We start from the raw sequence: 72,089 nt of genomic DNA on the forward strand, positions 1-72,089 counted from the left end.
CGCCTCGCTCGTTTCCTCGAACTAAAGTGAAGTTAGTGCAGTTAATGAGAGGTAACATATCCTATCCACCGCAGCAGAAAAAGTGCAGTAACTGCTGATTCTGTAGACCCTGCTTGAACCGTAGTTCTCTGAATTTTTCTTCTCTTTCGTTTCACCTAGACATAACATCATACACATACACGGAGAGAATCATTACATGCGAGTCCATACACGTATAAATCCGCATGTAGTAGTAGTAAGCAAAGCGCTTGTTCTGTGCTGCTTGAATCCGGATGCCTTCTAAGCCGCGGCTGTTTGTAGGCGTTATCTTTGTTCCGTTTCGCTCACGACTTCCCGCCCACGGTAGCGAAGCCTTTTCGAGTTGCCCCAGTGTCAGAGGGTTCCCTTGTTTGTGTTCGCCGGGCAGAATCTAGTGTACAGACTACGAAACGCGGGTTGGAATTTGGCTACAGCATTCGTCTATGGAGCGCGTAGGTGGCCAACTTTAGCAGAATTAACAATAGATATGTTTGTCTTGATGCTAGTGCTAGTGACGGCTGAAATTATGAGGTCGTATGCCTAACCCACCCTGGCAGGACGCAACCAGCGGGTGCGGGAACTCGGTTCATATGTATATCAAGAGTTCATTGCTGCACAGTTGCGCTTGTCGTGCCAGGTATGTCGGCTGCTCCCCATTAAAACAGTTGCGGGTGTTACCCCGACTTCTCATATCGGGTCAGCCTATAGTGTTTGTCGAGAGGTTATACAGGGTTTTACGCTGTGTCACCAGGCCGTTCGCGCAGTGAAGCTGAAATCTACAACGTTGCAACAGGATTCTGTCGCAACTGAATCTCCAAAGTGTTTAAGCGTCCGTCGTCATTTTCAGACGATGGTGGTCGTGTTTGGTTTGTTGCGGCAGCTGTTCTGGTCGAAAGCGGTAGTAGCTGGCTAGGAAAGGACAGGAAGGGCCAAAGGTCTGGGCGGAAACCAACACATCAGAGTTGTTATTTTGTTTGGGATTTCGCTGGTCGATTAGTGGCGAGGGCGGTCGTTTGGCCATCTGGTCCGCTGTGGAAGCCATCAGATGGCTTCCACAAAAGGCGCTGCGTTACAGGTGACCGTATAATTTTATGGCATGGCAAATCTCGTTTGACCTGTGAGTGGTTCGAAGGGCGTGAAAAGGCCGCAAAGGTTAAATAAAATGTTGTATTCAGCAATAATTATCGGGAATTGCGATTGCGCTTAATTGGTAGCGAAAGTATTTTTAGTAATAGGATTTTTGCGCTTTTTTATTTGAGCGTTGTCGCTTATGCTACCGTACGCAAGCATTTTTCGAGGCGCAGATGCTGGATTACTATGTTAATTTCTTGGTGCGATTTGTCATTTCAATATAAATCGATCGATCGTTTCGTGTTTGACAAATACATTTGTCCTTCGTGACTGATATTCTAACATGGTCGTCGTTGCCCTTCGTGGTCTGAGAAAAAGCAGAATGCCGAGCTGTCGGCCGTCCACAGTCCCAATACGGTCCTCACTCCCCGACCCAAAATAATAGCCATACGTAACTGGAACGTTACACGTGAAATAAACAATATCGTATGCTTGTTAAGGCAACAGATGTTATGAACAGTGTTTGGCCTTCCTTTTTCATTCAGTAACGACAACACGGGCCAAATAACGGACCAACAAGCTTACTCTATTGCAATCGCCAGGCGCATGCCAGCAGTTAGTTATAGTTTACCCGCTCAAATAGGTACAGTATAATAGCTTGCTTTCATAATTAATGCTCACTCTAAGGAGATTTTACGACTATTTCGGGTGCTTAAGCGTCGTTCTCCTATCTTAGTCAATGTCGGTGATGCGGGCAAGTTTGCTTCCTTTACACAACAACCTACATCATTTCACCGCTCCCCAGCCGGCAATAACGGCTCAGTCAAATGTATGTTGAGCACTGAACTACCCCTCGACTCCTTGAAGTGACCTTCCCTTGACGTCGCTAAGCCGAGCTGGATTATTGCTTTCGTTCCGCGAATACCTCTTCGCTGTCCGCGCTTATTTGTTTCGCTCATCGTTGCTCCATGAATACGGTATTGACTGATGCGATTCAATTAGTTAGAGTCCTCTCTTCCTTCGGGCCCTTTTCCCTGTCCGCAATTCTTCTTTGTCAGTTTTGCCCGCCAATTTTGCCAGCAACCCCCGGTGCCGTGGGATTACGGATCAGTGAACACCTAGTTGTGTATTCCGTCTATTGGCATTGCTCGAAGTCCGTTGGCCATTCGTGAGTTGTCCGTGACCGCGTTTGCCAGTAGAGTCGAGTCGCGAAACCGTCTCGGGTGTCGCCGTCGTTGCCCACTTCCTGGCCGGCTTCTGCTGTTGCTACTGCTGCTGATTTGTGTCGGCTATCGAATGCTATGGGATACTGCCGCCAACTGCTACTGTCCAAATTTAGAACACCAGCAGTGACACACCGACAAGCGCTGCTTACTGGCCTTTTAGGTAGCACGGGCAGACGCGTCTGTTTCCTGACATAAGGTTTCGTTTCGTTGAAAAACATTTGCCCACCTATTTGACTTGGCTTCGTGCGAACCGGAAGGATGAAGAAAATAAGCCATAAAAGAAACAAAGAATAAAAAGAAATAGAAAAGAGCTTCGACTGCGACTGTAATGGACAGAGGACTGGTACGGACATTTTTCGATTGACTAAAGCAGCCGCAGTTGTTTACCACATTATCTGCCGCCGTTATACGCAGCAGCAGCAGTGGGATCAGCAATGTATTTAGTTAGAAAATGCGATGATCATGTGTAAATAGATGAGATAGGGTGGTGGTCACTGAGGAAGCGTCGACCGTTCTCCTTTGCCTGACGTTTTCAGCGTCATTCACACAATAAAAGCGGAGACAGTGATGAACACCCCCTACAGGGGATAACCGTAATGGGGGCGAAGGCGGCAATTGTGAGTTGTGGGATTTCAGATTGGCCGTAATGCGGCTCTGAACATGAAATTGTCTCTTTTAGCGCAGCACCAGCAGCAGCAGCAGTAACGGAAATGGTGAAAAGAGCAACAGGGGTTGCGCCAGAAGCAAAAAGGGGTGATCTCTTTTTGGGCTTTGTTTGTCTGTTGCATTGTAGCAACATTGTGTTTGTATCGTGCTGCATAGAAACATCTTGGCGACGGATGAAAGACGTACCTGATGCAGTTTTTTAGCTAAGTATTCGCTTCAGAACCCTGATAGATAGTAAGTCGGGATATGGGATGCTGACGCTGATGGTAACGTTTTTGAAGGCAAAGTATTCTGAAGCACTGCGCTTGATCGCTGTAGTAACGAAGACTTTTACCCCCTTTAATGCACCGAGAATTTTTGCCCCGTTCTTCATATTCCATGTTTACTGCTTTCCATCGGATGAGCTCGTAATTGCTATCACTGTGAGAGAATCTGTATGCCTATTTCAAATTTATTGCTATGACGTGATTGTTGGATTGGATTCTTACCTGATATGGCCGCACTTTTGCTCTTCACTCGTTCTCTATTACGTATTATTGCAGTTGTACCGGTTAGGGGAGGTCTAGGATGATACCATGCACATAAAGACACTCAGTTCATTTTATTACTAGATTATATTAGTTTGAATATTAAGTTGACAATAAGAACACTCATAAGAACGGTATTTATAATTAACTACTGTTTGAAGTAAGCGAAATCAGAGTGGAAACTTACAGAATTTATATTAAAAATGCACAATTTACAGATCATCGTTGTCATGAGAATGATACTATCTGTAGGACGGTCACAAGCGCGACGATGTCGTTAGCTTTGCTCTGTTACGCAACGAAAAAACGTAAAATACCTGACAACGCTATAATTATGCATAAAAACTACTCCACAGATATATCAGCACAATGAAGTTTGGACATCTTATTTGAAGTTGGACAGGAAGTGGTGCAACTTCGCGTTTGGGAATCATTAAGTATACATCCGATATCTGATGATCATCTGTATATAACAGTTATGACGCTGGAAACCAAGATGACGTCGATGATTTCGCATGTCCTTATGGAAGCATCGGGTCTCTTTAATAAAATTTCATTTGCAAGCAGCATAGGACGTGACATTAGGAACTTCTGCATAAGTAAAAAGTATACCACACAAGGTTGGCGAGAAACCGTATGCCCATAAAGTTCACGCAGAGTACAATAACATCTTAGGTACATTATATCTGCGGACAAACAAATCCAGCAGAAATGTAGGCCACCGAGAGCATGCGCTTATTTGGCAATGTACGTGAGTGACGTTTTTTTTTTTTTACTTGGCATACGAACATTCCACAAAGGCACCAGGAATTGGTAAAGACAGCTTAATGAGCTCCTAAAAAACGATCGAGTTCGACCCTTCGCGGACCTCTAAGCCTCAATAGCGCTTAAACGAAATGAAAGAAATTTCCAAGCCAAAACTACTACTCAATCATTAGGAGTCAAAATTGCCTATTGTAGTAGCTCTAGCTTGCAATCAGTGTAGAATTGGAGCCGTCATTCCTTATCTATTTGTAGATCGCCCAGAAAATCTTCCATGTAAATCAATCCCCTTTTTTCTGCATAAATAATATTCACAAATAGAGAATTAGCCTTAGGCTAATATTTTTACACGAATAAAGTTTCACAAATTCACACAGATACACGCATTTAAACGATCGCAGGCCTCTTTTGGCCATTTTTAGCAGCTAAAATGTGTTCGTATACACTGTTTCTTAACTTCAAAGATGAAAAACAACCTTGTCAAATTACGACGACGATATAAAGTTTACAAAAATGATGAATTTTAGACAGGCAAATACCTTTTCTAAGCTCATTTGACGTCATCGAAAAACTCGAATACCCTAAGACTTTGTCGTGGACACCATAGCAGACAGAACTTGTGTTGGAAATGGTAAATAACTCCCCGGTCTGCCTGAACTATATTAAAAGGAAGACATTCTACGAACTGTCATTCGTGATGTTGAAGTAAATGGTTCGAAGCAGATTATTGCAAAACAGTACCCACCGTATCCTCTTTATAATGGAAGATCAACTCGTGGCATTGCACGAAAGAAATACGTTTTACCTCCAAATAGCCGTAGCGGAGTACTGAGAGATTCATCATAAACAAAAAATACTAAAAATTATTACTAAACCGTCATCCAGGGATAAATACGTATTTTGTTTTGCCTCAATGCCGATACTTTACTTTTTTACTAAAAAATTGTTAGAACTGTATAGCAGATGCAGAGGATTCCTCGAAGCTTCCCATTTTAGCAAGGTCAAAATGAAATTTTTATGGTTCGTTGGCTATGGTACGCTCTCTCAAGCTAGCCCGAGATAATTCCTTCACACATTGCAACTATTTAACTTACAAAGTCGAAAGTTTGAGAATACACATGCGTTGTTGATAATGGCAAGCGTCTGTTTCGATAATTTGTACACTTTAGACGGCAATCTGAATGCTACCCACTTACCCGCAATTGAATAAACATAAAATAAATAAGAATAAAAATAAATAAGTTATATTGATGCGCTTTAAACAGTGCTTTTATAACGGAGTATTTTATTGAGCATTCAAGATGCGATGACACTAGCACTATAAAGATACCGAAAAGACAAACACTTTGCACAACTTTCATAGAGGTTAATCGCACGAAGAAAGAAGACCAAGTAGAAATCAAAGAAGATAAATAGCTGGGCATATTAGTGACGAAGCTAACGATGTATATGTGATAGGATGCCAAAATCCAATAACTGTGGGACAGATTGTTCATTCATTCGGAGAAATAATGCATAGATGACGCGTCAGAGAGGGCGCTTATTTTATATTTATTTATTTATTATGCGAACCAATAGAAAAGAGAGTGAAACATATCGATTGATTTATTGTAAATGTGGAAACCTAAATGATCAGACGGCTTCTTTTTCTATTTCTGTAGCAGAACAATGTCTCGTATTGGATCGCCGACTGTTGGCTCATGGCACCCATGGTACTTAGAGCTGCCTATTGACATGGTCACATTCTAATTAAACAACGAGAAATATATGCGTTCTCCAGCATACGGGGTTGCTAAGGAACCTAGACTGTGTGTGGATCTCACCGAATCTGCTAACAACAAAGATTACCATAATAATACCGTTACTCTGTGTATCTTAATCCGCATTTTAATTAATAGAATACCATGAAACTTTAAATTGCTAAGGAATATTCTTTTGGAATTCTTCAGGAATTTTAAACGTACCGGGATACACGAGTTAATCAAGTTGCAAACTAATAGAAACAGAGCAATGTATGTTATTTTATGTCCATATGCACTTTTTTGCCTTATAATTTGTTGATTAATACACTCAAAGTTCATAAAACTTCATTCTGAAAGACCCGCTCGGCCGTTCCGAAAGAGCCATCAAGGGGACCCAGTTTAAACAGCATTGAAAACCTAGAGGCAAGACTCATCGAGGAAAGTTCGCTCGTAGGCAAAACTGAATTATATTTGTCTCGAAATTATATTTTTTAAAGCAACCAAGACAGAAGATTTTACAAAATTTCAATTCAGCTGTCATGTTCAGAAATTGAAAAGTGTAATTTCGGATAGTAATAATTTCATGTTTCATCAACACGTTTAATGATTTCCGTGTGCTTGTAAACGAGCTAGAATTGAATAACAATATCAAAAGGTTTGGCACCGTCTTTCTTCAGCTTAATATATCGGCAACGAGCGAAAAATATCTGCCTCTGATCTCGCGTTGAACATAGTATCTGAAGGACGGGTGCTCCAGAGTGCCCTAGTTGGCCGCACTAAAAGATCCTGCGATCTCCATCATTTTGAGTTTAGCACCAACCGCATGGGTCTACAATAGATTTACTGGGAAGCATGACTTGTCGCAATTAGGTAGGTCGTCAATCGCCAACCAGTTTCCGTGGCTATTCGCTGTGCGCCCCCTTCGCCTACTCGTATTCTGTCATTTGTACCTTTGCAACTATTATGACCTCAGACGGCCGTTCTCATACTATTTCCTCCTACTTCAATAAAAGAAAAAGAGCGCAAAGGTATACGGTGTATTGTAATGGCTTCACAGACTAGCGCATATTGGTGCGGCCTCTGTCGCCGTCGTCATCGTCGAGGTAGATGGGAACGATTTTAGATGAAGCATCTGCTGTTCTTCTTTCTGCTTTTCATCGCCTGCTGATGATCTTTCCACATGCTTATGGATTGCATTTCTCTTCTCATCCACTGTGCTATATGTGAGCAGTCGAGGGCGACTTCTTATCTTTCGCCGTTTTCTCTGTGGCGGTCGCGCTGGGGTTACTGGCGGCGGTACTAGTAGACGAACGCTACGGGCCGACCATCCCGAGAAGCTACCAGATTTGAAGCAACGGTCATAAGAGGGGGAGTCATCAGCATCGTCTGGGATAGTTTACGTACACCCCGCGGTAAACTATTCTACATCAGCAGCTGTAGCTGCGCCTGCCCCCACTGTTGCTGGTGCCAGTACAATGATGGCTAGTAATACTTTACTCATCGGTACAGCCCTGCCATGAATGGCCCGGGGGTGTTAAGAATAGAGAAACCAATGGGCAGCATTCTGTGGCTATTGTCCAAAACCGACAGTAGCAGCAGCAGCAGCCATCAGAGGTGCCTAACTTCGAAGGTCTACGGTTATCTCCATGCTTGTCCCTTCAGCGCCGCTTTGCCATGAGCGTTCTTTCCTTCGCTTCGTCTGTATATGGAACTTATAGTTATAATGGCGCTACAGCGATTGGCTGCTGCTTCGCGCGGAGGGAAAGTTCCTGCATGTGGCCATCAGCGCTGTTCTCCTTTTAGTCTGTTTAGTCCTATTCCATCCGGCACTTTCCTAACGAGCCTTGGTCACTCTTAGTTGGACCAGTAAGGCACGGAGAAGATCTCACCCACCAATATGTACTGTATTTTGTTTCCGTCGGTTCATGCACGCCTTCGTTACCCTATCGGTGGCCCTGTAGACCGATCTGCGTACCGGTCCACGGGGCATTGCTCGTGTATTCATTGCTAATCTGACGGTCAGTGACGAAAGCGTGAGAAAGGCGACTGCATACTTGTGTAGAAGTGTTTAGGCCTCGCTATCACACACAGATGAGGTATAACTGTGTGACAGTGAATAGCAATGTAAACTTCTACGAAACAAAGACGAAACTAAACATGGCTAACTAATTGTGCTACGTTATTGTTTGCAGTTGCCTGTAACACGGGGCTGAGGTGTCACAGTCACGTAAATATTCAACTCTTATTATATACATACGGGTAAAAACAATTCACTTTTAAGGCTACCTTCGCTAGAGTGCTACTACACGATAGACGATCTCTGGATCAGTGTCTGTCCGGGATACTCCTGGCAACATCACGTATTCAATGGCGTATGTGGCAGACACGGCGATGGTGTTTCGGTGCATTCGAATCGCGAAAAGGCGCAGCAATAGGCCAAATCATAGCGGTGTGGTGGTAGATACATGTTAATATATAAAGCTACTTTTTTGTACAGTTTTCCTAAATAGATCGTAGATGCGTTCACCCCGAAACTAACGTCGTACGCTCAGGCTCATTACACTATAAAAAATGACCCTTAGATGAATTATTTAAACACAAGTGGACATTTTTTTCGCCAGTCTCTGAGAAAAGACCTTTATAGTCCGAGCATCTATTGTGAGAATGCTGCGATTGCTCACATGAGGACGTGATACATGGCAGACGCGTATGCACTTTGCATTATTAAACCAAACCGCCCCTGTTTAAAATAAGAATCGCTGGAGAATACTCAAAACTATCTAAAAGATATAATGTACCTTTAGATGCAATGACGCCTCGCTTAGACAAACTGCACGCATGTAAAGTCAAGTACTATATGGTAGTATCAGATGATGGCATGTGCTATCTGCTTACTTCTCCTATGAACAGGGTACACATATATATATATATATGTATGATAATGAAACATGACTTTACCTATTTACGTGTATTAATCTGCTGGCCATTCATGTTCTCATGCATTGATAAAGAAAAAATTGCCACTGCTGTTGCCGCTTCAGTAATTGTATTAGGAAACAGTGACATTGTGCTTCGCTGGAAGACGCAACTAGAGATGTTATTAGTTTAGGCACATATTTATGCACTGATCTGTGTATTTTGCGCGAGGTCCTCTCTTTCTGTTGGCCTGCAATTCCGGTACACAGAGAAACTTTTTAATATAATAGGGATGGCACACAGCTTATCAGATATTGCTGCCGTTCGCGCAGCAATAGACAATGGAAAGTCTGTGAAATGTCCTTCTAAATGAGGATGAGTTTTGTGAGCTCCATCTGTTGTCGTAGCTGCTGATCTTTTTGTTACGGTTGCTGTCGTTCTAAGTGGCTATACTGGTACCGTAGTAGCCCCGTATGCGTTTTAGTCGCTGCTGCTGTCGCTAACGCGATGGTATCCTTTTAATAGCGGCGGGAAGGCAGGCCGTTTGCAGCTTGCAAGGATCGACTGGTATTAGTTACGGCTGTCGCGGTAACCGCATCTATGCAATGGCTTAAATGCCTGTCTTATGAAGTGCCTTCGTATCCCTACCGGCATGCGCGTCGGCGACTATAACTTAACGAGTTAATATAGTCTTAACGAGCAATCCTTCGCGTTATGTCAACGCGAAGCATTGCTCGTTGGGCAAGGGGGCAGCGTAATCGGGGGGTGATGAAAGGATTGGCGCCTGCTTCAATGTGGTTGTTGTTGCTACTATTGTTGTTACCGCTCCAGTAAGAGGTAGCAAGGGGCGACGAGAATAGAACCTTGTTGTTTGCTTCCACCAGGTGTTGATCTGCGTGGGTATTAGAGTAACTGAGATGGTCCTTATTGGCTTTGTTCTAGTTGTTGTTGCGTCGTCCAGACGGCGTTCTCCCGTCTTCAAGGGCTGGCGTTGATACTGCGCCGGCCATTGGTCTAGGAAAGGCCGTCTTTTTTTTTGGCGCCGTCGCAGAAATCCGCTTGCGTCCAATAAGATTGACTTATTTTTTTGCCTCTAGAGGTGTGAAGGGCTCTCGTACCGATGCAATGCAGGTGCCCATCAGCCAATGAGGATGCAGGTGTCGACGAGTTTGGGGAGTTCGGCAGACTCGAACACAACAGGAGCTACTTGTTTGACACTGACGATAATGATGGTAGTAAAGTTAGCCTTGAGCCTTCCCCTGCCAGAAGTAATATAGGTTCCAAACTAGCTAAGATAAATGACAGAAGAGTGCAAAGACTATTTGCTTCAGTCACACAATTGTAAGTGAAAAATATTCTCGATAAGTACGCTTACTTTTGTGTGACAGGTGACTCACTTCGTCTATGTAGTTAGCGTATGTAGTTAGCGAATTACGACAGCGAAAAGATGTACTACTTGACACTGTAGAAATTTACGTGATTCGAAAGTTTTCATAGAAAGGCTATAACCTAACACAGACAAAAATAGTTGACAAAAAACGTTTACTGTTGAAGCTAGCGTACAACAGATTTAATAACCACGAATGCAAGTAAAAGACATTTTACTTAAAAGCTAGTATAGCCCTAGTTAATTTATACAGACCTGTATAAAATAAGAAGATGAGTACATAACTGCTCTTCCATACCCTGCTAACTCAATTTAGTAAAAATGCAGTCCTATGTACATTATGTCCTTATATAAAAAGGTATACACCTTACTTTATCAAAGGACCCAATATTTATTCTACCATTAATAGAGCATGCAATATTCGCTTAGACGGACTAGATAATGCATCTTTATAGAAAACCCAGAAGAAGTTCACATTAAATTAGATAAATATCTTTAATACTCTGCCTTGAAGTACGCTAAATAGAGCATCTAATATATATACATATATATATATATATATATATATATGGATGCTTCTTCCGGGTCTGAATCGATCGACGGCGGAAGCCGGACTTTTAAGTTGAGCGCGGTTAAATAAAGGAACATATTCTGTAGAAATGCATATTGTAGAACTCCAGGGTATGGAAAACTGGCATCTCAACCTACTATTTATATGGCTCGCTATACTTTGTAAGCAGCGGGTTGTCATTTATCACACTCAAACATAAATTGATTCTGTTTCATGTTATTCATGCACAGTGTCTCATGTCAAGTAACATAAACTTCTAAAAATCATAAAAAATAAACCAATTGGATTAATGCTTCCGGTTACGGTCCTTCCAACTTGGAAAAAAGCCAAAAGTACATAAGAATATTCTTTGTAATAGTTATAAGTATTGTGCCCTAGTCAGGGAGAGGACGGACACTGCTCAATAGCCACGCGCTGTCTGGCTTTAGGCGAAATTCTATATTACCGAACGTTGAGCTTCTCAGTTCAACATGAGTTACTCTTGTTAAATAAAAAAAAAAGGCAGATTCGACAACATCTATCTAAATATATATTAGAAACTCCGGCCTTTCATTAATTAACGTGAGTGTACGTAAACCGACGCGTCTGTGCTATCCTAAAATAACGTAACTTCTATTTAGAACACGCATAACCCACAGTTTCCTTAGCGGCTCCTAAATTTCCTCCTCTTATGCTTCGGTCGTTTTCTTGCAAGAGGTGGTTGGCGAACGTACTTGTAAAACAATCTCCAGGCTTTTTGAACGGACTAATACTTGTCTAAGTCTGGGTTCGTAGACCAGGTTGACAATGTTTTCTATGAGCAAGCACCAGAATGAACAGAGATATCTGTTCCGTTGCTTGTCTCTCGTGAGGAAAGTTTCGAAAAACGAGCTGGTCCTATCGAAACCAAGGCACCGCCGTCATCGTCTAGCTCGCTGTCCTTTTTGTCGTCTGCGCCGCCTGATGCCACCCGTTGCGATCCATGATCACCCATGGTTCCCTGTTCCTCAGAGATTTTTCCGAAGGCAGGCATGCGAGAGCAAAAAAAGAGAAAAAAAGCAGTGCCTAAAAGAAGCTTCGCGCCCAGAAGGTTCAGCTGTTTGGGGGCCAAGCGCTAAAAGAGCTGGAAGCGCGAGGCGAATTTAGTTCGAGAAGCAAGTTTCCGCGAACACTGCTCCTTTCACGGCCCTGCTGCTTCTCCTGCCATCGCCGCTGCTGACGTGACCTGTTCCGATGATCCCCTCCTTTGCGCGATGGATTGGGCTCGTAGATGGAGCGTCTTATTCATGGCTTGTGCATACTCTGCGTCAGTGGTGTTGGGTAACGGCAAGCGGGAGCAAGCTACGGTTAGGGGACACCAAGCCTCTCTTTTTCAATAGCAGCAGATACGATGAAAGAGAAGGAAAGAGGAAGCCAAGCAGACAGAGGATCGAGTCGCTTTGGTGGAAGTGGATCGTTCGTGAAGTTTTTGCGAACCTTCAAGACCCAAGAATGTGAAGGAGCATGATTTGCCAAGTCGTGTAAAAAGGAAATATACTGCCATTGTCGATCGACGAAGATGGCCTGCGGCTTATAGCTTCGGGAGGACGGGTTTGGAGGGGTTTTGTGGTTGCACAAGGTGAAGCAGCGAGTCTGTGAACGCAACAAAACGGCAGACTGAAGGGTATAAGGGGTCCGCAAGTGCTGCCGCCTATGCCCGGCTGTTAACACGACGAGCGTCGCCGCTGACCTCGCCGCTGCTGTTCCTGTAGTAGCATACAGAAGAATCGCGGCTACATGCAAGCAAGGAAGTGATGCGTTTCAGAAGGCTATGTGTGTGAATAACCGCTCACTCCAGGGACAAATTGCGGAGGAAGGATTGCCTCGTAGAAGAAAAGGGGAACGGAAGTTCTAAAAAATGGAATAGGGGTATCGGCAAAGAGACTAGAAGGGTATGCCTGGGCACACTCATATGGGTCCTTCATCCACCTGCTTGTATCCTTCTACTGTTTAAGATTAATAAAAATAAAAACGAGGAGCTTGTCCTATGCTGTAGGATTCATTGTGCTATTCCAGCTTCATGAAACGTGTCGCACCATGGCGGATATAAGCTGAAGAATCAAGACTGTATGAAGGATCGTTTAAAGAAATAAATGAATTATCAGTATCGTGTAGTAATCATGCTCAGTTTAACTGACGAAACGTGTGGTCTATGCCTTTTTCCAATGGAAACGACTATTAAAGGAAGTTTTTTCAATCATTATTATACACGTTCCGTTGTTTTCAGGCATTTAAATCTGCTGCGCCTAAATCATAAAGACTTAATAATTAAACATAGTATATATATTTTCCCCTAGTCAGACTTCGTTACCTCTGTCCTCTGCTTCTTTTGCTTCAAAGACTAGCACTCGATTCCGTTCGCTGCTTCGGAGTCATCAGCATCCGAAAGCGTATGTTGGGGATATATGCATGCATGCCTATACGAACAGTGGCAGCCGTGCATACATGAGCTGATAATTATATTAATTATGGGTGGGTGATATGATGAAAATTACTCAAGTTACTTTGGATAACAGCGCAGCGTAGGCAACGCCGACAAAGGCGTCAACGTTCCAATGGTAACAGCTACAGGAGACATAGCTCAGTACACTCTGCTGCGGTCGTCTTCCAACGGTGACTAAGGATGTATGTTACCACCGTTTCTGCAACCTCTCTCCCCTAAAATATCTTTTCCACTCTCTATGCTGTCTCTATCCAATCTATACGGGACGTCGTATATGTATATAGGAAAAAGCGAAAGGCCTCTAACAGGCAATGGAGTCAAATTTCCAGAGGAAGGAACAGCCGTAGAACGCAGGTCCCCAGGTGCCTCCATTGCTAAGGTGAGTGTTTTCTTTTGCGCAGATTACTACGCTAGTGTTCTATTATCTTTGCCGTAAACTCGCAGTTCATACGCTTGGCATATCATAGGTTGGTCGCCAGCTGCTAAGAAAGATGTAAAGTCTGGAATAACGCTAGTAGAAAACTTGGGCCTTCGATGGGTGCAGACTTGCTTAGCTCGGCCGGGTAACATTCGATGTTTTTTTGTCAACTCTAGTCGGCGGGCTAGCTTTGGCCTTCAGCATCAGTCAGGAGACCTAAGGAATCTTCCGAGGTATCAGTCTCGTAGATGGTTCAAAAACCATTCCTATTGCTATAATAGTACCTATGACCCAAGGACATTTGAGGCCAGTCCCTGCGCGAGACTTCCACAGAAATTTCCGTGACGTCCTCCGCTTTTGGCACGGAAAAGGGATGGTGTGCTTTCGATAAGTACACGTTTTTTCGGTAACATTAACTTACCGCTGGTTAGGGCCGCTTTCTGCGTTCTATTGTCCGATCGAGTTAGAATATGGTAATGATTATAGTTGCTAATAATGTCCGACATCTTCTGTCTATCAAACGCCTACTTCGCAAAGGGCTGTGAAGACCGATGTAAACGAAGAAGCACTGTTATTCGCCTTTTCCTTCCTTACCATCTTACGCAGTTCAAGCATCTTAAAAAGATGTTATGAAGATTTCCCGTTTCGCCTGGAGCGTGCTTTTTCGATAAGCACGAGACGCGTTCCGTTGAAGACCGTCTGGCTCAAGCTAATGCCGCCAAAATATTCAATCCGCACTGCCCCTGAGGGCCTTCACGCTACTTCGCAAATCTGTTCATAAGCAAGTAATACAAGTACTAGGAACAATGGTAATGGTCGTTGTAGAGGTACCGAGAATAGGCTCGAATAAGGTGAAATGATTGGGTTCAGAAAAGTCAGGCCGCCCTAGTTGCCAACCGACGTATGCTCGCGTTGTGTAACTCGCACGAACCGGAAACATTCTGCCAGAGAAGGTGCAAGAAAATGATAAACTTGTGCGCCATGGCCGCGCGGACTTCGGTAGTGAGGCTGACGAAAGGTATGTCGGCAGCAAGTCGAACTGGTCAGGTAGAGGCGGCGCTGGCGTCGGTACCGGCTTGAACGCGTACTGCCTTGCGATGAACGCGATGCAATGAGTGATGAATATGGCTGCGACCGCGGCGCCTTCTTCTGTATCACGGAGCGAGTCGAAACAGCTGCAGCTGCACTGGCGGTCGGTCGTACTCGGTGACAGAAGCACTTCGTTAAGATTCAAGTCATGTGAAGCCCTCTCCTGCGCAGAACTAGTGGTCGTGTTCGTGCCGCTGCTGTTGCTGCTTTGGCGTGTGCGGCCGCTGCCATGGCTGCTGCTGTTCCTTGCTGAGAGTAAAAACATGCAACGAGTAGAATTGGAGAACTTTTTGGTCCATGTCTTCTTCCTTGGTCTTTTGCCTGCCGACTGCTGCAGCAGCTAGGAAAGAAGAAGCAAACCAGCGAGCAAGTTTCGCAGTATGCAAAGTGCCAAATCAATTACACCGGCTGGATAACTAGCTGACTGAGTACGCGGGCAAAGACTTTAGAAGTGGGCGAAGTGCGACTCAGCAGTGAGTGTTGATGCCGTCACACGGCATACAGAGAAGTCGGGCGTCACCGCCCGTCAAACGACGCTTGAAAAATCGTAGGTGGGTAACAGAGGTTCCTGGTTGCTAAACCATTTCAAGCAGGGACGATACGCATCGATCTGATCGTTATCCAAGCAACTGCGGCGACTACATGGGCTTACCTTCCTCAACGCGACATGTAAGAACAGACGAGGAAGAAAAGGAGGTAAAAATGAAAGTTTATTAAGAAGGATAGCTACCCATTTTGGCCTGGAGCGCATCGCCGTCGAAGTATGTTGTCAGTGTTGCCACAAGCGGCTGTCTGATAAAAGATTTACGCAGTCGAATACTACGAAATCGACCGCCTAAACATATTACAGAATCTACTACAAACAATTCAGTTTACGATAGGAAGATGTCCCTATAACCTGCACTAATGTAAATGGTATTGTTTCAGTACCATTTAAGTTAAAGCAAACCGAGTTTGTTACGAAATCATTGTTCTATAACTAATGTTCTATTCTATAACTAAAGATCTAATGTATCGCTAAGCATTTAGCTTAGACCCTTTGCATAGTAATAGTAATGTACTAATGTGCTGTAACATTTATCAAAACTTCCCAAAAGGATTGGATTTTGAATCCTTCGTCACTCGACAATACAGGAACGACCAAACATACATCTGCGAGTATTGTACAAAGAGTCTTTAGGAAAGTAAGGACTACTCGAATATGGAAGCCTACTTGTTTTTTCGCGTGCTCATGACGCAGGTTGTAACTAAAGATACTGCAGTACATATCACGGACTCGATCTTAGAAAATCGGTTACTTTCCGAAACCCCCAAGGGAACTACCAAGCACTTTCTGATCAGGTGCTCGTCAGGAGGATTCGATCAGGAGGTACACCCATACAATGTGTGTAGTAGTCTGTACGAACACTCACGCCATTCAATATCTTTCATAGTGATTACAGTTATCCCATTATTAGCGATGAAAGGCGCATTTTAACATGTGTTCAAGCTTAGCTGCGCAAAATTTCTGAATTAAAAAAAAATTAATTTACATATATATACACACACACATTACTCAGATAGTTATTTTCTTACTCAAAGACAATCCAGCTGCAAAAATTGATAGGCCACTCTACATTTTTCCATATATTTAGACTAAATAGCAACGTATATAGATTCCTACAAATTACGAGCTAATTTTACGTCGCTTGCTTTTCTACTGCTTTTGCCAGTGCACAGATTACTAACACCAATAATAGTCCCATATCATTTTTCTCTGTCATTCCTCCCATGATCATCAATGCCAAATTTTTTTCTTTTTATTTTTTGCTTTCTTATTTTTACTTCTTCATTTTTTGCTTCTTCAATTTTGTTCTCACCCGTTGCATTGCTCAACGTTGCCCAGTGTGCCGATGGTTCTAGGTTCACACTCGGGTCTGCTGCCTTGACTGACAGCTTTCGTTTTGCTCGTACATACAACCTACTTAGTTTAGATATGTCTATATATCGTACACGTTAGCTGCTGTGGCTGCTTCTATCGTTGGTGTCGCAGAGCTTACCTAAATATCTAATCAATTATGTCGTTGTTTATTAGCCCCACTGTTGTTGCTGGTAGTACTGCTACTAATGTCGTTGCTATAGCGGTTTTTGTCATGCAAAGGACTCGGCCTTTGCCTGTCTTTGGTCGCCGTCGGCCTTCACTGCAGCCGGTTAGCCCACCTGACCAAGCAACCGATGGCCATAGTACGGTAATCGTTTACGCATCCACATGTTCCGACACCAGAGAATCACGTACAAGCTCACATGCATGCAGACGTGCAGCACGTTGAACATCGCGCAGCTGAACGGAGCGCGCAAACAGAGAAGGAAGAGGCTTCTACCTATATTTATAAATGCCATACGCAAAAAAGAACAACCCCGAAGGCGAGCGTACTCATTTGCAACGATATTCACTGATCATACCGTTGCCAAACGATGCGGAAATTGTAGTGGCAGCTGCAGAAAGGCAGGCCACAGTGTCATGCGTCAAAGAATCGACCGATTACTGACAGACTCAAAGACTGAATAATTCCTGCTCTTTCCGTCCGCCCCTATTTGCTTCTTTTTATTCCGATCGAACAGGCTGGCGGAAGACACGCAAGCAAATGGGCGACCTAAACACTGACCCAGAACACAGAAAGAAACGAAGGAAAGTCAGCTCTGAGCAACTAATTTTATGCTGAGACATTATCACGCATCGGACAGCAGTAAGCGCATATTTCTATTACTATCCCGCAGTTTTATACTTTATACGTTTCTTGGTGGGAACCATCCATCAAACCCCTTCTCGTTTGTGACACTTTTGACACCTCTTGGGGTCTCGTCAAACCCAACTCCGCACCCTCTATACGAAAAACCCGCCCGGTAATTTTGCCTACATGATTTCCAAAATAGATCTAGTCAACGTTCTTCCTTTATTGGATGTTTACGGGACGTTTATTTGCGTGAAATAAACGAGTCCGAATTTTACGTGCGGTTCTGTTGCTACCACGTCTAACCAAACCAAATAAGTTCTGCAGAAAAACATCTCAGGTGCTATGGTCGCCACGGGGTTCCACCGACGTTGGCCGTGCTGCGTTTCTCTCATCGAATTGACACTCCGTTGCTGGGCCGTTGATTTTTGACATTTATTTCATACGCTATCGTTCCATTTCAGCCATCTTCGTACGATTTCTTTGCATTTTCTCCGAAATGCTTGCGCTTTTATGTGGTGCTTGCATCGGTAAATGGGCGAGCCACACTAAACAGTACTATCCCTATTTCGCGCTTCGACGACACTTGTTCTTATAGGAAATGTGCATAGATTCGTAGACACATGCACCTGTATGCTTAAAAATAGAAATTTTAAAAGTAGATTATGGGTCCTTTCGTTTTCGGCGGTATTCCGTTAAGTGGTGCCAAGTTGTATGCAAGTTCGTACAATGCCTGGTACACCTTTGCAATAATTAAGCTAATATTCTATTCATTATTACCGAAAGTATGCTATTTATACAATGTAGTAATCTCTGCTACCGTAACTAAGTGAGATGTACAAGGCGTGTCCATATGTACCTTTTTATCATCGTCTCCCATATCGAAAACAGCTTCTATGCACAACCGCAGAAGATGAAAGAGATTTTACTTCATCATTTGTGCACCGTCCATACAATGGTAACAATGAATTCCATAGTTTGCGGTGTAACAGAGCCAGTACTGTATATATGTATATGATAATATATATATGCCAATGGCAACACAGGTGCAGAACTGCGACATATGAACTTTCTCTATTAACATGAACGTGCATTAAAGATAATAACAAAAACGCACGCCTTTTTGCCTAAAACAAGCGGCCATTGCATGTAGTAAAATTGGTATTGTCATGCTTAACTTTGCTAATTCAATCGCACGATGCAACATGGATAATGAGTAGAAAGCTTGCCGGGTTTTTGGTTGAGTTTAAATTCGACCGTCGTTCTTTAGATCGTCGCGTGGACCTTTGTTTAGACGATGATTAACTGACGCTGCGATAGTAGATGAAGTCCTTGAAAGTCTTATTGTTTTATTTTCTATGATTCTCTTTTTTTTTTCAATTCAACCATTTTACCACTATAGGTCAGCAAAATGGACGTAAAAAATGCTGCCAGAGGATGGTGCTCTACAACAAACCCGCCAGCCAGCGTTTTTCCAAGTTATATCCTGTACCTCTATCAACTGCACAATATTCCTGCAGAGGACTCCGTCCATCCGAGTGACCACCAAGAACCGTCAGCGGTGGAGAGCTTTGCGCTTTTTACTCATTCTTTCACAAATTCTTTGGTGTTTTAGCGTCTTCCTCTCCGGGTTTCCTTTTCGTTCACGCTTGTCCCACGACAACGGGGGTGGCGCGCTCGTTTGCTTTAGCAGAAGGCTGTACCCTAGTTTTAAATTGTAAGGGTTGCGGAGTACAAGTTCGGTCGAAGGGTAGCGTATGTGAGTGGAAACAAAGCTGGGAGATGACTGGCGCTACCGACGCCAGCAAACACTAGCAGGGGCAGACCTCTGGGTAGCTGAGGTTTCACTCGGAGTTTTCGCTGCCATCATCCGACTGTGATACCAGTAGTTGCAGTGAAGGTGACAAGCAACACAGCGTTCATGTTGCTTTCGTAGTAGTACAGGCCAGGGTCTGGGTCTATCCCGGCGCTAGGCTTGTCGCTTGCTTGCTCTTTCTCCGTAAGTTGGTCCCTGCGGCATAGCCCGTACAGTCTTTCACTTTCAGTCCAAGCCATGCAACGAGTGGTAGTAAATAACAACGACAACCACAGCGGCTTACCCATCCATCATGATCATGCCGACCAGATGAATGAATGGACCGACAGAGGACACCAGCAGGAGGCAGTCCAAGCAAAGGCGAGCAGGAGACGCGTTTCGTCCATCACTGAGACCCACCCCCAACAAAAGTCGGCTACCGCCTTAAGTGCCAGTGTCGTAACAGCTATGAGAGCGCCCGAGGGAGCAAAACCCCCATCAAATTCTGGGAGGAAATTCGAAAAGCGTGGCGAGGGTTCTCGGAAGAGAAAAAGAAAGCCTTCAAGTGACAGGAACGGTTTGAAATGTCTGATGAGCCAGAAGTGGTCATAGCTGGTCTGTTCTGAGAATGCCAGCAGTTCCAGCTTCAGCGGCGCTTTGGTGTATATGCTTGTTAGCTTACCACAGACGACTATCCATAGCATATGCAAGGACTAATCCGCCGTTGGTGGCTGGTCTTGAAATCGCCAGTAGGACGACGAGGCGCCAAGATGACAGCGGTAGCATTGTGTGATTTTTGGGGTAGCAGACGGTCTAAATGTAACTGCTCGGGATCCTGCTCGACGCTTCTGCCGACTCTGTTTGCCGATTCTTCGCCACTACAATAGGCAGCATCGCTGTGAGATAACTGCTTTCGACTCATACATAACATTTCTTCTACACAATACCCCCTCTCGACTGGTTTCCACCATCTAATTCCTTTTCGTTCCTGTTTTCTGTGTCGCGTTAACGCATCTGCCGTACAAAAGTCTTGACATTTCATTGCTCTGTCTGTTTGGGCGTTTTTCGTCGATCACTCTGTTTAGGCATGTGCATCTATGTAATTTGCTAGAGTTAGTTGTAGCGCAGGGTAGGCCAGTAAAAGCAAACTATAAACAACTGTGTGCTGTGTAACAACTTCACATCTTATGTTTCTATACAAATGGCTAAAAATCCTAACTTTGAACTACAAACAAAATTAATGTTTCGACCTTTATGCCCGATTATGTTATCGTTAGGCATTGTTTGAAATGGTTAGTCCCATACAACACTAAACGAATGTACGCCTCGTTTCAAACCTCGTCTACGTTACTAAACCTTTACTAATTTGTCACTGCACCATCACAATAACCACGAGCTACACATAGGCAGCCCGCTATAGCAGCTGAAGCCACAGCGATAAGCAAGCCGCCGTCGCCGTCGCCGTCACCGCCACCGCCGTGAAAAAAAACCAACAACGAGGACCCATACTGACGTCGCATTAAACTGGCGATATCGGAAGGCTCAAATCTAACTCGATCCGTGCTATTCTGGCTTTTCTTCGCGTCCGTGATCTGTATATGCCTGTGTCTGAACTCGTGGATACCTGCACTCCTTTTGATTTTACTAGAAGTTGTGAGAATGTTGCACTCCTTAGAAAACAGTGTATGACCAACTTTAGCAACAGCGTTTACTGATTGGCGAACGCTGTCAGCGAAGTGAGTTTTGTGAAGGAACCGCTTCAACACATCAACTAGTAGCATGACGTCCGTTTGGGATAATTCGAGAAATTCAACGAGTACTACAATTCTGAAGTTCAACATGCGTGTACGTAAGTAGGTTGACGACATCTGCGCGCCGGATGTCGAAAACAAGATGTGCGTGCGTCATTCTTCACGTATTTATGATCAATTTCAAGCTATTGTGTTTTCTTGTCACTAAATCGGAGTGACTCTTGCTGTCTGTGTGCCAAGACAGAGCATGCTATTTTTCTTAGCCCTTCTTTGACCTTCTTTTTTTGTGATTGTACACGTTTGTCCTTCAGCACGATGGTAAGTGGCTAGCTATTCATTAACATCTAAAGGCTAAGCCTCTGTCTGACGAAGCCGCAGAGGTTCGCTGATTTAAGCCCGGCGAACGATACATACTATACCGTAGGTGTGACAAACTTATGGAACATATTTACTAACAACTGGCCAGTGAATTTCTAGCAGAAGGTGCAGCCGGTACGAAAAATAAGTGTTACAGTGTACCACCTATAAGCGAGTATCTGTTTACCAGACAACAGCAAATGGTATTCGTTTTACAAGCTGGTATAGGAAGACGCTACAATAGAGTATTCTTTGATGAACCCGAATGATTATACTATGGCGACGAACTCTGTTGGTGGCTCAGTGATTGCTGCCACTCAGTCCACTATGCTACAGTTCCAATGCTTATATAGCTACATACTGTTGACTGTCATTACCAACTCCCTTCATACGAAAATGTCGTAATGTGAGTCTGCCGCGATCCCCAGGGAAGCTCAACGAGTTCCGCTTTGTTCGTTCGCTCCCCCCCAATATGATAGGTTTTTCGGGGGTATTGCTTTTAACCTCTTCTTATCCCTCGTTGTTCCCCAGACAGGTTGGTGCTCGCTCACTCACCCAGCTATTCTTCCTCCACAGGCAGTTGCAAACTCATTTCATGAAGCATAGGCGCACTTTGTTCAGTATTTTTATAGCGTTGTAGCGTGTTTGTTTGCTTAGCACCTTCGATTACTATTGTGCATTGGTCGCAGACAGCAGGTGTGATCAGTAACACTTTCCTAGGACAGTCACACATAGGCACTCGTTCCTGTGCGCAGCCATTTGGCCTGCTTCATGGGGGACATGTCTAAGCAGAACAGCGCATTGTGGCGTAAACTTTCTTTTTCTGTCACGTCCATTTTCGGTCTCTTTCCACTGAATGTGAACGGCCAGCGGCTCTGCACCTGACTGGTTAATCTACAGGGAAACGAAGGTATGCCTCTCGAGACCAACGAAGACGACGAGACGGCGCGCACCGAACGGGGGCAAAAGACGACGAATGCAACAACAAGCAGGTGATGAAGCGCCAAATTGCTACTAATGTTACTTGCGTCCCAGAGCCCGTCTCACGTCATTGCATCCCATCGCTTCACAGAACCGTATTTCTCGGGTACCTCCGCCCATTTCTCGTAGACTCGGCTCCTCATCGTACTATTGTTCTTCCAGCTTTTACCCGCGTTTGTCATTCGCGCTCATTCCTTTAACGTTAAGGCTCTTTCTCCTAGTCTAGACCTCGATCTGTTGCTTCGCAACGAACTCAACCCTTACTTCGATGATCTCACATTGTGCCCTCTTTACGATGCCACATTCTGGTTTCTATAAGCCAAAAACATTCTGTCAAGTGGTTTTTGGATTATAGAAACTTGTCCACGGTCTATTCGAGGACATTGTTTGACTGTTGTTATTGTTATACTGGCTCAACAAAGGAGTTTTCAGCCAAAGAACAGCTGCTTTGTAGGAATTGTGGTGGAAGACGATTGTTGTTGACCAATAAGGATTGGCGTGCGGCACTGTTCCTGGCGGTAATTACCTAACTGCTATGCTAATTACGCAGTCGCGTATTACTGATCATCCTGATGTACCAAAAGCGGCAGGAGGTTTTCAATTTAAGTCAACACAATAACAGGATAATACTGCATTTAGAGTTTGCATTACCAGTTAATATACTCAACTTCAAGTCTAATCCTTCTGCAGCGATCTATCTGACAGTGGCGACACCTCTCCTTACTTTTACTAAACGACGATTTGATATTCTCGATTATATTTTGATGACTCTGGGTTGCTCGAGATCTGGTCGCGACGTCCAGTGCTTGGCGGATGCAAAGATGCGCAAGAATATCATGTGAATCGAACAAAAGGCACGACGTGTGTACGAACCCGAAAAAAAATTCGCGAGTCCTGCTTATTTTTGCCCTGCGACTGTCTAATGCACTATCATGCGAGTAGGTTTTTGTATATCTCGTCATGGAAAGGTTCATTCTAGCTTGTTGTCGACGAAAAGACGCAGGTACGGACAAGGGCAGGGAAAGAAACTTACGTCGGCTTTTGGCCATCTTTTGAGTAGCAACGGCAGACAACGCGGGCGTGACAGTCTGTTGAGGTCTGAAGCTAGGGACAGACAGGACGGAACCCGCGCGAACAAGTTTGGGAGAAAGCGTATATGAAAACGAAGCTTAGGGATTAGTGGCATTAAAGGATATAGGGGAAGCGGGAATACTTACAGGGGCCTAACTCTCCCTTACCGTCCTTCTCTTTTGCCTGCCTTTTCCCACTGCATTGCTTTCCGCGAATGATGCTACAAGACAACTAAGCAACCGATTCATCTCTTATGTGAGGATGGCGCAATACTACCTTGAACTTACCATGCTAGTAGAAATTGTGGGACCCGCCAAAAAAACGGACACAGTGGAAGGCTGACCTGCTGTTTGTTAGAAAAAGTAGCTGTTGTTAGGTCAAGCCACGAGGGTCTTCAGATCCGAATCACTGAGACTAAGCGAAGCCGGTTCGATACGTAGAGATGAGTGAGGAACAAGGGCACCCAGGGCGTGAGTGCACAAAGATGTGGGTATCTGGTGAATGCATGTCTTGCTTATATTACCGACCCATCCAAGAGAAGTGCATAGTACAAGGAAGGCCGTCCATGTTGCAGTTTTCACCTTGAATTTGGTTTGGCGCCTCCAAGGAGCTGCTGTGAGTGAGGGACGAAAAGGACTTAGTCCACTAATTGGTGCGGGAGAAGCCAGATGAGCATGTGAGAGTGAGTCAAGTCATAGAGGCGGTAATAGGAACTACCGCTGATAGGCATCATTGCGCCATCGAGATTACTACCACGAAATAAAGCATCTGCGGCGCTTGTTTGTTGGTAGCTTGAGGAAGTATATTAGCTGCAGCGCTGCACCAATGCTATTATCATTCCGTTTAGGACGGTCCGCAAGATGCACAAAGCCAGAATTAAGGTAGTGAGTCTGGCAGGCCCATTTTTTCTTCTTCGTATGTTATCCACATTTTCGCACTTATTCTTATTCTGTTAGATTAGTGAGCCTAGAAAAGGGCGACACGTAAGCGCGTGTATCAGCGGCCATAGAAGACGCACACATAGTACTGCTATCGCACATGCTTTACGTCAATAAGTTCGGTGAATAGCACCAGCACATTGCAACCGGCTCGATGAAGCTCATCCGTCAAGACTAACTATTCTTTAGGCTTGAGGTGATGCCTTTTGTTTTCTCGATTTGTTTTGGCCGTATGGCTCACCCTCATTCGTCGACGATTATATGATACGCATTAATAGTAATTGCTCAGTGGGTTCTTAAATAAGCTTGACCATTACAGGCTATTCAGAGAAGACAAAACTAAATCACGCCAATTATTTCTAGTACCGAGGGATGGTCAGCATGAAGTCTCAGCTTAGTTGATGTTACTCCACATAGTGTTCAATAACTGGGTGTTTCCAGACCATCTATTATCAACGGTCTCCACATTCTTGGACATCTGTCTTTCCACTTCTCTCTTCGCATTGCCACCCCGCACGAAGCACGTTTGTCGACCAGTCATTCCAACCATTGAATTGTCCAATCCGTTCCCTGTTGGTTCATCCGTCTATTCAACCGGCTGTCGGTTAGAGTTTACCACGACCTCCCCTATGACACCCCACGAAAGGGAGCAAACAGTGCTAGAGAAGGGAAGAGCGAAGAGCCGAGAGGAGAGAGAACTAAGTCCGTCAGGATGTCCTGATTATTGCATTAGTCCTTAATTGCTTCCTGCAATGATCACCGACGTCAGCACCAGCCTAGTCCGACGGGTCGGATGCTGCTGCTGCCGCCGCCGCAACTGCTGCAGACTGGATTGTTTCCCCGATTCGTCTACTCTTGGACGACCACACCGATCCCTTTTCTTGATATGGCCAACGCTACTACTACCATCACATCCCAGAACGTTGTCTCCTGCCCACAAGGACAACCAGGATGGGCAGAAGAGATGGAGTGGGAGGTAAAGGACGTTCGCTCGCGGTCCCCCGTGGGCCTAGCTAAGAGAGAAGCTGCACCTCCATGGTAGCTGCTGTTCCAGACCTCTCATCTACCTCAGAGGCTGCTCTAGCTGGGGATCTCTTCACAATGTGCGCTTGGTATTGGCCAGTGGGGGAAGTGGTACCGGTAGAACGAATGGCGAGTACAAGTCACTCATTGTCGCTGGCGGTTCACTGTAGTGACAACGGTAGGAGCTCGCGTGGCGTTGTTCGCTATAGCAAAGGCTCTAGTGACAGCAGATCGTAGTGGACATGCCACAAAGGTAGCACGCCTGAGGCTGGTTGGTCGCGAACCGTTCCTCCAGCGGTAATGACCTGCAATTAGACACCAGGAACGTTCGTTTGGCTGCAGCGCAGCTCAAGGCTGCTTTCACTCACTCCCAACCCACTGCGTAGCTGCTAGCTCATCTCAACCAACCTTGATCGAGAAAACCGCATGCTAGTACGTTCTGCTAGGGAATGAAACAACAGAGTACGACGGCCGAGGACAAAGGTGATGGGACGAGGAATTTGGGACAAGAAACCTGGGAAGAGTCACAAAGCGCAGGGAACAGGCTTGTAGTCAATGCAAACTGTCTCTCTCTATACGAACAGCGGGGAACCCCTTCGTAGTAGGCGTCTAAGCGTACTTCGTACCGGCGCAGTAGGTAGGACAGAATATAGGAAATACCCTCTGCAGTGGTGTGGTTAACGACGAGCAGGGACGTTTGAACCGACGCGGACCGATGTCCGTTTGAATATCGACAGTTTTGATGACCGCTATGAAAATGAGGGCAACGTCGTCATGTATGCTTGTTTGAAGCAAGCAACTGATAGCGAGGTTTTGATCAGTGATTTTTTGTTTTTTTGATAGAGTACCGGAAGAGGGTGTACGATAAAAATCCTAAAGGTAAATGTACGTAGACGTCTACACGTATGTACACGGTCAGCTTTTTCATCGCATATGTGACGCCAGAGGCGGAACAACGATAACACGCTGCTTTAGATCGATATCGTAATATCGTGATTATCCCGGGCATAATACAGCTAAAAACCGGAATAATTCCCCGTTGGAGTTCAGCCTCTGCCTGGGTTTTCCAGGCTTAACATAGGGTAGAGAAGCTTATTTGTAATACAGCATCGTCGGCTTCATAAGCTGAAAACTACAAAAGCACAAAGCCAATAATATATATCCACGTGATGAAAACATGAACTCAAGAACGAATTTCCGAACGAAGAAGTTAGACATAGCTGGACTCCCCTTGTTAGTTCGTTAACAAGCTCGGTCTACTCGTGCACCTGGGGAGGCAGTTTTCCATGGTTCAATTCATCTACTGTGTGCAATGCTATGGGTAAAGTCGGTGTTTAGAGAGAAACCGCGCTGGGGGGAATGAGCTCCTACCCCTGCATAAAGCTCCGAGCTAAGTCTAGATAAGACTCAAATTTTCGATGCAACCAAACAGCAAAGGCTTTTGAAAGACACTGTTTTCGTTTCTAGCTGCTATAGGCCAACTTGACAGCCTGGCAGCAGAACCCCTGCACAAGCATGAAGAAGCAGGCCAGATAGAAGAGAAAAGCGGCAGCAGTGGTCAGAAAATAGTTATTCTTTTCGTTTGTTTCCAGGAATAACTAGAAGTATGTAAGAAGAAGCCGGAGAGGTTGGCCCGGAAAAGGTCGCACCAGAGGACGTTGGGGTGTTCGCTTCTTAAGGACAGAAGGTGAACAGAATCGAAGCAGGCCGGCATACAGGAGAGGCAGCTGTAGCCAAAGCCAGTCTCCTGTGCCACCCATTCGATTTCCTGCTCGGCCCGCCGACCGACTGGATGAGTGAACGACAACCGCGAACAAAGGACGCATTATCCCTAATCGTCCTACTGGAATATCTAATTGTCCTTATTGGATCTGCCCGTCACCATTATGAGTGGTAGAAGCGGCAGTAGCCGGAGAAACGGTCCCTTTTGTCTGTAGCCCCATAAATGTCGCTGTTGTCGTCATCGGCACTGCTCTCCAGGAGTGAAAACGATGGTAACCAGAAATATCCCTAGACGCTCCTGCAAACCCTTTTTTCTTCAGGCAGCGTCCCTGCCGTTCAAGATGAGCCAACGTTCTTCGTCTGGTTCTTATTTCATCTTCGCCTGTCAATGGTGTCCGCATAGGCCGAAGTACACACGGACAGAGGTAGGACCGCTTGTTTCGTTCGCCCGCTGCTGCTGGCTTATTCTTCACGTTCTTATCGCTGGGATTAGTCCCACGCACAAGTACAACGGAGCAAGCCATAGCTACCGCCGCTACATCTCGGTCGGTCGGCTACTTGCTAGTATTCGCTGCGTTGTCGTCTTCGTTGTCCCTCACGACATCCTCAATACACGACCTATTTGTAGCTGACTTCCTGTGTACTCATATGGGTGCGTGGATAGTTTAGGATGTCGTCTCTTTAGTCCGAGTAGGTCTAGGTACCTCAAAGCGTCTTTCTGCTTTTGACGGAGCAAATCAGCTAGAAGTGGCTGTTTTGGCCATTTGGGGATTGCCGAGGGCGACGGTAGTTCTTCCCAAAAGCTTTCTCTTCTGAGACAAAGATTCTGCGAGGCAGGGTTGCAGTGCTTTCGTAGATGCTTGCTAGGTGCATGCCGGCTACCTACTAGTCTTGGGTGCAGGCCCTCTACCAACAGCATCTACGGAAAATTCACTTTGTACATTTCAACCGTGCGTCCGCTGACGACTATAGATATATGAGGTGGTACGGAAAGAAAGATTTGCATAACGTTTTGAGAACAGAACCTTTACGTACGCAATATATATACATTTCCAAACAAATAGGATAAGAAGTAAGCGTAACGTTCTTCAAAGACTGCTCGATGAGTTATATGGTATATGGATGAGTTATATGGTAAGCAATCCGTCAAAGTGTGAGAACCTTCTATATTCTGCGCACTCGTCCGCATCGAACAGACTGGGCCCACCGTTGTGAAAATGAACTGCTATGCATTGAAATTGGGGAAGCGGGTAGATATCACCGTTTTAACTCTTCGGAATTCTTCAGTTGCCGGATGACAATCCAAACTCTTGAACGGTACTATAGCGCGGCAGGCCTGCAATTTGAATCGACGTAAAATAAGCCATCTGCTCCTTTGTCGGCGTTATCAAGTGCCTTTGCATCTTGTCCTTCTAACAACTACAAAACTTGGAGCGACGAACTGTTCACCGACATTGCGTATCGTTGCCGACCTTTGTGCCTCCGATATGCACGCGCGCATAGCTGCGCGTAGAAACCATTACCCAAGCCAGATGAATCTTAAACAACGATAGCAAAAATTAAAAGACAGCGCGTTGAAGTCCATGGTGTCATCTACGTTATCCCCCATACTGCGTAATTTTACTGCTCATATCGAGTGATACCCATATTTAAACTAACGTTTTTGTAATTAGTGTTTCGATTATGCAGTACTGCAAAACCACGCCGACACGTACGAAAACAAATGTGTTACGCGACAGACGTCCAAAGCTGCTTCCTTTACTAAGAACAATTAACTAATGCTTATCTCGAGTACGGACAAGTCGTCACTGAGGTTAGTTTCTATTCGTGACGCGTTGAGGCATTTCGCGGTTGCCAAACGTGACTAACAATTTCGTGATAAACATTGGCTAACTACGGTATTATTTTTTACAGGTAATTACACAATAGGATGCTTCTAGCCGTAGTCAAGAACGGAAGTAAGCAAAATTTTGAGTTCATGCGAAGACTCACATAGAAATATATGTCCGACGAAACCACCGCGTCACAACTTCGTTCGTCAATAACAGCATCAGCTACACCAACGACGCTAGAAGATTTCACAGCAGACGATATCGATCATCTACGCCTGTTTACATTACACGCACCCATTGTCTATGACGAATTTGATGGAAAAGGTCAGGATGCTTGCAATGATCACGGTCCGATTTTTCACCCAGGACCCCTTTTTCCGCGACAGAGAATAGAGCGCCTAGCGTTAGTCGGGCCTTACATGTGATTTCATCAGTTGCGATATTGTGACATTCCTTCATCAAACCACAATAAGAATCCATTTTGTGCATGGCTCTAATTAGGCTTAGGAACAGCATATTTGTGCCAAAGCGACGGAACACAAGAGAAGCTTCATAGTAATTATGTAATGCCATAAAGCCAGCCAAAAACATTGAGGTTCGGTGTGTTCTGTGCTTGAGCAGCTTCCGTGAAGACGATTCTAGTTACCTCAGCCTTGTCGCAGGATTAACTAAATTGAATTATTAGGATTCGTTGCAATACAACATAAACATCCGTCTCGAAAAGTGGAGAAATATAAATATCGACCAAATATTTTGATAACCCGATGTCGAGTCTCATATATAAAAGTTCTAAGTAAATGTGACTGACAAACAGACGCCTAAAAATATCGTAGTGAATGTAATACAAACAAAGTGTTTCGCTGCACTAGCAATTTGAGCTGATTTTGGTGGGGTGCTGATGTAAAGCGGGGGCAAACCGTATTTTCGCGATTTAGTAAACTGAGATTTACGATGACTTTTACCGCGTGACCTTCGATATGCCCGATAAATGTGGTCCGTGACTCTCCATTTTGTAGATTTAAGGCTGAAGTTACGTGGCGAGTGAGCCTACGCCCTCACATAAACATACGAAGATCGCACAAATAACGCCGAATTACGGAGGGACACCGGAAAGCATTGAAACACATCGATCATAGTTGGATCTAGCAAGATAGAATCGCAAACATCAGCGGATGTCTGGTCTGAGCTTGCGCATCTGTGGCATTACCGGTGATCACCGGGGGGTAAAAAGGTGAATGCGTGGGTAGGGCATCAATGCTTTTTGTTCGTGCTTTTTCTTAAACAAACGATGTCGGGAAGATGAGAACTTGTGACACTTAACAGTACTCCGCTTGGCGACCTATTGTTCCATCTGCCAATTCGGTGGACGAACATATGTGTAAAGTGTAAAGTTAAATATTTTAGCATTGAGCTTTGCTAAGATCACAAATCTCGTTAGCAAGGGTTGATTTCAGGAATCCACTGAATATAAGAAAGATAGCTAAGCTAAGTCATCGACTTGAATTCGCTAATACTAGTTAGTCTTTGTCAAATCAAGTACTCGATTGTAGGCAACGGCTCCTTCGCGTAGCACATCTGTCAGCCTCATCATTTTGTTAGAAGATGTCCTTCTAATATGGGATATTTGAAAATAGTTTCAATGGCAGACAATTGTCTAAGATTCATAAAAGGACGATACAGGTCCGTTTACCTTTTGACCGTAGAACCTTGATTGCTGTGCAGTACGATTTGCAATTTTCACATTTGCCGGTCCCACCAACATCTGGTACCAAAAACAATCGCTAACATTACCGATGTTCTTGTTTTGTTCCGTTCCTCGCAAAATGTGTCATAGGCCACACCATTGAGGGATATTAGGTTTGCCATCCTTTTAATCTGTCTGTAAACCAAATCAAATTGACATCCGTATGTCGCCATAAACAAAGAAGTTCGCCGAATGTTTTGTATGTGTGTTGTCATGAATGAAGCTTTTCTCCGCTTGCTCGTTTTGCCGTCTAAAGAGTGGTTTAATAACACTTAGTAAATGGTCGTATTCGCAGATAGACTTTCTATTCAGTATGTCTAAAGTCTGCTTCTGTTATTTTCCTATTACGAGAAATTTGCAATAGGTGTGTTTCTCGATAATGTGCGACGCAACAACGAATACTGATCTAGGGTCCTAATTCTAAATATTTCTAATAACAGTTGCACATGTACTGGTAAAGCCGTTTTAACGCGGGTATAGCCATCGCTACTCCAACTACCGTAAGATTTCGTACGCTAGGGCAAACCGCAATGATGGTAATGACTTTTACCGGCCTGAAGCAACCGGAGACTGGACAACAGGTAAACAGCGACCTTTTTTTCTCCATGCGCACGTTTTGGCCAAAAACCTACACTATTGGTTTTTTTTTTAGCGTTTCTGCTGCTACTGCGGCTTCCGCCGTTGTTGTATCAATAGTAGTTTTAACGTAGCTTAAGGCGTTAGTCATTGGCCGGCTTCGTGCTGCTCGCGAATGCTGAGAGCCATGGCTCGGAACTCATTGCTTGCGTCGGAACTAACTAAGCTATGTCCGTATTTTCACACGCGCAGCCGGCGCTGCTTAATTTCAGCAGAATAAATTTATGCACCCCAGCGGACTACAGCGCCACGTTTTTCTACGGTGGCTCTAACTATCCCTCGCGTCGGCCAGTCGGTCAGTAGCTAACGTGCTAAGCTAGGCAACAACGCCGAAAGGGGCGGCTGCCACGGCATCTAAACTTGGCATTACGCGCGAAGGCTCAATGAGTGGAAAGGACTTAGAGCCAAACAGGAAGGCAAAAGCTCAAGAACAGATGAACACCAAGTGATACTATGAAGCCGCTGTCGCTAATAAGGCATGCAACGGAATATATATCCTACAGGGGCTGACTGGAACGGTAAAAAGCTTTCAAGAGTAGAAACAGCTGACATAAAAGCTACTGGCTTAGGTTTACTATCTTCAAACTCAATGGTTTCCAGAAAAATTGTTATCTTTCTGGAAACCATTGAGTTTGAAGTGTGAAGAAAGCAAACCTTGTTTTCCAAGTTGCTATCGATAGGAAAGATGGATGAAATACTACTAGAATGCACACAGAAAAAAAATGAAGGATAAACTGCGCTTAAAATGTTCGAGCGTGAATTGTAGAACGTGTACATACTCGCATGAATATATATTAATTGAAAAGAATATTGTTAACTACTTGTCTATTGACAGAGTTTGCCTGGCATTCCATACGTAGGGAACATTTATACTACTCATGTGTATGTAAACCTTAGGAAAATACATAACAAATATATATCGTGTTTACTAGATATCACTATGTGTATATTCAACACTTGCTCGTTCCATCGGGATACACCGGGAACAGCTTTTTGGCACCTATTATTTTTGGCGACAGTGTTTAATGGCCTGCGTGTTGCAGCAGCCTAGTGAAAAAAGGCAACAACGCACGTGACCTTAGTATTCCACTAATAAGCCCGCAGCGTTTTGATTCTTAGGCTGAACGATGGTGACATGAAAACAAAGCAGAGGACAACAGACGAGTAGAGAGAAGAACCAAAGTTCCTACTCCCCAGTTTCTACCAGCCAAGCGATGAAAAATCGGGCCGCGTCCAAAATGACGTTCATGCCTTCGAGTGTTTTGCGCTTAGATACGGCCGGACGTCGTTATATGAGACGACACGCGATGGCCTCGCGACAACAGCCAACAAGAGAAAGAATATTGTCTGATCAAATGAGACCGCGCAAGGTGCCAGCTCGCCTAGGATCAGGCTACAAGCATCCTAGTGCTCGCAGGATCAACGAACGACGAACGCAGCTACTGCTGTGGGTACACATGCACAAACACACTATGCTCTGGCACATGCTACACACACACGCGTCCACATGACAGAAGTCTTCTCGACGTCCCTTGGGCATCACGATCAGTTCCCATCTCGCCGCCTCATCCTTACCGTTGCCATCACCAGCTAACCAACGGACCAAACAAGCTGCTGTTATGCTTTGCACATTCTGTCCTTTAGGATCAGCCAATGGCCGGCGGACCGTAGACTATGCAACACGCAGCAGCAACGAGACGACGAATGGGGAGCCAGGGGACTAGGACAAAGAGTAGAGACAAAACAGAGGATAAAAGCGAAAACCCAGTACAGGCCACCAAAGCACTCGCTTTCACAGGAGTGTCCCCTCATCGTCTTATATGCAAGAAGCAAAAGTAGAAGTTTCCTTCTACTTTTGCTTCTCGCATATATGTGACTGACCGCTTAGCAGCTATATGTATACGCCTAGTAAACAGACAAGCGAGATGAGTTTGTGTTTTTAAGTGAGACGAGGTGAACTCTGTGTAATTTTTAACAAAGTTTCACTATTTTTAGGCTGTGCGTACAATTGTTTGTATAAATTAGTCTCTAGCTTTGTTACAGTTATTCAAGACGAACAACAGTTGGGCTGGTTTTGTTTAGTCTGTAACTTTTTTTGTGATTTGTGAATGATGCACAGATTTTTCAGTGAAATTTAGCTTTTGCTGGGCGTAGATAACTCAATGTCTAGTTGGCCGTTTAGCTAATAAAGTTAATTAGCGACGCTACTATAGCACGTGAGAATAATAGGCGTCTGAGAATTTATTGGTTAACTGGGTTTTCTGTTACATTTTCTTTTACAATGGCCCAACATAACTTACACCTAAATTCTTCGAATAATCGCGTGCATTTTTCAAATGACCCATGTTGGGGGTTCAGAATTGTATATTTTACCCATGTTTAGATTTATTTTATCGAAGCTGACTAACTTTATTGGTTTCCAAATGTTTCTCACTCGCTGTTAAAATAAAAGCCCGCCATTGGGGTTTATGTAGATATAGTTTTTGATGCTATTAGACGATAGATCTTGACGCACCGAATTAACACGCTTTTATTTATATGTATAATAGTAATTTTCTATACGTATATATATATATATAGGAACGAGAATGTATGCTCTTTGGCATTAATCGCTAAATTTCAATACATTTCAGTGCTTCTTGGCTAATATGCAATATTAGGCAGATATTAAAATACTTAAACGTGGCTGTGGCAAAACAGCTATAATTTTTCTACAGCAACTATAGTTTTTTTTACATATGGGGAAAAACGAGAGTTTTTATCCGTGTTGAGGAACAGCTTTCTCCGGGACGTCCTAGGAACAAGGTCATTAAAATTAAACGCATGTCATTGCAAGGTCGAATTCGCGCGCATCGAACGAAATGAATACGATAAATCTACGTCGTTAAGACGTTGTCCGACGGCCGATTCTACTCATTTACGTTCTGAAATCGGTCAATTGAGCCAACTGAAAAAGCCCTTCCTCATTTAATCCAATATCTATAGAATTAAATGAGGAGAGGCTCTTAATATGTATAAATTCTAAATACATAAATTTGCTTTCTAGCTATTAAATGGAACGGTCTTGAATCGAAGCTTTGCTTAGGACGCGCAAGGATTATAGTTCCTGGTTTTTTTATCGCTCGTATGGTAAAAATATGCTTTAAATGCATTTCCTCGACTGAAAATTTTGCTTAGGACGTCCCAGCAACGGAACTAATAGGGCAACCGGTTCAAGTAACCGTAGCCACGATTAAAAATCGGTCGATTCAATCAATGTACGTTACTGCGACGACGGGTGACCGTGTTCGCAAGCGTCTCAAAAAGTAAGCCGACTCAGCCATTTGAGAAGCCCTTTCTGTAACAAAAGTAACAAACTATCGCCAACAAGCAAGACAAAATCTAGAGTTAATCTAAGATGAATTTGCAAAAGCACTTCCTTTGAACATGAATAACATAGGCTACAGGTATGTTTTGTTTTTACTTCGTGTGATCCTGCCTCATCGGTAGCCACAGCCAGCAGTGACGGTGTATATAAGCATTAGATTATCATAGAACAGGGCTACGTGCCCTACATAGTCTAAAGTGCCTTGCGCGTCCGACGTCGCTTTTCCGCTTGAATTCGTTGCAGTGCAAAGAAACAAAAGCAGAAAGTGAGGGAGAGAGAATCAAGCAGCAGCAACACCTCGAGTCAAAAGAAGTTCAACTTTTGATTGTTGGAGACTGCGGCACTTTCTTATTCCTCATTCTTGACGTTCTCTCAGGGGAGACGGATGCAAGGATTTCTCGCAGCAGCGGTCACACCGGCAGCTATGTCGAGGACGGCAGCACCGCCTACGGCGGCAATAACGTTGGACAGAAGTGCGTCAGACTCCCGTCACTCGCCGGAGCCTGCCTAGTTTGCTTATTGGTTGGTACTTGACTGGCACAGTCTGCTAGCAGCGAACCCTGGGTCTCTCCATTCAGTGATGGGTCCTCCACGCTGCTTTCTCTACAGAAGCAGGCCAATCGGCCGACCTACAAAAGGACCGAGCACGAACATCCACACCTCACCAAAACAGAACATAGCCAAGTTGCTTAGCGGGAAGAGCAGGCATATTAGGGCCTGCGGCTTCGAGGCACCTTGCTTTTTGAGTTCTGCGGTTCCATCTCTGCCTTTCTTAGTCACTAGGCCGAACTCATCGAACGGGACCATCAAAAAAGAGATCTGTCAATTGGAAGATATAAAAATACAATCGACTTTTCGTTCGCTTCTTTTTTTCCGCAACTCTAGATGCCTCTACCTCTCTCACGAACCTTCCACATACATACATCAAAGACGAACCGCTTCCTTCCCTTCAAACCGTCGCGGTTGTGGTGGCGACGAGCACTGATGAAGTCCCCCCGCCCCCTTCCCCAAAAAACTCGCTGAACTCTTTTCTTATGTCCGACTCGAACCTCAGATTGCTCCAAAAGTACCGCATTGTTGGCGGTTTGGGCCCACAGGACCTTGGCGGTTCTTGTTGTCATCGAAGTAAGATTGTACTGGATCGCACCGCTGACTGCGCCAGTTCATAGCGGCTCTCTTTAAACTGGCCGCTCCTCGAACCTCTTCCAAATTGAAGTCTATTTCACAATTCTGAGCGGTTGATGGTGTTCAATGCTTCCCTGTCGCGGCATCTTCGTCTAGGGAACGCACGTTTTGGAAGTGTTGCTTATTCTTTGCTTGCTTCGCATCGCGAGCGGTGTTTTGCTTACTGAGCTAAAGATGATCAGTAATGTGAATTGCGGACTTGTTTGAATATGTTACAGTATATTATCGTGGTAACCACTCTGTTTCAGTGAGTCGTGTTCCACCCACTTAGGCATTGATTAACCCGTCTAAACGGTGACAACTTCAGTAGCTACTCTATTAACTCGAACTGGAGCGTTGCACTGATATGGTGTTAGCATGATTCGTAAATGTTATTTTCGTATAACATAACAGTGTTAAACCTTGCGGAAATTGCAGAACTTACGGCTCTCTTCTGGTCCAACACTTGTTCCACAATTGTACCGTTGTGTACAAGTGACGAATACAGGCGGCTAAATCTCATGGCACTGTCGTCGTATATGACAGAAAAGAGTGTACCTGAACTGCGACACGGAGAATATATAATGTTTTAGCGTAAACAGAGCCCAAGAACAGGGAGGAAATGCCATACATGGTCTCGGAGCGCGCCATCGCTTCCTCAGCAAGTTCCGGCAGGTTCTGTTTCTCTGGACGTACACGGCAGAGAAAAGGTAAGCCAACTCGCCGTGATCGCTACCGTCACGGTCGGTCACGGTCGACAGGGCGGGCGCTAAGGGAGAATAGAAGACCCTTTATCCAAGGTTGCCGATGTATTCTATCCAGCGAACCGACTTGGTAGACACACGTGCTTTGCTTGATCCTGCCGCTTTCGCCATTTCCACGTGGCTGCGGCCAGGTGCTTCCTACAACCCTGGCATGGGTAGCACAGCAAGAGAAACGGGCAACGGCGAGATGAGTAGAGGGTGTAATTTGGAAGCGAGGAACCGGGAACGCAAAGGCCGCTGCAACCATTGTCAGTGCTTCGGCTTCTACGACTAGAACAGCCTTCTGCCCTTCCAACTGTAGTAAAGGAGCCCTGATGGTCGGTCGTACGCACACTTTGAGAAGCACCTAGGGGCTGTAATCGATTTCGGTAAAGGACAGCTTCTCCATCGGATGCCTGAGAGGATGTGACAAGGCGGCGACAGCAGTGGAAATATTCAATCTCTCTCCTTCTAAATGCACAATGCTTAAACTTTCAAAAGCCCAATTCCATTCCCTAAGTCCCATTTTCCTTCTCCATTCACCTTAACACCATTCCCCTGGCGACAGCAGTTGCTTACGGGCCGCAGTCCTCCCGTCAATGCCAAGCTTTCCGACTACGCTTTGCTATCTCCCATTCCGTCAAGGAACTTCGCTTCTACCTTACCCCTTCTCGCCTCAAGCCCACCGTGAGTTATTGTATTTATTCAGAACATCTATCTCCTATATGGCTGTCGGTTGTAGTTGAGCCTTGTAAAGGTTGCGAGCCATCGATACCACTTGGATCGGCGGCCGAACTGTTGCCGGCGTACGTGGGGGTGGAAGTCGATGCAAACCAAAAGTCAAATTGCAGTAGCGAAGCTCTTCTGAGAGCTACACAAACGATAGCAGTACAATCAAGTTTACCGATGCACCGTAACACAGGGCGCATCATTCGGCTCTAGTCGCTCAGTCCTCGGACGCTTTAGCCAGCCACTGTTAACCAACATTAACTGCTACAAAGAAAAAGGCTTTTCTTAAAAATAAACCATAGTTTCGACTCTTGCCGTTGCCTTTGGCGGCAAAGCATTTTGCATTGTACAAGACATACAGGCCCCGTACGTATTGCTCGACTCGGCGTATAGCTTCACCGGCGACATCACTGCCCGCCTTCGCCAGCAGGACATTGCCCGAACGATCTATGGCGGTATATGGAGTAAGGGACCAACTTTGCAAGCCGCCCAACTGTACCCAACGTTCGCGATGATCTACAGCAGTAATTTCCATTCTGAAATTGGCATGAAAAAAGTGCGCCTTGCCGGTTTTTCGCTGTTTCTCTTCGGTAGGTTTATTCACGTCGTCTAACGCATCAAATTCCAGCTGACCCTAAGAACGAGGTAAGGGATAGTTCAATCCAGCTTTCCTGACGAACCAGCGCTAAACCCCGGGGGTCGCAGCAGGAAACTCCAATTTGTTCCATTATATCAAATCAGTTGCAAGAAGCCACCAACTAAGCAGCAGTCACAGCACTCTGCAGGCTAACGGCAATAAATACATAATGCATTGCATCAGCCATACTGATATACGCCCCTGCTGCCTTCGGTGAGCGCTACGAACCAATGGACACCACCGCCACTGCAGAAGATGGCTTGCTGCCCTTAGTGCTCCCCCTAGAGTCGACATTCTCTTTCGAGCGGAGATAGATGGCGGGGCATTACCGGATGCCGGACCGACAGCTCGCTCTTCGCTTCAAAGTGGCACATGGCATGCTTTCTTCCTGGTCATCGGTGGGTGTCGGTCGGAAGAAGGAGCACACAGGAAAGGGGCAGCGAAAAGCGAGCGGGGTTAAGGGGTCTTAGGGACGTCAAAATTGGTGGTTTGTGCCTGCGATCGAGGGCTGCTACGACCTATTGGGAACATACGGCGTGGCCCTGATGCGATGGTTCGGCCATCGTATTACACGGTGACGGCGGGGCAAACAGGGCGACAAGGCTGTGGGCCATTCTGCTACGAGACCTTTCCTCATTTACCTCCCCTCATTGATTTCTTTCCCTCATTCGTTTTTAACGCCATTTCGCTATCGTCAGCGTTGCTATTGCCGTTATCGTCATCATGGTTGTCGGTCAGAAACCGTTTCTTGACTGTATTCGTCTGGGCTTGTCAGCGTGGGCGGTGGCTACGGTAGGAGTCATTTCATTCGCTTGTAGCTTTGCTTTTTCGGTTTGCAACATTTTCCGTAGGCAATAAAGGAATAGTTGCGTCCACTATTACTAACTTTTTCATGGATCTTCTGCATCGTTTTCCATTGCTCTACGCTTCTTTTTTCTACGCCTTTAAGACGCTGGTCATCTAGTCGCCTCTATTGTTTGCCCCTTGGCAAGGGGACTCGTCCAATGTCGGTCAAGCTTGTCACTGTCTGCTGGCCACCAATCGGTCGTCAGTCTTCTTACGTCGCTATTCTACAACCGACGGAGCGGCTTGCTGACCTTCCGTCTCATTCATTGTTGAGGTGGTATATAACATACCTTGTTCTTCGATACGAAGGGAGGGAAAACAAGATGTTGACTTCCGAGCCAAACCTAGTCGATCCCAATCCGGGTGGAACGGAGGCTCGATGGCAGTCGGTACGTAGCATTGTGATTTTATCGAATGAACCGCGTGAATGAAGAAACGCGTAAACCTGGAGTTAGGATTTGACTCAGCAGAATGCCAAGAAACGAAGAAGAAAAGAAATTTTTTTAAGGCTACTGGTCAGTTTTTGCCCGCATAAAAATGGAATCGGGTTTATAAAAAATTAAGAAATCTAGTCTAGATATGTAGTTTAAAAACGACAAAAATCAAAATCATCAATCATAGTCCGTGGCCAAAGAACGGGGTCGAGAGCAAAACACAGCGGCTACGCTGTTTACTAGTTTGTCGCTGATTTGGCAGATTTAGGACACGTAAAAAGAAAAAATACAAACGTTACTCCAACACATTGACTACGAAAAGCGGCACTGAAACAGTTCACTGACATTACACTAAAAATCTTACAAGACAAATGATTATCTAGTAGTTTTATTTAATAATTTCTCTACGTAAATGTGGTTTTAAACGAGGCACATTTAATAATTTCTCTACGTAGATCTGGTTTTAAACGAGCAGCATTACAATGTGCCCTGTATGGCTTTGTCACGGTCAGGGAACCATGTCGATCGACACTGTGCTGCCTTTTGATTCTGTTACTGGGAACACCAAGACCCACTGGCGAAATAAGCTTTACTGAACGTTAGGAAGGCGTCTTAATTCAACAAGCTATATACCTTTTCTGCAACTTTATGTCGACTCTCCAGAGCCTTTCTCTTGCCATTCCAGGATCAACATTGATTAAATTAAATCAAGGGCTATTTAGATATAGCTAAGTTCCGTTAAAAGAAAGTGTCCTTGGTAAGACATAATGTGATGAAGTAAGTGGAACGAGTATTGCGTTTCAACCTGATCATTCGAAAGAATTGTGCCAGAAATATCGCGAATGGCAGACACAAAGACAAGGGGGAACTAAAGTGAACGAATAGGTGGAAATTTGGCTTCGGTTAAAAATTCCTCTAGCCTTCAGTAAGGTCCCACGTGGATCTTGAATAGTTGAACTTATTTTGCCTCTTCTTTTGATGAAGGTAGACCCATCACAGAACATATACACTTGCAACCCTGCGAATGTACAGCTTTCCTGAAATGATAACACATGCTCGGTTCCATCATGCCCCTTTCTTTATGATCATGTACGCTGCTGTACGCGGGAATCTCATCGATGACCAAGCTCTATTCAATGGCCCGGAGATAAAATCCGACCCCTGATCGTTTATTAAACGCCGAACAACATGAAAAAGACGTATCCGTTTTTGTTAGGCCTTAAATCACTAGCTTCTTCGATGTTTGAAGGGTGTTCACTGGGTAATATAGAACTCATTAGGGTTAAATGTAATGTGAGAAATTTTTGCCCCGTAGATGCATTTATTGAACAACTTCTACATCTCACAGGATATTCATGTTGTAATCATGACGATCTATTAACAAGAAGTGGACTTTGATATTTTATCCGACGCACATATATGTGCCATTCGTTGACCATGTCTGGCTGGTGCACCGGATGCCTACCGCATTCGGCAACGAGCTAATATATTGTTAACGAGTACCGCACATGTTCAACTGAACGCGCAGTTACATATTCACTATGGAACTTAATACAGAACAAAACAGTTTACCAGAGTGATGCTTCCACTATTACTATTGTATACGCTGCTATTATGCCCCCTTTTTATACTTCTGTACGACACATAATAAACCTCACGCTTGTCCGTTTGCTGCACGATGTGCCAGGCAGCACTGGACGCACAGATAGCTATCGTGCAGAAAAATACGTATAGTAACGCGTAAAAACAGCAATTATGCGCGTTTGCTGGCACGCTGTCAGTGCGCCACCTACTGCATTTTGTAAAACATCCACTTCATGTTGTCGCCTGACCATCGACACGAGAAAATAACACAGTGTAAAAAAAAAATATGGAATGAACCCTAGCTGGGTTAAAAGTAATTTAGAGATTGCATCTGCACCTGGCAAGATTTGGGGTCGACACTTAACGAGCGATCAGTTTTCTATTTAGAAGGCTGAAGTCCTCTTTCTGTTCTACGACCGCCAATACATGGTACCTCGGCGGTTCGAAACATTTTTCAGGTACCGTATCACTGACTGAACTTCCTGTTTGCAGTATCGCTCTCAGAACTATGACCTTAAAACATAATAAACGACCATTTCAAGGCTACGCTTGTTATATCAAATTAAGGTTTTTAAAGTGTCTTCACTTATAGCTTTCTCGTCAAACACGTATGTCGATCTTCATGTATGTATAGACGAGTCCGTACATAGAATCACAATATCCATGAGTATGTCTTGTATATGCTCAAGTGTTCTCCTCAAACACTGCTTACCTTAGCTCTCCAACCACTCTTCACGATGTGCTGTGATTTTTATTCGATATAGCCTATTTAGAAAAATACTTGCATACAAACATTGGCGCAAACTAGCTGCCTTAAACTCTTTCTCAATCCATTCTTGAATGCTAACACATAGTAATTCTCTTAACAGCCTCAGTGGATCTTGATACGGTAAATGTATTGACTCTGTGATTCCCCTTTGACAGCGCCTACTTCACGAGGTACCGTGCGACACGTCGATATTTCTCTTGACAACGGAAATAACACGACTGTCCATAACCGGTTGGAGGCAAAAGAACGGCGTCTAGCGGCCGTTGTTGGTCTAGAGACTTTCTTCTTTCTTCGCCATTAATGACGATCCCGCCATAAGTCAATCTTTCGTTCCTCCTTTTTCCCTTTAGCTAACAAGAGATGTTAATATGCAGGCATGGAGACACTGTAGATGGAGTACGATCGTTGCCGCTGTGGGGCGCGAGGTACGACGTACCTTTTCAATATTTTCCTTGCTTAGCTATTTCGTTTGCTGGATCTATAATAGATAGGTCCACGAAGAGTTCTTCCCGCCTACTTCTACCCTAACTGCCGCCATCATCACCACTGACGTTGCGCCCAACCAATCTTCAACCCTCTGAAATCCTTCTTCTCTTCAATCCGGGGCGCTCCAACTAAACAGATCCTATGTATGGGAAAAATATGGTAACGCGACACATCTTATTCGCGGCGACTGCTTCAGTTGCACGCTGTTTATATTATTGCTATTATCGCTATTGAATTGTCGGGGTCGGTGAGAGAATTTTCGGTTCGGTCTTGAATAGCAGCGTTTTATCAGACTGGCTAACGCAAACCTTAGTTGATATTGAGGGGAAAGAAAGGAAGGCAAAATTATGAATGTATCGATATCCCATAGAGAGAGAGGCGAAATCGACTGCAGCCTGATTCTACGTTAGCGCAACGTAGGCTCATCTCTGGTGGACGCTTGCCCAGGGCAACTGCCCTGGTTGTGTCCCAGTCCTTTTACTTTTTCTTTTGTACTTCTTTTTCTTTCGTTGAAGCGAACACAGAACAGCCGGAGCGCTGCTGATTGATTCAAACGACTTGGGCTTCGTAAACATGAGGGGTTCGTTAGTTGTAAGTAGTACTTGATGCTACCATAACTGCTTTCCAGGTGGATTTTCAATTATGCACTAGGCACTGGTATTTCTTCTTTGTTAGGGTACAATTAGCTTTATTTTATACCAAGCTGTGAGAAATACTAAATGCCATATAGAAACTGGTCAGTAATATAACGCAGCATTAGGTTGTACTGCTTTCTGTAATGTTGGCTTGAAAATATAGGAAAGCTTAATTATCCATAAATGGAGATTTTTGCCTTTCAGCATATGACTCTGTACTCCAAAGAGATCATTATGAAATTTAATATATGGCTCATTCCTATGAAAACTTGCACGCAGTATGCCTGTTAGATAAAATACGCTGCAGTATCAACGTCGCTCGCCTCTGATCTTGACGGTGAATTTCAACTCAACAGTAGGTTAGTAGCAAAACGGCGGAAGACGGCTTTTACCAGCTCGTGATTAAAGCTACTTGCCTTATTCGAAGGGCATACTCGATACGATGGCCCTTCACCGTTCGCTTTCAACATCCCTGCGACAAGGATCGAACGGAACCTAGAAGTCGAAAAAAATGGGACAACTGTATCATCACTAGTATCACAATAGTTGTGTGTGTAAATGTATAGTAGGCCATCAGTCCTCGGAACGTCCAGGATAGCCAGAAATTAAGCCTGGCCGTCCGGCTAGCTATCGCTTGAATCCAGCATAGCTGCTGGGTCGCAATTGTGCGCTACTAGTGACGACCGTTCCACCAGTACAACTACCACGTTAACAACAGCTATTGCACTTCTTCTGGAATGGATCCTTGCTGCCGCTTTCCATCGTTGATATGACCATGAGTATGCCTGTACAGCTCAGACGAGGTGGCCTCTGTTTTTTCGTAGATCGGCCCATCATGGCCCCATCATTGCTGCGTGCCACTAAGCTCGCATCTGCCTGGCCGCGAACGCAGCCCCAAAAAGAACGATGGCATTGTCCTTAATTGAAAAACTAAACCAGCTTAGCACATCGCCACCGGTACCATTGCTGCCTGTCGACCCGCAACCGTGAAGGCTAACGTTAGCCGTAGCCATCTAACGCTAACCAGTTAAAAGGACCATGAAAGAAGCTAACCGCTATCCAACTATCCACAGCTCCTAGCCGACTGCTACTCGCCGCGTTCCTCTTCACTTGGCCGTCCTTACGTCAATGGCTTCCACGGTAAACGGCTGCATCCATTTCTTTCGGCTAGTGAACCAGTAAGCAAGCTAATGCTGTTGCTTATGTCCCCGTCTCTTATTTATGAAGCAGGAGATATCGCCAGCGACAGGCGTCTGCGGCTGCCGCTGCCGGTACAGCGGCTGCGCGGGAGGGGTTGTGCCTTGCGTCCCTGTGCGTTGTTTCTTTCGAAAATAATAGTGGAGGGATGCGCAGTGTTGTTCTCATTGCTCTCGAAAGACTATGCTATCCTAATGCTGTACGAGCAACTCTGGAAAAAGAGTGGTTCTCGTTCGTTCATCGGAGCTCCGATGCTATGGTGGCTACAACAACGGAGAAAATGAACAGATAGACCGACTGATGCGTCATTGGGGTTCCCCGCTATCAACCCACGAATAACAGCGTAAGTATAGCGAAGAGATGTCTTGTTAGAAGACAGTTGGCACCCTGTTCCAGTAGCTGCTTTGGATGGCGACGCGAGGACGATCGGTCCGGTGTAGTTAGCCGCCCACTTGACCAACACCAGTCATACCAGTGGCTGGTGTGAACTGATGGAAGTGTTTCACAATTGAAAGGTAGGCGAAGAGGGAAACGAACGCAGCGGACGCCACGGAGACGTCGCTAACTATATTGTTACCAGAAAGAATTCTTTTTATGAAACGAATCCTGGGGAATGCCGTTTGTGTTTGGACTGGCTCATTGCTCCATTTTCCCAGTCAACGGGATATTCGGGCACTTATTGGAGTTTTTTTTTACCTATCAGCGTTTGTACATTGATAAGATTCCCAGCGTTCGGGAACAGGATAGCTTCTTTTACCAGGCGTCACACAAGTCGAAGGAGAAAGAACCGTCAGAAGGCTTAAGCATGAGTAAAAGATAAAGGTAAGAAAGATGGCTGATTTAGGAAAAACGGGGCTCTGACACCTCAACAGTTCAAATCCGGTTGCGGAATGTTATTAGGGCCTTAAGCTAAGCTGCTAGCTGGAGATAGTGGCCGATTTTGGCATTCCACTCGAGATCACGTGTAGCCCAAACTGAGGACCCAATCGCAAGGAGTATCAATTGAAGAAAAAGGGGGCTTGTGCCCCAACATTGATTATTACTGCGATGTCATTTTGAAGTCTTTTTTTTCTATGAAGTCATCATGCTTAATCTGCTGAACCCGTTCTAAGTCGTTCAAGCCAAGTACTTCTCACGATTCCCTGCGGTATCCCTAACTTGTCCTGAAAAACGTTTGTTCATTAGGCCACTCAGACACTTATTCGTTTCACTAACTCCATCTAAATACTCCATTCGACTAACTCCATCTAAATACTGAAAATTGGGCAGCTAACGGAGGCACACCTAGAGCTTGACAGCCGGCGAACTTACGGCCGATGAGCTCTCAATGAACAAAATCAACATAAGTGCCAGTAGAACGACACGAAAGTCGCTTATATCCTATACAGCCACCGTACTTATAACCCCTCATATAGATATGTAAGAAGCTATAAGAACACTCACGCAGCATACGCCTTAGTCACCCGTATGGTCTGAGATCGCCAACTGGACCCGACGGCTACAATCGAATTCTCTTTTCTCTCTTCTTCCGTTCACTTTAACGTTTTCAGTCTGAAAGCAACCCATGCGATGTTCCATACTAAAAGTACACTTGGCCACGGGCTGAGAGCGGTCCTGTTACTACTGGAGAGATATGTCGCATCATCCGAGTAAATATGCTACTGTTATTTGCATTTCTGTGTCGTTATAATAGGTCCTCTAATAAAATGTCTGAGAAGTATTGATCTTAGCTACGTCAACAGCGCATTGTCCTAGAGTCGCCCTAGCCGCTCACAAGTGGAAAACTCGTGAGACAAAAAAATGAAATGTAACAATTCTCTCGGAGTGGTCTCGTTTTTGTGGTGACGATTACGGCCTAGAAAACGTTACACGGCGCTACGTACACGGCGACGTATATCGAAATATAGACTTCGCGTCCGACGCAACACTTGGCGGATGTTCCATTTAGCTGTGTACCTTATTAATTTGTATTTAACTTGCTAGGGAAAGGAACAAGGTGTTCGTTGTTTTTACATAGATAGTTCGACGCAAGAGATATATATGGTGTCGAAGAATTGTTTTTCATTTTTTTTTCCCAGCTAATGACTTTAAAGGGCCGTATCTCAGGTAATATGTATAGGCGTTGGTGGCATCTTAGGGCTGAATTTCAGGGGTAGTGGATGCGCTAAAAGCGCTGGAATGGAACTTATGCTCAAGCTGTTGTTATATTTGACAATAATATTACGGTAAGAGCGTAAAGGATCCATAAAAGAATTCCGCTGTTCATAGCTAACATGCGTTATTACAATGACGGCCCAAACAAGATTCCATCGTTTTTCCATATAGAAATTTTAGTGTAAAAAGCGCCCTTCGTAAGGGTCGAGCAAGCACCGAAGAAAATTAATAAAATAATGATAGTGAAAGTTAATTGCAAATGATGAAAAATGAATAACTCGAGACATGCGACATCTGAACGTCACGTTCAGACGGACGTAAAAATGTCCGCAATCTCTGGCGACATTGAGGGTGACACCGAAAGAAGCAATGTTATATGTTTAATAAAACTAGGAAACGATTGTGCATTGACGATAGACCCACACATCTAACCGTGGACGATTGGCAAAATTACCACAAGCCATGGGAAAAATTGATTTAAAAAAAAAAATTTTAAATTTAGTCAGCAGCAAAAGCGTTATTTTTCACCATAACAATGCCATTCCACATGAATATTTAGCTATCCGGCAAAAATTGAGAGAACCTAGATGGGAAATTTCTATGCGTCCACCGTACATCTTGGATCCTATCATCATCTCAGTCTCTGGTAGAACCTTCCTAGAGAAGTTCAATAGAGTGATACAAAAATTTCTCGCTTAGAAACCCTGAACCGGAACGGGAAGAGACAGAGAGAAATGGCAAAAGGTTATCGCTAAATCGAAATAACATATATGAAGTTTACTAACAGTATTATGTCAAGATATACAATAGGTTTCCTTACACGTTGCTCTACAGTAGAAAACAAAGCATTGTTTATGATTGAGCCAAACACTTGGGCTTAAAGGCAAGGCAGTTTTACTTTGCGTTAAGAGGCCCAGATCAGAGGCATGCCCTCGACGAAAAGAGGAGTTATTAGCTAGCCCTTCTTTTCCCTTAAAATCTTGTCTAATCAAGCACCGGCGATGCATTCGCTTCCCTTCGTATCACCCCTTGGGGCTTCGGGCAACGGCTAAACTCTTGAGCTAACTGCGGCAAATGCTCGCAATCGACGCGTTGGCCTTTACACTCAGCATCAGCCTTTTTCCTGCAAGATGTATGTGCACTAATAGCAATTGAAAGTTGGCTGTTACTTTCTGAGGCGTCGGTCCACTCCATAGGTATGGTTAGCATCGTTGGTGAGCCTTAACATTTTTGTGGAGAGCTTTGCCCCCAAACAGATGAGATCAATGCAGTCAGCTGCTGTCGAGAGGATAAGGCGGTTATCAAAGAGTGAACTTATAACTCGATTGGAAGAAACAGTTGTCAGCGAATCAATAACTTTACTTGCTAACGCTACCATTTTAAAGTTTAATAATCAGTACGAGTACTAACTTTAGTTGGGGTGCGCTTGACCCGGTTGCCTTTGAATTTGTGCGTCACAAATAATACCCTACTTAGTAGGCATTGTATTTCATGCTTATTTAGATTTTGAATGAAGCTTTGCTATGCGATCCAAACATGTAGGCTAATGGAACGGACAGTACATCCTATAATGTATCGTGTACTAGGCAGACTTAGGCTAGCATGCCACCTTAATCGGTTAGGTATGTCGGCTGTTACCGAGGGCAAAATCTTTATGTTAGAATAGGGTTCCCGTCGTGCGCTCTGTATAATCATTTGCTCTAGAAAGTGTTTCGTAGATGCTGTCTCCGATCCGTTTAGATATAGTAATAGTAATGCCTAAAAATAGCTACAATAAAACTCCATGTATTCCACCTTAGCACCAGAGTGGCGGCCGCATATCTACAGTTTGCAGGGCCACGTTCTGTCCATTACGACTATCGGGGATCGTTCGTAGACTGTCGTCTAATTGAAGTGTAGAAGATGATATCATGCACATTATCCAGTTTATCGAATCAATGACCCGAGGAGCCCGGCCTCGAAAACGAGCGAAGTCTGCTGAACCGTGCGTGAGTATCTGTTTATGTGTTTCCGCGAGCACGTGCAGGCGGATCCATACATGTTTATATTACTATATAATTGTTTAATTGAATTGTGTGCGTTTAACAATGTAGTTCATTTTTTTCTATCATTTGCATATATATATATATATATATATATAGTTGACAAGACGGAATAGAACTCGAAGCATCTGAAAGTATTATTTTCTCGGCTTCAGTGACCTATATTTTATATATAGCGTATAGCCTGTACTGAAGACGTACTTCAACCTAACAAATCCGCAATAGGTCTACTTGTAAAAATCGTGATTCTATTACAACTACACAAGCGGGAAGCACTTTAACCAGCTGAGTTATTGCCGCATTTGGCATCTTCGCCGGGATCCAGCAAGCTTATCTGCTGGCAAAGAGTATACCGCCTTCAAGTTGCTTCTGCGCACATCACTATTACTACTCAGAGTGGCCTATTATACATGGCCTACCAAGTAAAAAGTAGGACAGTTTATTTGATGAAGTGGCTGTGGATTGTGGGCGTTGCTACTGGTTGGCAGCATTAGCTACAACGCGGTGAATCAGGCTTCGCTCACCTCTCAAGCTAGCTCCTCTTCATATATAGACACAAGAGTTTTCTGGCGACTATGGCTGTTGGGTCGACATTTGCGTTAATTCAACAGACCACCCCAGTGAGCACTAGAGTAGGCCGGGGGAACTGGTTGACATGACTCGCAGTTACCGCCACTAATACTATTAAGAGAATATTCTGTCTGTGCATAATCCTACTCACTGCCACGGATGATGCCATGGGACCCCTATACTATATATACATATCACTTGTTACAGATATGTTGTTATTGTTGTTAACGATCGTCGTATAATCCTCCTCATCATCGACGTTGTAATACTTAAACGATCCCGGATTCTTGCTTGATATACTCCACTTTTGCCATATTTCTTTTCTATCCTGCCCCCCAGCGTTTTGCCCCCGTAGTCGCTAGTCCCCCGTCGCCCTCTTATTCAGTTCTTGGTACCAAAAGGGCTATGAAGTACACACGAAGAAGAAAGACATCATATGGTGTCACGTAGCGTATAGCCGGCAGCAGCAGTGGCCAAAAGGACACTGCCGTTGTGACTGAAAATGCGACAGATGATCAAAGATCTTCTATTTACTCATTGTTGTCTACGAGACAACTACTAGCCGGTGCCATATTTGAATAACCCATAAGCCACGACAATATACGCTTGCGACCAACTCTACCTCAGCTGATATAAAGAGAACCGTTTGTTTGTCCCACAACAGGGCGTGACTATGCGGCTACGTACGATTATGAACTGAAATCAGGCCTTTAGCGAATTTCTTGACGTGAATTGTCTGCAACTTCTTCTCTGTCGATGTGACAGGAAAACGAAACGTATTGGGTAGACGATTCTTGAAGCTGGTTGATATTGCCGGGTCCAGATCGAAGTCGATAGAGTAGAAGAAAGCGTACACTGCGCTATGACTGCTGTAACATTACCTATTTTCCTACCTACCTCACCAAGGTCAAGGTGCAGGCATGCAAAACGTGAGCACGCTAAAGATGCGGCCCTGTGGTCAAATCGGACGCCGTCGTACACGAGGGAAAAACAGGGAATTTGCAATGTTCAGCACTAGCGAAAGCCGAACGGTTGTTCAAGCAAAGTACCTTCAAACCTCTATCTTAGTATTATCTTTTAATTTAACTTTATTTATTAGCCCTAATCGCAAATTTGTAAATGCTGTTTATCTCTGTTAATTCTCTATTTCGATGGATGTGCCTTAGCACTTCACAACTGAACGGCGCGCTGCTTTGGAGAAAACTAGATTTTACCAACCGTCGGTAGAATAACTTGTGGATAGAACATTACGTATGAGACAAGAAGAGAATCCAAATTGATAACCAGCTAACACAATCCTTAATCAGTTATGTAACAATAACAAACATCGGCATTACTTTCTAAACGACGTACACCGATATGTGACATCTAGGGGGGGTTAGGACTAGCCTCTTATCCTATGGTGGCCATTCGTAGAATATCCCGAAACGATTCAGTTCTGAGTTGCTTACGACGGATTCATCGAAATGGAATGTCGACACGCTGATTGTTTTTTTTTTCTCTGAAAACTCAATTGTGTCTCGTAGGGTGCCGTCTTCAGACACGACTATTCTCCTCTATCAAAGAAGTGCTTTGAATTGATGGATCTATACGTCGTGTGCAATTTCGTTGATCTTCGCTGGATTTCATTAACCCGTATAGCACGAGTTACGATTCTATTAGTAGTTTTAGATGATACGCTGACTTTTGCAGCAGTGGCTATTCTACTCCGTAATTGCAGCTGTTGGCTTTTCTTAAGTTGAACTGCTTCGATGGACGAGCGTTGTGGCTCGCAGCCCGATAGGATAGCATCACCAGTGGAATGATGAAGTGCGAGTTCCTTCTACGTCTTGGACTAACTTTTATCAGGCACAGGCAGCTTGTTGGGTCCGTGACGAGGCCACTCATCACGAACGGCCTATCGTGTATGACTTATTAAGACATTTCGGTAGCAGTCGTATCGTATCGGCTTGGTTTGATTATTAAATTAGCATTAATATAACACCTAGGATTATGTGTTCTAGTTTTTTCTGGGCTATTTGCTTTGTTGTACCATAATTAAATGGTGGTTAGATCGTGTTAGTGGCGTATTACTCGTAATTTGTTCGTAATCGAATTATGTTGATGATGGCTATGGAAAAAGGCACAAATCGATTATTCATAAATACCGCCGATGTAGCGGTTTAAGAAAAGGTATTGCCCACACCTTCTTCAGTCACGTTTGTGGACTGTTGGAGACGTTTGTTCTCTTACGGTTCTCAGCCTATGTATTTACAGTGACCATTCAGAGGTAGCATGTGTATTTGCTAAAAGCAGGTTCGTTGAGGATAAAAAGGTTACAGCCTGTATACATTAAGAGCAGTCATCTCTCAGGCACGTTATGAGGAACGTCCAATGGCGCCACGTTACAGTCCGGCTTGCAGCCCTGATCAGCGCAACGTTAGGGTACATAGAGGGTTATCGCTAAATACAATATACAACGATAGCTCAGTGACATCTGAATGTGAAATGCGTACGTGCCTAAGGGAAGACAACCAGCGTGCTCAGCCTCGTCCTTTTCGCATTTGAGAGTATCAAATATAAACACCAGATATACATATATTGAGTATTGTTTTCCTCTAGCTTAAATGGAAAGCGATACTTAAACTGCTATTTGGTGTTCACTACAGGTTTACAAAAGGGCTTTTCTTTGTAGAAAATCGACCAAGCTCAATTTGCGCTTCGCATTTTCAGTGCGATAGATGGGTACGTGCAAACGTTAACCATCAGTATTTTGGCCAACCCCGTTTCAGCCCACTCAAACTCTGCCATCGTTCGAAAGTCCTGTTCGCAAGCCATTATTACACTTAAACCAGCCGTAGTCGTAGAAGTCCATAATCGCCATCGTGATGCTTTGATTACAGGGGTGTTATCGAGCTACACTACACAGTCAAGTACCTGTACCCCCCCACTTTAAGTTGACATACGCCTTTATTCGAATATTCGTATTCATGCGAGACGAAAAAAGATCTAATGTGTTTTTTCGACAAGAACACAAAAAACTGCCCAATGCATGTATTATTGCCTTTGCTCAGACGTCTGAATCGACGAGGTTAAGCTCTACAAACGACATCTGGTCGTCGCCCAAATTCAATTGAAGGGTTCAATTTGTAACCACATCTGTAGTGACGCCGCATTTGCGATTATAAGAGAGCTTCGTTGTGACTATAGCAACTATTCCCTTGTTCCTGTACTGTCTACTTTATTCAATAACCATGATTACTTTATTTCTTTTGACGGCGACAATGATTCATCAATTCTTCCAATCGTGTTTCATTATGGGGTCGCGGCTGACTGCAGATTTTAAATTGAAACAGGAGACAACGTAAACGTTACCGTGCCAATCAAAGATGGAGTAGCCAGAGTCAAAGGAATATATAGATGAGTTACAGACGCTAAGGTGACTCCTGTGACGACAACGAAGTCTGGTCATTGTTGTAGTCATCATTGGGCACAGCTACGCGGCCCCATTTCCCTAAGGGTTTTATGACAACCGGACTCATTTCGCTGACCAGTTGACTGTTAAGTGGTTGGATAGTGAAAGAATGGCGACCCACGACCTATAGCTAGGTGCTTACCATGATGAGGCACTCCGAATGATGCATATCATAATATAGTCCCTTTAGTTGACAGTGCGGCAAGTCCTTGTCATTGGGACGAAAAGGACATGAGTTCGATTTATGCTTTAGGGTTTGTGCAGAGAATATTTGAATGCATTATAAATGCGGATTGACTGAACGGTGGACTTCGGTAAATGTGGTGGTATGTTCAGATGTTCAGTTGTTGCCGCATTTCGCGACCCCACGACGTCCGCTTTGGGGTCCATTCGTCCATTGCCAAGTTTTTTTATCATCTTTTTGCCGCGAAACACTAAGGAGGGCTATTTATGTTTTCCGTTGTTGCCTACCCTAATTTATAATACGAACTAGCAGAACGGGCGGCTAACGGAACCGTCCCGGCCGCTGTTCGCATCTGCTTGGCCACCACCGCTTCCGCCTTGGCTTCTTCAGGGCTTTGCCAGTCGTTCAATGATCATAACGGAAAATTTAAGCATGGCTCTTTTGATGGCCAATGACGAGCTGGGTTCATGGAACAATTATTTAGAGCAACCCAACGTAAAAGCGTTTCTTTATTTCGTCGAAGGGTGTAGATAGCTGAAACGTTAGCTGCGGTTAAGAGCCTGCGGTGACAGTCCAGGTAGAACGACACTATTGTCATAAACGGTACATCCAGTGAAAATAGACTGAACTTTCATACATTTGACAGGTTTGAATGGTCTGTTACACGATGCGTAGTTAATGAGAAACTGTCTACGATTATATTTATACGTACAGTCAATGGAAACAACTGGATGCGCTGGATGCTGGCCAGATCTCGACGTAATCAATACATCGCTACTCATTCTGGCCACTAACGCCGATCGAAAAGCAAAAGCTTCTACGGCACATTTTTTGTTGAGTTTTTTTTTTTTTTTATATATTTCATATACTTCCCTGCTACCATAGAATCTTTTTACATGACCGGGCCAGTAGCGGCAGAGATGATCAGCTCTAGCGTGGGACCTTTCTGGTATCATCAAGGCTCTTCGTCTGACTCCTGAATTTGTCACAGCCGCTCCCTATCGTTGTCTAACAGTACAGGTAGTAAAAGTAGTCAGGCCTCCTTCGAGCGTCAGTTTAACCGCGTTTCATTGTATCGCCGTATAAGTAGCAGCGGTGTGACTGACCTGGCCAACAGGCCATCGGATATGACCAGACCCCCGCGGAGCATTTATTCCTTAAATCGCTAACGCCTGGTTGGGTGCGTGATGGCGCTCACGTTCGACGGGGGCGGCGCTACAAAACACTAACAGCCGCATCAACAATTACTATGAGGATGGCAATATCAACGGGCAATACAACAGGCTGAGGTTGAGGCAAAGCTGCGTGGCAGCGGCGCACCTTTGCCCTTTAGTATTGTCCGCTGTTGGTATCTTCTTTAGGTCCGATTATTTCGACGGTACCAGTCGCTATCGTTGTCGCTGGCGTATCGTTTATTACGTCTTTAGCGGTCTTTTTTCTGCTAAAAAGGCTGTTGTGGTCGTTTCCGTTGCTTTTGACGCTACGTGGCCACTTGTCCTCCTGAATCTTCCCATTTTCTTCCAAACGAAGTATGGCTGACGATGTCTTACTTCTTGCCACATCGATACTTCTGAGGATGGAAGTTTATCAGAAAAGAGGTGACAGCAAGCGGCGACACTAGCGGAAAGTCGAGAAACGCAGTATATATATAGAATTGCAGTTCTTTAGTCAATCGAGAATAACAGCGTATGAACAGGAACAGATACAGATCCAAGCCAGCCGGATCGAACACAGCGCACTGCTGCGGCAGAAACAGAAATAGACACAAATGAAACGATCTTTGATGCCGTATAATCAATCAAAGTGGCATCACTTACTTCCCCTGTCTAACGCACATATGTATGCTATTTCGTACTGAATTGAGTGCGACAGAACACATGGCTGGTCGCGAATCTATATGGATGCCTGTGCTGACTATATATGTTTTCCTTACACCAATTAAATAGTAATAGCGATTATTACGACAAATTTGACGCGTAGACGTTTATAAAACAACCCTAACAGATAATTCCCAAACGTAGCTAGATCTCAAACAAGCGTAGGGCTATATAAAAGTGTTTTGAGGCGGCCTATTTATTACTACATTATAAGAAGATAAAACGTTTTCATATGAGTATACAATTTCCTATTGTTTCTGCTCACTATGTAACTGGCTGGGTAAATGCCGCAATCGGGCATCTTATTAGTGTGAACTTTCATCTTTCTTAACGTCTATCGTTAATCTTCATTGTAAAAAACTAGAGTATGGATGTTCCGTTGTAGTGCACAGTAAATGGAAAACTTTAACTCACTGGGTTCATTTTTGCGGGCGAGAACGTCGATGAACTGTAGTCGGTCTCTGTTTATCGCGCTGACAACCACGTGACCGCAGAGTAATATTGCTGAAGTTACCCGTTAGCGCACGGCATATGCTTTTTCCGGCTAATTAATGCATCGAAAGAAACCAGCTGTATAGTACACTTTTCTTCGAACTAAGCTCATTGTCTTTTATTCCACTAATTAAATTGCTCTGGCTCTGTGACGGGTAGGGTTTAATTGAGGATTTCTCATTGGAAAAGCTATTCTTAGGGTGTGGGTAACAATATATATAATAATCACCCTTTATGTGTCATCGGAACGGCGATTTTTCGTCTCTTTTAACTAGACACCTGATGGTCCAAGTCACTGCTTCGACATTTTAACGCCAACAATAGAGGTCACTGCAACGAACTCGAACAGAACTATATGAGTAGACCCATGATATTAATCATCAGTATGATAATGGTTAATCTTATAATTATCGCTAGTCGCTCTATTATAATTAAACAACTAGAAAGTGCTAGCTACAGAATTGTAAGACGCCATTTTATATGTGTTTAGAGAAGCCGCCAGAGGACGCTAATGTGCAAATACGCCCGCGCGTTTTGCACGCATTACATATGCGGGCGTGTCGTAATCCACAACTATTGCTGTTATTGTAGCAGCTTTAATATATCGAAACGCGCAAATCCCATCAGACCGCTATTCCCATATAGGCGGCCCGTTTGGCCGCCTACGCCCGTACTCACATCTATCGCATAACTCGGAATTCGCAGGTTTCTGCTAGTAGCAAATGCATAGGTCAGGCTAAACGGGACTAGACGGAAGAAATATAGTTCGCTTTGACGTATCGCATTGATACGCCCGTTCCTTTTGGTAACGCCTGAACTGACGGGGGCGTCGGCAGCAGCGCCAGGGGCTCCGATCCAGTTCGGCTAAGCACGATCTTCAGAACATCATGCTCTAGTAGCTATTATCGTGCTGCGTTGGCCCATCGTCATCGTTGATCGTTCGCTTGAACCCTTAAGGTTTAAGGTCGTTCGCTGCGAAGCGGTAACGGCACAGGGAGCATTCTCTGGGATGGGGCTGGCTTTGGTCGACAGTATTTTGGGGTGCAACAGTCAGCTCTTCTTTTGCTACGCCTTTTTCCTCTCACTTTCTTTCTTTCCTTGTCGCTCTCACTCTCTCTCACGATATTGTTTCCATTTGTAGCCACAATAGTCGTATGGGCTGTCAGCGTCTGCTAAAAGCATTTTGATATTTTAACCGCGGCTGCAGCCGCGGTTTCGATCATTGTTGTGGAAAAAGAAGCGATCATCCATTTTGTTGCTAGTTCGCTTACACTGATCCTATGAGCGCCCGAACGAAGAGGTGAGTGTACAATGCACACATAATCGATTCTTAAAGGAGAAGGTAAATTAATTGAGGCTATACTTAGATATGAGTTTTTCGAAAAATCATTACTAATTTATAGCTCATAATGAAATTATGAAAAGGTTATTACTTCACGAACAACAGCAAAATCTAATTTTAAATCAATAATTAGTATAATTACTAATGAAAAAAATCCATTCAATTGTAAGTATCTTAATCATTCGTTGATCAATGTCGTCGTTCCGTACGATATGCGTCGTGCGCCGGGCAACCGGTCGAGGACAACGGCGACACAGAGCGTGGTCTTAACGATCTCTGCAAGCCATTGCGGCTGCGCCATAGGTAAACTACAACGACCATACGAGCAAATAGATGCACACTCATAGAGAGAAAGATACAGTACCTCGAAAAATTATTCCCTACTGCTGAGATAAATAATGTTCTGGTGTTGATAAATGTGATTTATGATTTTATTCATTACAATAACACACACGTATATATATATCCGTCTCTTGTTTCGCGTACACGCGCGTTGTCCTTTTCTTTCTTTCTTTCTTTTCGTTTCTGCACGTTGATTAATGATAGAGCACGAGAAAACAGCAGAACTTCGTATCAGACGCAGGCATACAGGATTATGCTGGCTGCTGCTCCAGCCTGGATAATAATGCAAGCGTACATGCGCTTGGTCGCTCTCTCGACCGACCGGTGGTCGTATCCTGAACCGCGGTGCAACGATGGCTGCGGTCGCGGCCTTTTGGACGAGGGGCGGGACGGGGGGTGACATCGTCCTCCGACCAACACTTTCACGCAATATTCTAGCGTTTGGTAGAAGTGGTAGTTGAAAAACCAGCATAAATATTTTGCCAAGTAAACACTTTAGTAGACGCTCAGAGTACGACGATAGCACTCAAGCGGTGATGAACCAGTGGCCGTTCATAACTGCATTGTCGGGCGATGAATAGGGTCACTGGGTATAATTCCGAGCGAATCGTTTCGTTAAATTGGCGGACACTTTTGATTAGGCAAGGTACTCGCACGAGCTTAGACTCAAGGACGATCAGAGTTCGGATCAGAAATGAAGTTGGCGAAGAAAGCTAGATACTGCGAGTTCTCGCCGTCTTTGGCATCGTGCATCTCAAGTGTTGCTATAAAAAATTTGGGTACGTTTGGCAAGTAATGTCAACCTTATGCTTTAGGGATTCTGCTAGACTCGTTTGCTTCTTCTCTGCAGCCTTGGTTCCTTATAAAAGGTTCTTCTGCTTTGCAATCTTTTCATGAAAGATGCGTGCGTGACTGTTGTGTATAATTGAAATTATTTTAATTGCCAGCGTATTCATGAACAAAAGTGTCCTAACTTACCTACACATAAAGTATATACCCAGTCAACTTGGAACGTGTGAGTCAGACGGCTTCTCGTTCTCATACGTTACCTTGTCGCTGGTCGCTTTAGTTTAGAGCTGTAATAGTGTAAGGAAAACCCGAAGTATTAAAAAGGGATTTTTCCCTATAAAGTACAATGTTATAAATGTGCATAGTCTTTCTTTTTCCTGTACAAGCGTACTACAATGTGACAGTTCGTATGGTCTGCTGATTTCATTGGATGAGTTTTAGCAGCAGAAGGATTTTTACGCTCAGCCAAGCTGTAAAAAGCGCAGACGCAAGTAAAGTAGGATATTTATTCTAACAGGCCATAAATTTATTCTTGTATTATGGCATGTATATCATGATAAAGCGAAATTTGAACAAGCCGAGATCGGACCATTACAAAAAATATAAGGTGACGTTTTATTCAAAGTTGACGTACAAAAACGGCGGGACAACTTTTTTCAACGCTATTCGCATAGGAAGACCTTCAAAGCGACAAGAGATGGGCGGTCACTTCGTACGTATAATAGAATTCGTACGTTGCTACATGCCGTTATGATGGTTTAGACATGCAGACTGCGTATGTAAGCAGCGACAAACGGTGAACAGATAGATAGGTAATTTTCATAGAAAAAACAGAACGATCAGGGAGTAAATGAGAAGTGTAGAAAAGACCCCTTTTAAAGGAAGCAGATAGCTGTACGATGGGTGTTATAATTAAATTAGTTTATACACGCGCGAATGATCGCTTTCCTAAAAAGTGTTTAACTGTGTGAGACGAAAGTGAGTTATTTCCTAGTGCTACTCCGGTATTGAGGTGATATGACTGAGCTGAGCCTAAAACTGTTAAAGGTTATACTTTTCATCCTTATTACTGTTATTTATTTTAAAATCAAGCCAGTTCGTCATATTTTGACAATATGATTTGTTTTCGATAAATACAGTAAGACGTTACATTTTCGCTTATAATGTTCTATTCATATGTTATGGTCATTCTCAGTCATCGTTATCACTCCCGTCCTTAACAGATATCTGTCGCTGAGGTTACAGTATGTCCCATCTTACCTAAGTTATTGATATGCAACATATAATATCATGTTCCTTATTATAACTGGCAGTCAGGTCCATAACGTTCTTAATAGTTATCATAATATCAACATCATCTTCATTGATTAACCATGAAAGAATTCTTGTTGATAGTGGTGGAGTTACCTCAAGTGGTGCTGCATCTCGCCTTTTCTTCCCCTTTTGCTTGCAATGCCTGTAAGCATAAACGGCAGTATTACTGTGCCATAACGTGAGCCTGTAACAATATACACTATTCCCTCTCTTAAATCACGTGGACAGCTAATGATGCCAGCTTGATCCGCGCAGACAAGTCTGAGCGAGGCTCATTGTCTTAACGGTGACGGTGCCTCCTTTCTTTGTACATAGCTAGATTCTGTCGGCATTTGTTAGTTAATTTGCATTTTCTTCGCTTAGCCTCTCGTTCGTTGAGTATCGGGATGGCCATGGCCGCGCAAAGGGAAGCCTATGGCTTTCACCCTACGGCCTAGCTGGGGCTGCAACAGCTCCGACGTTTTGGCCGACACATACTGATTTTGTGCGGCTGAGGTTTTGCTGTGGCCAGCCACCACCACTACTACTACACAAAGAACGCTCTCCTCTTATCGATTCCTTCAATAAGCTTTACGAGAGTCACACTCGTGTGACGTTGCATTACGGATCTTCATGGTGACTATGAATGGTAGACTGTGTAAGCGGGAGCGTGGTGCCCGGTGCTGATCCTTGTTTCTTAGCTGGCCCGCCTATGGCCTGCTTATATCAATGATATATTTCGGTCAGCGTCGTCGGATCTCGGGGCATGCCCACGATCGACGTTTTGACTTAGCCTGCTGTTTAGTTAGTCGTTTAGTTTGTATTAAAGATCACGTTATGAAAACCGCTACGAATAGCCAGTGATAGTGCTCGCTACTGATACGACAGAGTCCACGAGGAAGGTAAAGGGAAATGAGAATTGTGAAATAACGGAACCGAACATGAACTCAGAATAGTTCGGTTACTGATATGGCAGCAAACCATTGCATGATTACACTGCACTGCATAAAACCCTGTCCCGACAGTCTCCGGTACAATATTTTCACAACATGTGCTACTTTAAGGGCATTGAACTAGCCGCTGCGTATTTGCCATTCAACGTTGCTAGCATCGAACCGCGCGAGATGATCGGGCGTACAGCCGAGGATGGAGGCTTAAACATCCGCGAGGTCGCCAAGCCTTAAACCACGTTGAGGAGATGAGTGCATACGGGTTCATGGGATCTGAGGCCAGAGGATAGTCGGTAAAGAAACAAGAATCTATGGGCAGTAACATTACGTGTAATTACGAAAGGTCTCGATGGAAAAGAAGACCCCGCCGTCGACCAAATTCTGGCCAGATTTGTCGAAAGGAAGCGTAGATACATAGATTGATAAATCATCACAGAAAAATACAGTCGCATAACCGTGGCACGGGCAGCAACGCTTTTATAGCACAAACATAAAATTGGAAACAGTCAGCGCAAAAAACAGAACATTCTTGTAGGAGCGTCAAGCGATTGTTTTTTGCTACAGAAGACGATCAAGCTTAAGATGAAATTACTAATAAGTCGAGTTCTATCAATGCAGTTAGCGCGTAACGAACTAATTAATATGCTTTCTTAAGCTTACCGCAAGGTTCAGTCTCTTCCGTAAAAAGCGTGGCTTGACTTGCGTATCTTACCGTCCCATTGAAAAAATGACTCCTTTTTCATCCCTCTCGTCCTTTAGTCTGTTCTTTGGAGTTACATTCGATTTGGATGTTACAAGAAAATACAAGAGTGCCGTTTGCTTTCATTGTTACTCGAATTATTTTTGCTGATTTAACATTTTTAGTTCGTTTTAAAAAAAAATTAATTTTAATATTGCGTCGACAGTGCATCGAGTTATAGTTAGTTTGAACCTGTCTTGTTGCTCCCGAAAATGGAATTTACTTAATAAGATGGATACCAAACGCAGCGTAAGCTGTTTGTAAATGAAGCAACATTTGTCGTATATCAGACTTAACCTGAGCTTGCAATACCGGTGTTTATCAGATTGTATTTTGAAAGGTTTACATAATTTTCATTTGTAACTTCCCATTTTTCGAAAACCGAAGCAATTTAATCGGTCGAAGATAACTATACAGTAAAACACACATGGTACGCAATCGCTGCTATCACGTGGTGCATTCCGCAGCTATTGCGTTTAAAGATATAGAATTAAAGCTTATTATATCTTCAATACTGGGCTTCAACTTTTGCCTGCCTAGGTGACGAGTCAGTTCATGTATCTGCCCACGAACAAGACAGTTCTATTAAGCTAAACGTGCCTTGCGGCCGACAGTACGGAAGAAGGCCAAACGGATAAACTGCATCTGGGGGCGTTAATGTGTAGTGTAGGGATAGCTGGTGATTTCGAAAGCAACGATACGAAGGGCGCTTCTGCAAGTTCGTACTGGCCATTTATATGACGGTGCTTCTTTTATAGCTGTCTACTTCTGATGCCTTCGAAGCAATAATCGGTGTTTGGTATCACCCCTGGGGGTACTTCTCTATTTCTTGCTTGCTACTTGATGGATCGCGACTGATGAACTTGATAGAAGACCTATATGGCACCCGTAATGGCGGAGGCTATAGAAAACCATTGGAACCATTTCATTGCTTGCTTCTTCAATAATCTTCCCTTGAGTTCTCTTACTTATATACTAGTTTACTTCAACTTAGAGAGTTTTACTCGCCGTTGAGACAGGACTTTGTCCAATTGGATATTAATGCTTTATTGCGAATTTTTCCATTTAGTTAACTAGCTGGCTGCCCATGCTTTATTTGGCGGTGTATAACAGCTAAAAGCTATGGTGTAGCATGCATGTGCCTATATACATATAATAGTATATATAGACACACATATATACTACACTGTGGTTTTTAGTTCAAAGACTGTGCGTGTTATTCTGTATGCCTTTCAGCCAGGTATTAATAATATATTCCGCCCGCAGAAATGGAAGAGTATCTATTAAGCAGTTCTATTGGAATTCAATAAACATAAAATAAAATACTTGTGAAGTGATGCCCAGATTCAGGAACGCTGTGCAAAAACAAGATCGTAGTGGATTACCTGTTTCGACGGCTGCATACGTACAGCTCACTATCTGGCTGTATCGTATGACGTTTATCCGGACCCATCTGTATCATATCTGCTGTTGGCTGCGCTTCGTTTGTTTTCGCCATGACACTTGCCAAAGGAGTTTATGACTGAAGGAGCCAGCGATGGCCTTCTGCTACGATCGACCAGATGGCCGTCTCGTGGCAGCGAAGCGCGTATGTCACAAAGTGGCAAAATGCGAAGCTAGCGGCGGGATGTGATAAAAAGGGAAACGTCGGCGATGGCTGCTGGTTCCATGATACTTCTGCGGACGTCGCGCTGCGGCCGAGGAGTGGAGCGGAGCAACAGTCAATCGGCACAAGCGGATGCAAATGTGGGTTCGTTTTTGCGACACTTCCGGTTTCTAGTCATTGGTTTGGCTGACAGCACAGGCCAATGCTGCTGTTTATCGGCATCGTTGCCTTCAGCATCCTCACTTATTCGGCTTCGTTCGCACTTCTATCGTTTCCTTCTGGCTAGTCCGTTCTTCCTTACGCTCATCAGCGTCCAATTTGCTGCCAGCGATTTTCAATGCCAATGCCTCACATCACTCAGCTCCCCCCGACAATCCCTGAGTGGCCCCGAGTTGCCGATAGCGAACTTACTAATGCTGGATTGGGCGTCTTTCTATTTTGCGTCGAACGCCGACATTCTGGAGCACGGCGTGCCGAAGTGGGCTTGTTAAAAGGCCAACTGTCTTCTGCTTCACTTGAGCACGGCCTTCTCGTTTCCACCCTCAGCATGACCAGAAAAAGGGTAGCAGCAACAACAGCAGCCAGTTTAAAAACATTGCATTTGGTTTATCGAAGGCACATTAGGCGCCTCTGTGTTCTCAGAGCCTTTAAGCCGACAACACCCCGGCCGACACCGCTTCAAAAATGGAGTGTGCTCGAAACTCCCCAGCTCTTTGAGACCCTCAGATTTCTTCCTCTAGCAGATGTAGCAAAAGTCGAAGTAAGAAGGCTAACAAACTTCGCTGATAATGACGGCATCTTTGCAACGGAAAGAGTCGGGACGATCTCAAACGAAGCGCAGCATTCCCATAGGGAATGTTCAGTCAGCAACGGGAAAAAACGGGCGTGTTGGTGGGTGTTTGCGCCGTCTATGTGGCTAAAACAGGGAAAAATCGTAGGACCGTCACAGCTGGCAGACGCTGGTCGCTATCAGTCTCAACATAAAGGCAGCGCAAGCGAATTGATGATGATAAGTTGGCTGAACGTGATATAAGCACAGTCTGGGATCAGATGGAAATGATAAGGCGGATGCCGGTCGGGATGACTGCAGGATACAGGTCATGGAGTCGCTGCTAGTGCCGCCTTTATCTTGGCGTTCTGACACAGGGGTATAATAGTGCAGGGTTCTGAAAGCATAACAGACCTTGTGGCCTATAGTTTATCCAACTATGAAATAAGCAAATGGTTGCAAACACATTGAATGACAACTTGTGCGGGAGGCTAAAGGTGAAGCACAACAAGGTCAGAGTTGGTCTTTATGAGCGTTATGTTAAGTCAGTGACGGTATCTGACGTTCTCCCTGTTTTAATATCCGAGAACAGAAGGTTACAGACAGAGCGTCAACCACTGAAATGATAACAAAAGGCGTTGCTGCTCAATGTAAGCGTTCGCCCTGACTGATATTGATCAACAAGCGTGTGCCCAGGTTGTATAGCTTTTTTGAAACAATTAGAAGAATAATTCGGTAGTTAATAGACAAGATGGCTGGAAATAATGTAGTTCTAGCTGAGGCTGTAATGGCGTCATGAGCCTTTAGCAGATACTTCTCCCGCGGAACCAGGTTGTCATTCTTTCGCAGGGAACAAAACACCTATATGTTTTATTATTAGATGCATCGAGTGCCAGTATTCTGTGAGTGAACCTTATAATGCATGTTACAATAATTATTAACTGGTGAGTTTGCAGAAGGTCAACACATTAATTTTCCTTCAGAAAGCATTAGATGAAGGATACCTACAATTGAAGCCCGGCGCAAAACATTATGTACCAAGAGTGTAGCTTGAATACAGAACAGAGCAATCCCCAATGTTGGGTTTTTAGATGTCAAAATGCACCATCCTATACGTTCAGCGTACAGCGTGGGAGTTCAGCGTTATTACTGTCAGTCGGCGAAAGGTACAAATCAATCGAATACTGAGTTGTTCTGTTAAGTATCATAAGGAGACAATCTAATGGCGTCTAAGAACATTGATAATAAAAATATAATTTTGGATGCTCGACCAGAGAAGGCTGCAGCACTCATATTAATGCACTTTTCAATGATTTAATGATAGTGATAAAAAAAAAATCGATAGCAAGACTTGTTAGAAAGCTTTCCTCCTATTGAAGTATTTATTTGTACGTAATGCTTCATAAATTTGAGGTTTCAAAGGAAGCAATGATTTGGGCAAGTGTCGTTGTACCCGTTATCCGATACATCACTACTGAGTTCGTTCGTAGTAATGCAACTGTTATTTCTATTTGGCCTTCACGCTCCTTAATCTTACGAGCAGTATTAGGTTTACGTAAGCTATAACATATGTGACAGCAGGAAGAAGGTAAAATGACGTCGAATCGATAAATGTCTGATAAAATTACTATAACGTATACATGTCGAACTGTTTGACTGATTGATCAGTTAGTGCCGCCCTTGACTCGTGACCATGTACTTATTATTATTATATTTCTTTTGGCGCTCTTCGCCTTTCTCTTCATATCTGTCGCCTCGAATTCTATCCGAGTTCGATTTAAAATCGATTCATTTCTTTGGCGTCGTTTATGTTCCTCTTTTCTCTTTTCACCTCTCCCACTGATTCTCTCGTTCTTGACGCACCGCCGCCTCTTGTCATTAGTGCTCGCTTCAGCGGCCAGCCAGCCAGCGTCATGGCATTAGCAATGCCCAGCATCATATCGACTGAAAAGCGCTGTACCATTTTAAGCGCCCGGCGCTGTCACGGGGTCCGCTTGCCGCAGCATCCACACTAGCGACGGAAGTAACAGAAATAACAGGTCGGCAAGCAACGACCGAAACTGCTTGGTGACCGACCCAGGCCGCGGCTCATTGAGTGCGCGTCCTTTGCGTCCGACCAGCTAGTGGGAAGCAGTGCAAGGGAGTCGCAGGGAAAAGCTCCCAAGAAGAAAGAAAAGCGATTCCGCTTACGATTTGCTCGTTCATCTCTTGAAGTGAGTCCTTTATTTTGAGGAACACTGCGAGGGCCGTTCGACAGGAGGACGAAATGTGGGGTGGGGTCGACGGGCTCCGCTGACGGTTCAGGGTGGTTTGGCTGTAACGAGATGCCGAAGTCGTTTAGAGAATACGGACGAAGGTCAGGAGTGGAGAGAAAAACGAAAACGAAGACGAAAAGGGAAATAGTAGGAGTTTGAACAGGGGACGTAGCCCGAAAGGGGCGGAAAAATGAAGAACAACCACGTGACAGTTCGAAACAAACGTACAACGCAACAAGCAAAAAAAATAAAACCAGTCAGTTAATGGTAGTGTCGGCACTGGTGCCTCCGCCATTCCTGCCAATATCGCTGTAAAGCGTCAAAGGTGAGCCAGAGAAAAAGGTCGACGCGGAAATAGTAACAGCAGTAGCGGAAACAGCAAACGGGTATTGACGTGCACTACTTCTTGAAAAGGACATCCCTGGCAATGTTCTCCGGTTAGACAATAGACGTGCATACATGGAGTAGGTAAATGGATGGTCCGTTCCAAAAGCGTTGTGCCACTATGGGAGAAAATGCAGCTTCGATGAGCCAAACTAAAACCGGTCCGGTGACGCTGGGTCTGGGGGCAGAGTGCGACGTCGGCTCGGTGACGAACGAAAGAAATCAAGTGATAGAGATACTGGTGCTGCTGTTGTCGGCAGGCGTAACTATTTTAATTTATAGGAGGAGGACTTCCATTTAGCGTTGACTAAGCGTGATAGAGGTGTTTCGGCGGGGTGGGGTCGTGGAAGCTACCCCCCAGTCGGGCTGGATTCGACTCCTATCAAGCAGGAACTTGGGATAAAATGGGAATCGTTTTAAGACTAGGGCAACGTCGCCGATTTCTCCTATAGCAACGCAGTAGCAGTTAAACACTTAGTCAACCACCCAGTAAGTCGGGATGGTTGAGAGCAAAAGGTAAGTAAGAAAAAAGAATCAGAAACAAAGCTCACCCCTCATCTCGTGCCTTTCAAACTGTCTCTCACTTTTAGAAATAGTCGGGTTTATCGGCAAACGCAACCCGAGAAAGTAAACAGTCGGACACCTAGTACCGGATGGTATAGCTAGTGGCCGCTTCGAATGTTACAGAGAACCTTTTGCAACTGCTCCTGCAGTGGATGTGTATTTCGGGTAAGACAAAACCATGCGGGTTGGCTATAAAAGTAGTCAAAACCGACTCGAAAACAAAGTCCAATCATTATCAGCTAAACCGAGAAAGAGAAATTAAAGCAATATTGGAAAATGGGAGACAAGTGGCTTTAATGGGTTTTTTTTGTTGGGTCGGTAAAGTGGTAACCGGTTCTTCCTCGGGCGAGGGGTGGTTAGGCTATCGGAAGATGAATGGTTTATTTTCAAAAAGGGAAATGCCCTCAAGTACTAAGTGGAACAGTGGTTATCAACAATGCGGAAATGAACGTTTGAAAACCTCCTAAAATAAACAAACTGCGACAAGAAGAAAGGAAAAATATGATTTAGTCATTGAACTGTTGCTTCGGAACTCGAGTGTTTAAGATCTAAACATATTATGTGTCCTAAACGGTTACCTAAATTTGTTTTAGAAAAGCAGTGACCAATTGAATTGTCATGGTCAAAATAGTACTCTGTAACTTCGGCTATGCAAAACAGTGAATTTGTATTGTCAAATTTTCGAAATTCAATTTTTATCTAAACTTCTATTTAAGGGTGACATACGTTCTCAATTGAAAGCATGTCTGTTTTTGAAACTCGAAAACTGTCTGTATACGCCCCCGGTTGGGTAAAACAACGCTTTTTCATTGACGTCGTGTTTAACGTTTTCGGTTAGCTTCTTAGCGGTATACGCGTCTTGATTAAGGCCTTATTATGAGTGAAGGCGAAAACTTTCGCTCGTCGTTGTAAGCAACCGTGCGTTAGTAACAATAACATTGGCGAACAAACTTTTAGCGAGGCGTTGCATCGTAACAGGCCAAACAACCCTTAAAGGGACTCTTGCTTTTATTAGCTGGTTATCTGCTGGCTAAACTTGCCAGAAGGAACTTTCCGTCCAATGTTGAGGGTAGACTTCGGAGTGTTCTCGGTCTGGTGCGCCAAACAGACAGGTGTTTATCCCTCTCCTCCGTCAGGTGTTCTAGGCAGGCGTTTGGAATCAGTGAGGCAATGCTTTAATTCTATGCTGAACGGGTTGGAAGCATTTATTGAACATTGTGTCGTTAGTTCCGTCGCCTCCACGTCAAGTACTCAACACCTACAGGCAGTTTGAGATGTTCCTGCCTATAGGCAGATGTTTGAGTCTATTTAGGTTTTGCAGTTACCGAGTGAGCCTTGCGGGGGTTGTGAATTTGAATAACTCGAAGCTAACGTTAGAAGGCCGCTTAACATAATGGTAAATGTCGAGTCTTGAATTCCTACTCAAGCCAGCTTTATTGGAAAATCTAAGAAAACCCATGCAGTTTATCAAACAAAAATGGCGATAAGTTATCGACGCCCTGCACGTATATTTTAACCCGTACCTGCTGCCTAACCACTCGAAATGAAAAATCTTCGTAGAGCAGACATTTACTTCTCAACAGGCAGTCCCTTAAAAGGTAAAATATAAAGATTTATATTAGAGCTCATAACTGAATCAACACTTTTAAGAAGAACCACCAACTTATATCTCTTATTAAATATTTTTCTGGTCTTCGCCATTTGCAAAGTGAAAAAAGATCCTTTCTTCTATTTTTCAATCAGAATCATTGTCGATATCTCGATCTATTATAGCATTTCTCTTTCAAAGGCCGCAAGTAAAACAAATAATTAGACAGACCTACAGTACAGAACGTACCGTGTATCCGAATGGTCGCTTCCGCAAGGGTCTTTGCCCATCTGTGCCCCTAGACAACTGCTTCAACAAGATCTTTTCGTCTGTTTCTACCACAAAGTAGACTTTTTTTTTTCTCATTTTGACGGTTTTTTTAACACAATGATCCTATGATTCCCCTCTTTTTCATTTCTCAGTTTACTTAGGTTTCAGTTAATTGTGTCTCTAAATCCTCCTCCCCCCTCCCTCCAGCCATCCTGACCCTCCACCGACAATTGTACTCCTCAAAATGCAGCCCAGCAGAAACACGATGGGCGACTAAACTGCGGCTATTCGCCCGGGTTTGGTGGTCCCAAGTGGATATGGTAGCAAAGTTGTCATGTACAAGTACAGTACTAGGGTGGTCTGCGCGGTGAGGGGGCAGTAGGAGCTAAGCAGTAGAAGGTGTCGGACAAGGGTCGAAGGAGAACACTATGGCCTTAAGGCGCTAGAAATAGTTGTAGCGGTGGCGTTACTCTAAATGAACTCTCTTTCATGCCATGCATTACCCTTAAGAGACGTTTGAACTGCTTTGAACGACGGGTGCTGCTTCACGCATCATTCTCGTCACCGTACTATCGTGCAGGAATAAGGAGGGAGTTGGGCGCTCTTTGTGATAAACATATAATCAAAAGGCTAGTTGCTCTTGGAAATAGATAAGGCTACTATTTTACGAAAAGGAACATTATACACCGACATCTCCTCCGCCGACAAACGTCTTACGAAGATACTTAGCACGACGAATATCGTAGCCGATCTAATTCCTTACCTTAGACAACAGTGAGTAGCGACGATACATCTGGCATTGTGTATTTTTACAGGCTTCAGAAGGACTCCTTTTGGATCTGTCTGTTCCACAGGTCGCTGCAGGTATAACGCAACCTAGCCACTTTTATCCCTTGACGGTTAATTTTCTCAGCGTTAGGTTATCTGCTTGTCTTATTGGCACTTCCCGTCAAACAAAGGCAAAATCAAACCACAAGTTGAACCGCGTCAATGTTTTCTTCTTTCTGTCGACCCAGCAAGCTTTTCTTTTTTATCGATGTCAGCATCGTATCCCCATCTGTTTACCTTCCACGTCTACCTTTTCCCATGCGCCAGCCACATTTCCTGCCGACGCATTCGAGAGGTTGCTGTTAGTAGCACGCTCCGCCATCCGTAACTGACTTAGCTTTTAAGTAGGTGACCTCGAGTTTCATACTGTTTCAATCTCCCACGAGCTTAGGACAAACCAGTGATAAACAAATCACATCTATCAATAAAGCATAGGTAAACATCACTGGCCTCATCTTATCCTCTTTCTGTCTCTTTTAGTGGTCTTTCTATTCTGAGTGGTGCTACCGACTAAGCTGGTTCAAGCCTAAGGCCATATCACTTCTGATCTCTATGCGTCTTTGGTGGTAATGCAGTAATCATCAGTGCCCGGCACTAATACGCGCCGTCGTAGCAGAGCGTCCCAGAAGCGAGGCGATGACTATACAACAACAACAACAACAATAAGGCGAAGTGTAAAATAATATGATTACTTTTTACTGCGGCCATCAGAGCCACCACCGCAGCTGAATCATCAGCCAGCCGGCAAATGATATACGTTGAGTTTTCCTTCTCCTTAGGCTTACCAACACTTCTTGGCCGCCTTTCTTACTGAGCCCATAAAGATCCGATTCTGCCGCGCGCCTATGGCCGCAAGTGTTAGCTTCCACAGGAATGCTTAGTAATAGAAAAATAAGTAGCCAGGTAGGTTGATAGAGAAATGGACATGGGTTGGTGCACAAGGCGTTAGGAAAAACAGCGGTGCGCGGCAGTTACGAACGAGACTGAGGCTGGCTATCTCCTACTAAAAAAAGTCGTAACCGCCTACATTTAGATAGTTGTATTGCCGCCGTCGTAATTGTGCTGGGGGTTCCGCACTCATACCCGATGTGGTTCGTTGCGCGCTAACCTGCCAAACTTTCGGATTCTTTGAAGAAGAGGTTTTCACGACTGTCCCATTGTGCCCTGCTGTGTTGAGCAAGTCTGGTTTGTGCCTTACGTTGGAATCTTATAAAGAAAGAAAAACAGCGCGGGCGGTGGAGGAGCTTGAGGGAACTTATAGTTAAACTCGTTCAGTAGCTACAGGACGAGGTCGAGTGCAGCCTAAAAGCGGATTATATTTGGTCGCGTTGGAGCAAATGCAAGAAGAGGCTATCGGTCCGAATAGATGTGTGTATTTTGGACAACACCAAGCCAACTTTGTATTGAGTTGGTTGTTGTAGTTGTTATAGTTCTTTCCGTTGTCGTTAGCATGGACAATCCTTGCCAAGCAACTTCGCCACTTGATTAAGAACTACTTACTTACAATGTAGTTTGCAGAACATCCGAATAGTGCTTGGTACTGCTACGTCGGACCGCTTCTATCGGTTAGTTGGCAGTGTCAACGAATGTCGACTGGCATTAACGTTCTCGCCGTCCTTGGAGATAGTTCTTGTCCCGTTTGCCTTTGCTCTAGGTGTCGGCAGCACTGCAAACGGCAAGAGGGGAGAGCTGTTCTCCGTTGTGTCATCGTCTCTTCTCGCGCCGTGGCTGGGGGACATCAAGGTGACGGGGTGGCCTCTACACTTGACCGCCTCTTCTTATTTTCGTATCTGAGACAGGTAGCCCGGAACGCCCATGGGGTAAAAACAGGCTTCTAACAATAACAGGACAACAACCGGGTGTAACCTTCTGTATATGAACGTTTCTGAGAGTAGCTGCTTGTTTGAAACGAGAAAGGCTAAGGGCCAAACCGAACTGAAGAGAAGGCGCTTTGGCCGAAGGCATAGGGCGTAGATCAGCGTTAAATGGAGAGAAGCAGAACAAACGAAAATCTTTGTTAAAGCAAGTTTTCGTGGAGAGCAAAACGTGAACTGGCCTGAGAAAAAGATCTGTAGTTAATTCGGGAATGAAGTGGCGACTAAGGTAGCAGTCGATTGGACGTGTCCAATCAACGCATTCTGCTTACTAATTGCTTAAACCTCACTCGTGTTGCTTACAGGTAAGATTTCGAGCAACGGAGGCTGACTATTAGCAGGGAGATCGAGGCGAGGTAGCAGTGCCACGCGACTATAACATCACTGCTACCAACGCTGCCAGCTAAAATTTCGTGCTGTTTGTAACTTAACCGATGTCCGCTCAACACGTTGCATTGTATTTAGACAGTCTCTCTGAGGGTCTCCAGTCGATCTTACTCGTCATCATTTGTTCTTCGTTCCAAAAGACAACAGTAAAAGGTTTTCGACTTACGTGAGCTGGCTTCAAGGAGCCATCACACTATTGAATTCTGCCTGTTTGACCTCCATACGCATATACGTGTATACTGTAAACTTCCTTTAACCATCCGCTCGCCGCGAACAGCTCGTACAACTGCAATAGACAAACGCTACAAAGAGCCTGTTGGGTCCCATAGCTTACTGTAAATTCTCTACCATCTGCCGAACCAGGAGACTTTCCGACGGCCAATTGGATGGAATTTCTCATATTTTGACTTTTCTACCTATAGGTGCACGCAACCAGGCGCGGCCGCAAAAGTTTGTCCGGACCCCGTACACTTGAACTAAGCTCGAGCGCAAAGGAAACAGTTCGAAGTGTGCAGGGCAATGTAGTCTTGCACCGGTCGATAGATATTCAATAACGCTGCGAAGTGAAAACGAAACCTAGAAAATGGAGAAAATAGTAACGAAATTTTTTGTCTGGGCAAAGAAGAGAATGCTTTTTTTAACTATTATGAACTCTCTCGATGTAGTAATAGTTACATGCTGCAAACGACTGCAACGTCCAAGTAAGATGGCAGTAAAAGACTACAGAAGGTACTGAGTTTAAGGAATCGATTAAGCGAAAATGCAGTCGTGGCTGAGGAGGACAAGGAGCTCAACAATCATTTGAAATATTCATTTTCGGCTCCTGATGCCGCTAGACGCGGAAAAGGCCTGGCTAGTGAAGCAAACATCCAGCCCAAACTACGGTCATATTCTTATAATGAGACGTATATATATGTATGAATCCATGCGTTTTGGCCTTTTATAACAGACAAAATTCAAATTCCAGATTCTCGTTTTTGAGTTCTGTCTATTGAATTTAGCTGTTCAGCGCTGTAAGCAAATCTAGTTATTCATGCAGTCTTGAATAAAGCCACTACCGCGCAGCAAAATCAAACTATTCCATCCAGGTTTATAAAGGGTTCACTGTGTTTATTCGTTTCTATGATATGTCGGCATAGTCACGAACAATGACAAATAACATTTAAAAAAAAATACTGAAAACACGTGGTTTGTTCCTGGTACCTCTTAACTTGCAACGCTTACATTTTAGGGAACATACACAATTTTAACTGAAGGCAACGATGACAAACGTTTCTAGAAAACTTAAATTCAACGCTTGATGGATGGGATATGCTGTTTAACTAACCGT

At 44.3% G+C, this 72,089-nt stretch overlaps 1 long non-coding RNA gene across 1 annotated transcript; it reads left to right on the forward strand.

Annotated features, from left to right (window-relative positions):
* The first annotated feature begins 20,731 nt into the window (after positions 1–20,731).
* LOC147751995 (uncharacterized) lies at positions 20,732–33,888 on the forward strand. Its single transcript, XR_015315317.1, has 2 exons — positions 20,732–21,205; positions 29,118–33,888. It is a non-coding gene; the product is annotated as an uncharacterized LOC147751995 (long non-coding RNA).
* The last annotated feature ends 38,201 nt before the right edge of the window (positions 33,889–72,089 follow it).

Source organism: Varroa jacobsoni, unplaced genomic scaffold (genome assembly GCF_002532875.2).
Source record: "Varroa jacobsoni isolate VJ856 unplaced genomic scaffold, vjacob_1.0 contig00618, whole genome shotgun sequence".
Lineage (NCBI taxonomy): Eukaryota > Metazoa > Arthropoda > Arachnida > Mesostigmata > Varroidae > Varroa > Varroa jacobsoni.